At 33.6% G+C, this 72,089-nt stretch overlaps 5 protein-coding genes across 8 annotated transcripts; 2 read left to right on the plus strand and 3 right to left on the minus strand.

The window, feature by feature from the left end:
* Window positions 1-981: 981 nt before the first annotated feature.
* LOC132030452 (NADH dehydrogenase [ubiquinone] 1 alpha subcomplex subunit 8-A-like) lies at window positions 982-3,884 on the plus strand. Its single transcript, XM_059420091.1, has 2 exons — window positions 982-1,221; window positions 3,534-3,884. The coding sequence occupies exons 1-2, from the start codon at window positions 1,028-1,030 to the stop codon at window positions 3,661-3,663; spliced, it is 324 nt and encodes a 107-aa protein (XP_059276074.1). The 5' UTR covers window positions 982-1,027; the 3' UTR covers window positions 3,664-3,884.
* An 11,893-nt stretch (window positions 3,885-15,777) lies between these two features.
* LOC132030453 (APO protein 1, chloroplastic-like) lies at window positions 15,778-21,865 on the plus strand. The gene is made up of 5 exons (XM_059420092.1): window positions 15,778-16,063; window positions 17,980-18,108; window positions 18,458-18,522; window positions 19,836-20,200; window positions 20,839-21,865. Exons 2-5 carry the CDS (start codon window positions 18,054-18,056, stop codon window positions 21,668-21,670), a joined length of 1,317 nt encoding a protein of 438 aa, XP_059276075.1. The 5' UTR covers window positions 15,778-16,063; window positions 17,980-18,053; the 3' UTR covers window positions 21,671-21,865.
* A 408-nt stretch (window positions 21,866-22,273) lies between these two features.
* LOC132030454 (uncharacterized) lies at window positions 22,274-31,881 on the minus strand. 2 transcript variants are annotated; one of them, XM_059420095.1, is made up of 9 exons: window positions 31,692-31,881; window positions 30,431-30,585; window positions 29,867-29,954; window positions 29,300-29,534; window positions 28,301-28,375; window positions 25,972-26,069; window positions 24,979-25,104; window positions 23,076-23,165; window positions 22,274-22,806 (listed from the first exon to the last, which is right to left on the minus strand). In XM_059420095.1, exons 1-9 carry the CDS (start codon window positions 31,749-31,751, stop codon window positions 22,693-22,695), a joined length of 1,041 nt encoding a protein of 346 aa, XP_059276078.1. In that variant the 5' UTR covers window positions 31,752-31,881; the 3' UTR covers window positions 22,274-22,692. The 2 variants fall into 2 exon arrangements, with proteins under 2 accessions (XP_059276078.1, XP_059276079.1); XM_059420096.1 differs by having other exon boundaries at window positions 30,431-30,582; window positions 31,692-31,878.
* Window positions 31,882-34,747: 2,866 nt separating this feature from the next.
* On the minus strand, window positions 34,748-38,604 carry LOC132030455 (UDP-galactose/UDP-glucose transporter 2-like). Of its 3 annotated transcripts, none has more exons than XM_059420097.1 (8): window positions 38,416-38,604; window positions 37,997-38,133; window positions 36,799-36,827; window positions 36,487-36,688; window positions 36,120-36,362; window positions 35,933-36,034; window positions 35,350-35,457; window positions 34,748-35,269 (listed from the first exon to the last, which is right to left on the minus strand). In XM_059420097.1, the coding sequence occupies exons 2-8, from the start codon at window positions 38,120-38,122 to the stop codon at window positions 35,024-35,026; spliced, it is 1,056 nt and encodes a 351-aa protein (XP_059276080.1). In that variant the 5' UTR covers window positions 38,123-38,133; window positions 38,416-38,604; the 3' UTR covers window positions 34,748-35,023. The 3 variants fall into 3 exon arrangements, with proteins under 3 accessions (XP_059276080.1, XP_059276081.1, XP_059276082.1); XM_059420098.1 differs by lacking the exon at window positions 38,416-38,604 and adding an exon at window positions 38,286-38,393; XM_059420099.1 differs by lacking the exon at window positions 38,416-38,604 and having other exon boundaries at window positions 38,002-38,279.
* A 9,722-nt stretch (window positions 38,605-48,326) lies between these two features.
* LOC132030456 (uncharacterized) lies at window positions 48,327-53,573 on the minus strand. The gene is made up of 3 exons (XM_059420100.1): window positions 52,383-53,573; window positions 49,178-49,295; window positions 48,327-48,994 (listed from the first exon to the last, which is right to left on the minus strand). The coding sequence occupies exons 1-3, from the start codon at window positions 53,079-53,081 to the stop codon at window positions 48,423-48,425; spliced, it is 1,389 nt and encodes a 462-aa protein (XP_059276083.1). The 5' UTR covers window positions 53,082-53,573; the 3' UTR covers window positions 48,327-48,422.
* Window positions 53,574-72,089: the final 18,516 nt, after the last annotated feature.

The raw sequence follows: 72,089 nt of genomic DNA on the forward strand, positions 1-72,089 counted from the left end.
AGCGGCAGTGAGGGGAAAGGGAAAGGAAAGAGGAGAGAGAATTTTTTAGGGTCCGGAGAAGATGATAAATGTGTAGTGAGGGAGAATAAAGAGGTACATGTATTTCAAAAGTTCTTTTGGATTAGTTATGAAATGTAATTTTGAAAAAATAAAGCTACAAAAATTAAATAAAAAAATAAGGTAGTTATTATTCATAAATAATATTTATATATAAAAATTCCAAAATTAAATGGGGTACATGTCAAATGCTGGTGTCAAAACAGGCTGACAAGTGATATTTTTACAAGCCCAACGAATCAGTTAAAAACTCTTAGCCCACTTAATCCATTACCAGGCCTCAACCCAATAAAAAAGGGGGTCATTTGCAAGGCAAACAATTTTTTCATGGGGCATAAGTTTATATTTTCGCATCATAATATCTCACAAGTTATGCCCCGCGTTTTTAAAAAACATATGCCCCACTAGACATAAATTCGATTTTGAAGGCCAAAAATTAAATCTCAGCCCATTTGAAGGCCAATTTGTGCAATTTTATATTTTAAACTTTAAAAGGGAAATTTGCAGGATTGTCCTTCGCTGGGGGTGGTCTTTAATTTTTCCCCTCAAAATGGTGGTCTTTAACTTTTGCCCTAAGTGCAAATTCGCCTTAAAAGCCAAATTCGCCATGTAAATTTCGCCTAAGGACAAATTTTAAAGACCACCAATTTGAGGGACAAATATTAAAGACGACCCCCAGCGAAGGACAATGCTGCAAATTCTGCCTTAAAAGCCAAATTCTGCCATGTAAATTCTGCCTGAAGGACAAATTTTAAAGACCACCAATTTGAGGGACAAAAATTAAAGACGACCCCCAGCGAAGGACAATGCTGCAAATTGCTATCAGGCCACTTAATCAATTACCAGGCCTCAACCCTGTTGGCCCAAATAATCAGCCCAAGTTTCAGTATCAGAAATGCAATCTGAAGACCGAACCATTCCAAAGAGAGTGAAGGAAAGTTTGTGTGAAATTATTGCCGATTGTTGAAGAATGGCTACAAGTAGCGCAGTGGATGGAGTAGGAAATCCGATCCCAACATCGGCAGTGCTGATGTCAGCATCCAAGCACATAGATATTAGATGCCGAAGCGAGAATGTAGCTTATCTCAAGTGCAAAAAAGACGATCCTAACCCTGAAAAATGCCTCCAAAAAGGTCAACAAGTCACTCGTTGTGTCCTTAGCTTGTAAGTCAAGAAATTTATATCCAAAATATTTCTTCATTTTCAATTTTTCTGTTTTAGATTGTTTTGCTATTATCGTGATTGTTATATTGTCGACTGAAAGTTAAGTTTAGGGCTTTTGTTTGTGTATTAGTTTTTAGTGAATGTGTTGAAGACATGATTAAGTAAATAGATTTTTTTTTCCTTAAGCTTTTCAAGTCTCACCATCACCTTCAAAAGGAAAAAAAAAAAAAAAAGTGCTTGGACTATGAAAAGAATCAGATTTGCACACGAGGGGTGTGTGTTAAAGACATAATTAAGTAGATAATGCTTTCCCTTTCTAATGTTTTAAGCTTTTAAATGAGGTGGTCATACAATTTAACATCAAGTGTTTCAATTATCTTTGTCTGGTGTTTGCGAGATGTCATAATAGAGATAAGTGTGAGATTCAGAGAACGTCTAGTTTACTTCCTTGATTACCGTGCTATCAAGGTCAGCTTGCGCGCACCTCGACTAATTTCCATGGGGTGCTTGCTACCTCCTACCAGCACAGATACCGGGTAACTCTATCCACCAACTTTAGTTTTAAAGAGCCCCTAATTTGCCTTATAAGACAAATTATTTACTAGTATAATATTTCGTGAATTTGAATGGAGCAGAATGAATATAGACTATTCATATTGTGGCTAAGTTATTTGATCGATATTAAGTATTTTTATGAATGTTTCTTTCGTAATAGTTGAAGGGAAGATGGTTTGCGGTTCAAATAGTTATTGATAGAATGACAGCATTTTCAGTAATAAGATATATTTCCTGGGTTACATTTATTGCACAGAGAGAAATCAGAAGCATAATGCAACACAGTTTCAAACAATATGATACCAGAATAAACAAGTCCACCTCTGGCAGTTAAAATTGGAAGTTGTGTATTTAGGGATGGTCTGTTGTTTTTCATAAACTATTGTTAACAGCTGTGATTAAACTTGTACCTTTGAGAGGTGGAAGAAATGGTTAAGCTTGGAAGCTGGCAATTCGAGATAATGTTATGAATGCTTGTAGCTGTTTATTTCTTCTTCCGTATGCTGATGAGTGTATTGCATGCATTATGGCATGGAAATTGTAATTGGGGCTTATTTCAGGTTCTACCTTCCTTACCACCCCAATGCTGAATATTGTCATTCAGAGTATTTGAATGCTTATACAACAACAACAACCACCTAGTGAAATCCCACAACGTGGGGTTTGGCGCCTTTGACTCTATGAATCAATAGTAGTTTTGGTTTCTTCCTATTTGAATTACTTGTGATGAAACATGGGTTGGATGTTGTCATGTCTAATTGATAAGTTTGTGATAGGGACAATGGACTTTGATATTTATCCCATTAAAATCCTTGAGACCTATTTTAAGGCACCTTCTCAGTGCTAAGTAGTTTAGTGCTAAGAAGTTACAGCTTATCCAAAAACATCTACAACTTCAGTCACTCCTCATATATCGGCTTTGTAACTAAGAGACCTGATCACTCACACTATCGCTTCATTATAGCTCATTACACTGACACCATTTTGATGCTCAAACTAATGCATACCCTCTTAAAAGTGGCATTAGGCAAGTACATGAAACAAACCCTTCCTTTGACCGAACAATCAAATCAGGCTTACTTAAATGAAATCCTAGTCTACTTGTTACATTTTTGTTGTCCTACAGAAGATTATTTTCTCTCCTCCTTTCACTAGTTTTATCTCTCCGTCCATCAATTTCACGAGTAGAGAAACTACTATAAGTGCCATCAACTAAATGCTGCTGGCTACCACATGGTCAACTACTATTTTCTTCTAAAAATATGGTCTTTCCTTGCGGTGTGAAGTTTACTTTCCATTATTTAATTCTTTTGTTCTGTGTGTATATTCTTGGTGCGTACGCGTTGTACTTCTTGCAAAAGCCTCGCTGTAAGCTGCTTGGGTGCCTAGCCAGGTTACATGCTAAGATTTAAATAAAAGTGAATTACCTTGTCTAGACATTAATGCTTGTAGCCAATTAGCCATAGGTCAATAGCCTAAATTATTGAGAGTGATAGATGGTGGGGGTTAGGTTAGGGCTGAGTGTGTGGAGGTGGAGTCAGTGATAGAAAAATTCCTCTTCTTTGGTTGAATTTCCACTAAAGTTAGTCCTATTTCAGTACATGTAACTTGATTAAACTATTTATTTTAAACTAAGTTGGAAGAGTGATGATTAGTCTTTTTATAGTTTGTATGACTTGAGAAATCTGAGTGTACTGTATAAATCTCAATATTTTGTGCACTTTTGAGAAATCTATTTTCTTTGTTTTCCATTGCAGGTTGAAGGATCTCCATCAGAGGTGTAACAAAGAGATGGATGCTTATGCTGGATGCATGTACTACAACACAAATGAGTTTGAGATGTGTCGTAATGAGCAGAAGGAATTTGAGAAAGCCTGTCCTTATTGACTGGCTGGCGAATGATGTTTTTCATTTAAAGAAATAAAAACTTGAATGTATTTGCAAACGGAGAAGAGCGTATTGTTGTTAGCACCTTTCAATCAATATGCTTGTGTTTGGAACCCTATTCACTGGGGCACTTGCCAAGTTGATGTTTCTCTTAAATTTGCTTTCCAACATAAAACATGAAGCGGCAATTCGTATAACATGGCTTGTTTTCGGATCATAAATTACCCTGTCTCCCTTATTATGTATATCAAGATTTCAATATATGCATTGGCATAAGCATTGCAAGAGAATGACAAGAGTTGTTCTCCTTGTAGTATTTTGTATTTCATGTATAGCCGCTTAAACGTTTCTTATTGTTCTTAGATATATGGAATTAAAAGGGACTTTTGAGTTATTTATTTAAGGATTTAGGACATAAGTTTTAAAAATTGGGTAAAAGGGACTCTATTATAATTAGGTATTAATGGGGTTATGCTCATTTAAATAAAAAACATTTTTGTACACCCCAAAGTTTTTCTATTTACAAACACGACCAACATATAAAAGGGTTTTTTGGCCAAAAGGGCAACAAAAAATCCCATTTAGTTAGGTCATTTCAGCATAGAGAACCAGCCCACATTCATCTTCATCTTCTTCCACATCTTCTTCTTCTTTTTCAATCTCAGCACATTCCATCCTTCCAAAAGTCTTACTCTCTTCAAACTAGGGTTAGATTTATCTTCATTGAACAAAAATGAAATCTACATTTGCCTTCTTCTTCATCACTAAGCCAAAGATTTTTTAATTTGGGTTACTTCTATGTTCTTGATAGTAATTTGTTAATACACTGTTTGAGAATTTGCTTCAAAGGGGATAACCAATTCATCTCAGTGATTTAAGGTAATAATTTAACGTTCTTTATCGTTTTCTAAATTAAACATTCTGTTCTTCTAGATTGTTAATAAACAACTGCATATTGTTTATAAACAACCTGTAGTTGTTTAAACAACTGCATGGTGTTTACACAAAGGACAAACAACTGCATGGTGTTTAAACAAAGGACCTGCATTGCACATGGTGTTTACATAAACATCATATATTTTTTAAAATATCCATGTAGTGTTTACATTAAAAAACTGCACATCCTAATGTATTTAAATATTCATATGTATTTTAAACAACCGCATGGTATTTATACTAAGGGTTTGCATTGCTGATACGCCCAAATTACACCATTAAATTAGGAGTAAGCGGTCATTGTCAAATATAGAACCCAACGAGGTTGAGGTCGAATCCCACAAAGAATACAATGAAGAAATATACTCGTTAAGTGTAACGCTTGATTAATAGTCTATATTTCTAGAGACGGGAATGTACATAAAGTTTGGTTCTAATGTTTGTCATGATCATTGGTAAGAAAATGATTAATGCTTGATTAACAGTTACTAAAGGCACTAAGGTTGTGGTCCCAATGGAAAGTAATGCAACTGAGTAGTAATCCAACTCCTTTATATGTGTAGATGCAATTAAATATGGGATACAAAAGTTTATCAAAAGTTTCTCAACCAAATTGATAAATATCATTACTATGCTTTCTTAAGCCTTAGAATGTGAAAAATATGAACACCTATTTTATCTCAAGTAACTTTCCTATCTCTAGCTCAAGTTATTAGACGAGGTTTAGAAACTCACCCTCTTGCTATTTACTCTTTTTCCTAACCTGCCCTTCCTTTCTCAAGCAAAGGAAAAGCAACCAGGCACAAATAATGTTGTACACCATTAAACGACATTAAAGGTTGAAGAGTAAATAGAAAAACATCTTTACACATAAATGGAGGATGAATACAAAACCCAATCACATAACTAACACATTTGGTCCCACAACCTTAGCTAAATGGTTTAGCTACTCATATTCATTAAATAGAAAATAGTAGCAAAGAGAATATTCATGAGCTTATAATAATGTTAATTGAGAAGATGACAAAAAGATGGAGAAGCTTCTCAAAAGCTTCCATAATAAATGATATTCAAAGCTCTCTCTTTGCTAAAAGACAACTGAAAAGTGAAAAGTGGGGAATATTCAATAATGTGCACAGAGCACTAGATATAAGTATTTATAGAGGGAGGACAAAAAGTCAAATTTCGGACAAATTGACGACTTGCAAACCAAGTTTGCGGTCGCAACATGAGTTTGCGACCGCAAAACACTCAACATTCCTTGTCAGTCTTTCTGGAGATGCGGCCGCAAAATGAGTTTGCGGTGCCGCATCTGCTTCGCATCTTCATGCATATAGCTTGGCTCCTTTGGATGTTCGGGCCTCCAAAATGCGACCGCATCTAGAAGTTGCGGTGCCGCATTCTCATCGCAAGTTGAGGTACTTTGTTCGACCATCGGGTTGTCGATTCTCGGGCAAAGATGCGGCCTGAAGTCCAACTTCGGTCCGCATATTTGCCGCAACTCATGCTCTTTTGCTCTTTTTGTTCCATTTTGTCCCTCTTTTGTCCTCGACTCACAAAATCTGTAAACACATGAAAACACACGAAAACACGAACAAACACTTGAAAAGATTACTCAAAAAGTATAAGTAGTGGATGTAAAAAGCCCTAAAATCCACAACTTATCAATTGCACCTGCAGGCTCCATGTAAACAACCAGACTTTATTTAAACAACCACATGTTGTTTACACTACGAACCTGCATATAAATTCTCTATGTATAAATACCGTACTGACTATAATATTGTCTCAAATTCTAATATGTATCTTTGTAATATCCGCGGTGTTGTGACAATTAATGGGGGACAAAATACTATTAGCAATTGATCTACGTGGTGAATGGATAGAGACCGATGAGCGTTATAGTTGGAAGTCAAAGAGTGGTCTTACAGTACCGATACTAGTGAGGAGAGATGTTACGTATGACGAGTTTGTTGATATCGTCATCACTAGGTGTAAGTTATCTTGTGCGCCGAAGGATCTCTCAATCACTTACATGCTCAGCATTGTTGCAACGGAAAAAGTACATTTTTCTAAATCAAAGGATGATTATGATGATTTGTTAACTTATTTAGCTGATGTTGACAAAGATGGTCAGCGTTGGCCCATTCTAAGGGTAAATGTGGTTGTAATTGGGCCGATAGAAGTTTCAGAATCTGGAGAAGCAGTTGGAGTGCTCCCTGGACTTACTAGCAATGTAGTAGGGAAAGAAGAAGCTGAAATTTATTCTGGATTTGATTACAATACAGCGGGGTTAGAAGCTACTTCGGAGTTTCTAGAATTTGATTACAATACCGCAGGGGTAGAAGGGGCAGAAGAAGATACATATTCTCCTATTAATCCGAGCAATACACAGGGGGTTGAAGGCTCAATATAATGTAGCCACAGTCATGAAGACGGTACAGGATTTTTCTCGGGTCTAACTTTCAAGAAGAAGCAAGAATTGAAAATCCCGTTGAACCTTGTTGCCGTGAAGAATAATTTTAGTTTTGAGCATGTAAAGAACACAAAAAAAAAAATCTACAATGTCAAATGTGTAGATAAAAGTTGCAAGTGGCGACTGCGAGCTATGAAGTTTGAGGGTACCGATAGGTTTCGTATTACCACATACCATAATATGCACACATGTGGAGTACAACATCTTACAAGCCATCATCGACACGCAACCGCTAAAGTCATTGCTAAACACATTGAAAATAAGTTTATCAAAGGGAACAATCTATCTACAAGAGAAATTAAGGAAACAATTCGTGTAAAATTGGGATGTAAGATTAGTTACTGGAAGTGCCTGGTTAGTAGTTATATTGCAAAATCTTTGACAAGAGGAACACCAGAACACGGATATGAAGTTATAGATAAGTACCGTCATATGATTCATGTTACAAATGAAGGAAGCAAGACAGATTTGAAGGTTGATTCTCGTGGCAGGTTCTTGTATTTTTTGTATCCTATGGGCTTGGATAAACGGATTTGCTTATACAAGAAAAGTCCTAGCTGTTGATGGAACACATTTGTTTGGAAAGTATGGTGGAGTGTTATTCTATGCTGTGGCGCTGGATACCGAATATCACATATTTCCCTTGGCATTTTGTGTAGGAAATTCGGAGTGTGATGCCTCATATCAGTACTTTTTTGAACAATTGCTCGAGATCGTCCCCAACACTAATGAGTTGTGCATAATTTTTGATAGACATCCATCACCCCAACCAATTCTTCTTTTAACATCAATTTTTTCGTCAGCTTCCTCACTGGAAAATGGCTCAAGGTCCTTTATGTATTTTTCCCTTTTTTCTTCATTTGTAGGAATCAGGAAAGGGTGCTCTACCTATATAGAAAGAACAAAAAATTCAATAGTATGATCTTCCTTTATAAACAACATCATGTTTATTAAACAACTGAATATTGTTTAGTTCAAACAACCTCAAGTTGTTTAAGCAAGTCTCAGGTTGTTTAACGAGTTTTAGAGACTTACTTTTTCATCAGTGGTACTGAATGGATCTGTAGATTTCTTTAGGCCTTCATACGACATCCACCTAAGCATACATGGCAATGTCCTCTCAAGGGGAACATTCTTAGCATTTCGTTGAAGTTTTGGAATAGCTTCAAAAGCCCAAGCCTGAATTGTGTAATAATCAATTACAATCAATATAAATATTAAAAGTAAAATAATATTAAAATAAAATTAGTTACCAGGAATGCCCACCGGAAGCCGTAGAGGTTGTATTCAGATTTTATTGGTTTTGCAAGATACTCAACAGTCAAAAGATAGCTTTTGAGACCCCATGGATATTCGTTGTAGACAGAGGGCTTGCAAGCTAGCTTGGGCATGTCGGCATCAACATCTGATGATATATCTCTTGCACATAGGATGCAGTGATAGATCCAAACCAAGGAAAGTGAAAACTTATAATTTTTTGGTGTTTCAGGTGATTTGATCTTTTCAAGGAGGAAGTTAGCAATAACAGTTTTTCCTTCCTTGGAAACAAATTCCCACAATGGTTCACCCACCACAGTTCCATCTTTTTTCTCACAAATGATACGTCGGAGTAGAAGACCATGAACTATCAGCGACTCGAAATTCACTCGCTGCATTGGAATATCAAGAAAATGCCCAAAATAACTTTTTTTGAGCCTATCTAAATACCATGTTCTACCAGAACTCCTATGAATTCAACAAATGCATTTCCTCCTAGAGGTGACTTTACAAAAATCTTTCCCAGAAAATCACCGTGCACGGAATAATGTGTCTTGAAGCGATATTTTGTAAGATCAATGGACTTGATGCATTCGCGAACCTCATTATCAGAATCATCAACAAACTGCACATGATTATAAAGTTGATTAATTAAAAGAAAGTATGAAAAAGCCACAAACATCTGTTGTTTGAATTGGTGGTAGTTTAAACAACTAGCCGATGCTTAGATAATAACTGTTTGTTTACAATAAACAATTAGTAGGTGGTTAAGCATCCATCTGTTGTTTGAACTGGTGGTAGTTTCTAGGGCTGGGCGTTTGGTATTCGGTTCGATATTTTTAAAGTTCGGGTTCAGTAATTCGATAATTGAAAGTAGATACCAAATACCGAACTTTCAAGTTTCGGTTCGATAATTCGGTAATCGGTAAATCAAACTTCGGTTTGGTACGGTATTCGGTAATACTCAAGTGCAAAGGTAAACAATTTGAAACCAAAATCAACCTCTAGTTTGCAATGATCACATTAAATCAACTAAAGCACATATCTTGATAAGCGATGTGAATACTCAATGAATTTTTATTGAAATTAAATACATCAGTTCAAGAACTTTTGAAGAGCTTAGCCTCAAAATTTATTTCGTAAACTAATTACTGTACAAGAAAATTTTCCTTATTTGTTCACATTGTGAATTGCTGCTGTAAATTCAGATCATGAACACTTTAATTACGAAAATTTCGGTAATTCAGTATTCGGTATTTCGATTTTTGGTTTCATTTTCCGGAATAAAATTAAAAAATCGGGTATTCGGTGTCGGTATTCGGTTTGTAATAAAAATACTATTCGGTAATTCGGTATACCGAAATAATTTCAAAGGTTAGGCAGAAAAAGCTAGGGAAAAAGTTAGACAGAGAGGCAATCGTATACCTCTCTCTGTCTTGTTGCAAAAGTTAGGCAAAAAAACGCTTCCCCATTTTACTGTAAAGTGTTCATGATCTGAATTTACAGCAACAATTCACAATGTGAACAAATAAGGAAAATTTTCTTGTACAGGTAATTAGTTTACAAAATAAATTTTGGGGCTAAGCTCTTAAAAAGTTCTTGAACTGATGTATTTAATTTCAATAAAAATTCATTGAGTATTCACATTGGCTTATTGAAGATATGTGCTTTAGTTGATTTAATGTGATCATTGCAAACTAGAGGTTAGTTTTGGTTTCAAATCTTTTACCTTTGCACTTGAGTATTACCGAATACTGTACCGAACCGTAGTTTGATTTACCGATTACCGAATTACTGAACCGAAACTTGAAAGTTCGGTATTTGGTATCTATTTTCAATTACCGAATTACTGAACCCGAACTTTGAAAATACCGAACCGAATACCGAACGCCCAGCCCTAGAAACTACCACCAGTTCAAACAACATATGGATGCTTAAACACCTACTAATTGTTTATTTTAAACAAACAGTTGTTATTTAAGCATCGACTAGTTGTTTAAACTACCACCAGTTCAAACAACAGATGTTTGAGGCTTTTTTATACTTTCTTATAATTAATCAACTTTATAATCATGTACAGTTTGCTGATGATTTTGATAATGAATTTCCTGAATGCATCAAGTCCATTGATCTTACAAAATATCGCTTCAAGACACATTATTCGGTGCACGGTGATTTTTCGGGAAAGATTTTTGTAAAGTCACCTCTAGGAGGAAAAGCATTTGTTAAATTCAGAGGAGTTCTGGTAGAACAGGGTATTTAGATAGGTTCAAAAAAAGTTATTTTATGCATTTTCTTGATATTCCAATGCAGCGAGTGAATTTTGGGTCGCTGATAGTTCATGGTCTTCTACTCTGATGTATCATTTGTGAGAAAAAAATGGAACTGTGGTTTGAATATGAAAATATGCCTGTTTGTTTTGGATTGAGGGAATTTGTCTTGATGACCGGACTACGGTGTCACCCTTTTCCTTCTGGAGAAGCATTGGCTAGTCGGCTAAAGAAGGGTGAACCATTGTGGGAATTTGTTTCCAAGGAAGGAAAAACTCTTACTGCTAACTTCCTCCTTGAAAAGATCAAATCACCTGAAACACCAAAAAATTATAAGTTTTCACTTGCCTTGGTTTGGTTCTATAACTGCATCCTATGTGCAAGAGATCTATCATCAGGTGTTGATGCCGACATGACCAAGCTAGCTTGCAAGCCCTCTGTCTGCAATGAATATCCATGGGGTCTCAAAAGCTATCTTTTGACTGTTGAGTATCTTGCAAAACCAATAAAATCTTAATACAACCTCTACGGCTTCCCGTGGGCATTCCTAGTAACTAAATCAATATTTTTTATATATTATTTTACTTGTAATATTTATATTGATTGTAATTGATTATTACGCAATCCAGGCTTGGGCTTTTGAAGCTATTCCGAAACTTCAACGAAATGCTAAGAATGTTCCCCCTGAGAGAACATTGCCACGTATGCTTAGGTGGATGTCATATGGAGGCCTAAAAAAATCTTTAGATCCATTCAGTACCACTGATGAAAAAATAAGTCTCTAAAACTCATTAAACAACCTGAGACTTGCTTAAACAACTTGAGGTTGTTTGAACTAAACAATATTCAGTTGTTTAATAAACATGATGTTGTTTATAAAGGAAGATCATACTATTGAATTTTTTGTTCTTTCTATGTAGGTAGAGCACCCTTTCCTGATTCCTACAAATGCAGAAAAAAGGGAAAAATACATAAAGGACCTTGAGCCATTTTCCAGTGAGGAAGCCGAAGAAAAAATTGATATGTTAAAAGAAGAATTGGTTGGGGGTGATGGATGTCTATCAAAAATTATGCACAACTCATTGGTGTTGGGGACGATCTCGAGCAATTGTTCAAAAAATTACTGATACGAGGCATCGCACTCCGAATTTACTACACAAAATGCCAAGGGGAATATGTGATATTCGGTATCCAATGCCACGATGAATAACAACACTCCGCCATTACTTTCCAAACAAATGTGTTCAGCTGACGGACTAGGACTTTTCTTGTATAAGCAAATCCGTTTATCCAAGCTCCATAGGATACAAAAAAATACAGACACTGCCACGAGAATCAACCTTCAAATGTTTGTCTTGCTTCCTTCATTTGTAACATGAATCATATGACGGTACTTATACATAACAGCGTATACGTATTTTGGTGTTCCTCTTGTCAAAGATTTTGCAATATAACTACCCACCAGGCACGTCCAGTAACTAATCTTGCATCCTAATTCTACATGAATTGTTTCCTTAATTTCTCTTGTAGATAGATTGTTCCCCTCGATAAACTTATTTTCAATGTGTTTAGCAACGACTTCAACGGTTGCGTGTCGATGATGGCTTGTAAGATGTTGTACTCCACATGTGTGCATATTATGGTATGTGGTAATATGAAACCTATCGATACCCTCAAACTTCATAGCTCGCAGTCGCCACTTGCTATTCTTATCTACACATTTGACATTGTAGATTTTTTTTGGTGTTCTTTATATGCTCAAAACTAAAATTATTCTTCGTATCGGCAAGGTTCAACGGGATTTTCGAGTGCTTGCTTCTTCTTGAAAAGTTAGACCCGAGAAAAATCTGTGCGATGTCTTCTGTTGTGGCTACATTGTGTTGAGCCCTTAACCCTTCTGTGTATTGCTCGGATTAATAGGAGAATTCGTATCTTCTTCTACCCCTTCTACCCCTATGGTATTGTAATCAAATTCTAGAAACTCTGAAGTATCTTCTAACCCCGCTGTATTGTAATCAAATCCAAAAAAATTTCCAGCTTCTTCTTGCCTACTGCATTGCTAGCAAGCCCAGGGAGCACTCCTACTGCTTCTCCAGATTTTGGAATTTCTATGGTCCAATTTCAACCACATTTACCTTTAGAATGGGCCAACGACGACCATCTTTGTCAACATCAGCTAAATAAGTGAACAAATCATCATCATCATCCTTTGATTCAGAAAAATGTGTTTTTTCCGTTGCAACAATGCTGAGCATGTAAGTGACTGAGAGATCCTTTGGTGCACTAGATAACTTACACCTAGTAATGACGATATTAACAAACTCATCATACGTAACATCCCTCATCACTAGTATCGATGCTTGTAAGACCACCGCCCACTTTGATTATAACGCTCATCGGTCTCTATCTATTCACCATGTAGATCAACTGCTAATAGTATTTTGTCCCCCATTAATTGTCACAACACCACGGATATTACAAAGATAAATATTAGAATTTGAGACAATATTATAGTCAGTACGGTATTTATACATAGAGAATTTATATGCAGATTCATAGTGTAAACAACATGTGGTTGTTTAAACAAAGTCTGGTTGTTTACATGGAGCCTGCATATGCAGTGCAAACTCTTTGTACAAATACCATGTGGTTGTTTAAACTACAAATGAATATTTAAATACATTAGGATGTGCAGTTTTTTAGTGTAAACACTACATGGATATTTTAAAAAATATATTATGCTTATGTAAACACCATGTGCAATGCAGGACCTTTGTGTAAATACCATGTGCAATGCGGGACCTTTGTGTAAACACCATGCAGTTGTTTATAAACAACTACACGTTGTTTATTAACAATCTAGAAGAACAGAATGTTTAATTTAGAAAAACGATGAAGAACATTAAATTATTTCCTTAAATCACTGAGATGAACTGTTTATCCCCTTTAAAGCAAATTCCCGAATAGTGTATTAACAAATTACTATCAAGAACAGAGAAGTAACACAAATTAAAAAATCTTTGATTTAGTGATGAAGAAGAAGGCAAATGCAGATTTCATTTTTGTTCAATGAAGATAAATCTAACCCTAGTTTGAAGAGAGCAAGGCGTTTGGAAGGCTGGAATGTGCTGAGATTGCAAAAGAAGAAGATGAATGTGGACTGGTTCTCTACGCTGAAATGACTTGACTAAATGGGATTTTTTGTTGCCCTTTTGGCCAAAAAACCTTTTTATATGTTGGGCCTTTTTGTAAATAGAAAAACTTTGGGGTGTATAAAAATGTTTTTTTTTGTTAAATGAGCATAACCCCATTAATATCTAATTATAATAGAGTCCCTTTTACCCAATTTTTAAAACTTGTGTCCTAAATCATTAAATAAATAACTCAAAAGTCCTTTTTAATTCCATCCCCCAACTAATGTGTGGGCGTGGGGGGGTGGGGGTAGGGGGGAAGATAATCCAAGTGTGAAGGAAAGAAACATGGAGTGGACCCTCACACTTAATTAGTAGTGAAGAGAGGGAGAAGTTAAAATGGAGTGGGACCCATATTGTAAACTTGTCAATTAATAAAGGCCCTCACTCAAATATGACACAACATATCTCACACATCATAAAGTTTTTCCTCTAGTTTGGGTTGTGCTCGTCCAACTGATCCGATCAGCATACAGTTGTCCACTGTGAAGGTCAAATTATCTGATTATGATGCGCGAATTTGAATATTGATTTTTCAATATTTTTAAAGTAATATTGATTTTTCAATATTTTTAAAGTAATCTTGCATATTTGAAAGTTATACAAAAAGTAGCACAAATCTTTCCTTTTTTATTTATTTATAAAAAACTACTTAAGAAATGTTTGAACCAATCCTTGTTAAAGAATGAAAATTAACGCTTCAAAACGTGATAGTGTTTATTGAAGTGGTTTGGAGAGATATAATTCTTTTTACCTCAGGTTAACTCAATTGGCAAATGTTGAGTGAATTATGTTTCAAGGCATAAATTTGAGTCTTGTGCTAAGTGAACTAAGTCTAATATTAAAATGGATAAGAGTGGCATGGACTCACTATCCTCGAGTTTCGAAAGTTGTAGTTGGCTCAAAGGATTGCTCCACACAAATTTCTCGGTTATTAAAAAAAAAAAAAAAAAAAAAAAAAAAAAGAATCACTTTGCGCAACTAGTATTTTAAGGAAGTTGAGTGCTAGGTTGATTGACTTGGCTAGGGAGTTTCATATATTTAAGATTAGGGCTGTTCAAAATCGAACCGCAATCGATAACCCAACCGCAAAATAGGTTTATTGGTTTATTGATATCGGGTAATTGAATTAACGGATGGGGAATGATTTGGAATTTTATAGTTAACCGCTTAACGGTGTGGGGGGATGGTTTCCTCATTTTCCTTATCGGTTTAACCGTTAACCCGTTAAGAATAATTAAATTATAAATAAATCTCTATGTATATAAAGTACTAAAGATTGGAAATACTAATCATTGAGCCTAAAACTCATTTTTCTTCCCGCAACATGGTAGCAAGCTTTCCATTTTCCTTATTGTCACTTTCGGTGTTTGTTTCTTATTTTCTCATGTTATCAACTAGAATCATTCAAAACATTTTTACTTTCCTTAGATGTTTCTTCCCTTTTCTATGGTGAAGATGAGAATGAGATAGAGTTACTAGTGGTTGTTTGAAAGAATTAAGTTTTTTTTATGGACATTGACACGCTTTAGTATGAAAATATCATACTTAATCTGCATAGTTTGTTTAATAACGATACTTTAGTGAAAATTTAATTCGTGTTTCCAATAATTTAAAATCATGTGTCCCAAGAATATCCACCATGAGTAATACATCCATTTAAATCTTGCGATGTGAAGCAAATAGGGTCAAATGTGAGTTTCCAACCTATACACTATCAATATTGAGCCTTTTGTGTTTTGATAATTTTGTATTGATGCAATAGTCCGAGCAATATAAGGAAAAAAAATCTCATATACTTTATTGATTAACCGATAAATCGACCGCTAATCGCTAAATCCACACCGAACCAACCGATATCTTATTGGTTGGTTAGCGGATTGAGATATTTAAAAACCGATATTCGATAAGCCGAACCGTTATGCATAATTATCCAACCGAACCGCCCGATAAGCACCCCTATTTAAGAACACATTAAAGAACAAAGGGGAATATACATAATTTTGGAAAGCTTGAGGGCTACATATTTTACCCTTTTCAAAGTTCATGGGTCAAACTAATAATTACATGCTTATACAAAAAACTCAACTTTATCTCAATTGTAAACCATTTCAACTGCTTAATAATCTGCTAAATCCTAGTGAGCTTTGAAACTCAGAGCTTTTCCAGTGCACACTCATCTACCATTCAAACTATAGTATAAAGCTCAAAGAAATTCAGTGGCATAACCAGTTGTAGCAGAGTCTCCCACATAGATTCAAGAAATTGAGGTAAGCTCAACATTTTCACTACCCCACGTCCTCGCCCTTAAATTAGTTTATTTGATTTTTTTTTTCTTTCTCCTTTTCTGTTGGGGGTCCAAAAGATGGGATTTTGGGTTCATTTATGGTGGATTCTTGATTTTTAATGGAAGATAGTAGGACAAGCCAAGGTTTATGGGATAACGGTTGATAACGGTTGGTCAAGAATGCTTGGAGTAGAGGGAGGTGGGTGGTGGGGTGGGTTGGGGTAGGAAGAAGGCAGGGGCGGACCCATCACCCATGTATGAATTTTTGGTGCTCGAGCACCCATTAACCGTGGCGGATACTCTATGTAGGCATATATAAAATATTGAACTTTTGGTATAAAATAATAAATAGCACCCAAGAAGCAATAAATGATCTTGGTGCTCTGGTTAAAAGGTTGTGGTCTTTTGGCTAAGCCATGGAGGAGCTGAGTTCGAATCCTACTCAAAGCAATAAATATTTTGTTGATTTTAAGGTGAGCACCCCGAACCATTTCTGCCAAGAAGGGGAGAGGAAGGTTACTTTAATGCTATATGTGAATTACCTATGTGACTCTCTGAGATTTGGTGGCATCCCAAAAGATGGCTGGAAAAGAGCAAGTACAACTAAAGCTTATAATAATTGGAAAAAGTAATACTAGTAAGTAAGAGTGTGTTTAGGAAGAAAATGTCTTTCGGAAAAAATAAGTGATTTTCTTACTTATTTTCTCGGATTTGGTAACCGGTAAGTAATCAAAATATATTGTCCTAAAACATATGGAGTATAATTTAGGCAAATATTATGGGAGTCGGGTGGGGATAGGGGTGTTTGGGTGGGGTGGAGTGGGGTATGTTGGGGGGTGGGGAGAAGTCAATTAATATGGAATGTCACTTTTGAAACTTCGTTTCCCAAATAAAATGTTTTCCAAAAATTTTGACCAACCAAACATAAGAGATTAGAAATATGTTCCTCCATATCAAACACACCCTAACAGAGACCGCATTGATTGAAAGAGATTTGATGTATATATAAACCCTCTTGCCTCAACTAGAAGGAAAAGGAGTGAAAAATCTTGGGGCATTGTAGTATTAGTAACACAGTTTTAAGATCCCAATTTTTCTACTAATATAGTGGATAATTGAAACATGAATCGCATCCCTGAGCGGTTCTCTAGCTGACGATTTTACAAAAAACCGTCTCAGCTCTAAAATTTGGCCTCGTAGTTTCATTTGGTGAATACTTCTATAAACCATTGGCATACCAAAGTGTTGGGGTGGTATATGTAGATTTAAGCACTTCACCACTTTAGGTCTATATGAGTATATTTATGAGGAAGTTGCTGATTTATTAGGGTCAGGAGAGTTATTTGGTACATTTTGGTTGATCTTCTGGACAATAACTCCTAATTTTTTTCTAATATATGCATTTTTGTATTACCCGCAAGGGTGGCTCAGTTGGTTGGGCATGGGGCTTTCATAATGGAGTCTCAGGTTCGAAACCCCCTGCCTACAACAGCAGGGAATTTGCCTTTTGGGTTGAGCTCATCGCACAGGGCTTGCCTAGTGCGGGTTATCTCTCCTTTGTGGTTTGCGAGCTATTGCACAGGAGCTGGGTTTACCCTGTGCGCACCCGTAGGGTAGCGGCTGTGGGTTCCCATGTCATCAAAAAAGATATGCATTTTTGTATTGATTGCTGATGATAATGGTGAACGTATGTTGAAAGAGAGGACTCATTAGTACCTGTCAAACCTGATTGTGTTTTACTATGTTCTCTGTTCTGTATTGCTTCTGTAACTTAATTAGTGTGTCTGGTAAATATTTTATTAAGTTCTGCTCCATGATGATCTTTCTATGGTAACTCCAGCCTTCAATAGTGGAATTTGTAATTATCTTATTTTAATTCCTGAACTGCTCAATTTGTAGGGAACAACCATTTGAGTTGCAAAATTTGATTTCTCACTGGAGCTAGCAGGCAGACAGAAAGCAAGAACACATAGATGCTACAGCATATTTCAGCTCTGACTTATACTTCATGGTGTCCCTCTCAAAATGGTTCAACTTCAGGCCTTTTCTTTGTTTACTCTTTAGTATCTTTGAAATTTCAGTTTGAAAGAATATTGGATTCAAACATTTTTCTCCTACTAATCACCACTTACCAGTGGCTTAAGGCAATGTTTTTGTTGATGCCTTTATTGGGCAATAAGCGCTGAAGGCCTTCTTTTTTTTTTTTTTTTTTTTTTTTTTTAAAAAAAAATTAATTAAATTAGAAAAAGGATGTTCTAGGTGAACAATAACAATCGATATTAGCTCATTGATTCACAAAGTACCGGGTTTTTTGAAAAAGAATGCAAGTAACAATATGACCTCTGTGGAAAATATTTCATGTCGCTTTTATTTTCAGGTGCGTGCCCTGGTGTGGTTGTGTATAAGAAGCCTCAGCAATGGGCTTATCCTCTTCTGCTGAAGGTTCTGTTTCCCTCTTTCATAGATTATGCCCTTCTGCTCAAATACTTGGTCGCTTTATTTGCTTTCAGAATTTTCCACTCTCTGCTTTCAAGCTATAATTATATGAAGCTACTAATACTCTCATATATGTAAATTATTCAGTACTATGCTTTCTTGTAAGTTGTGATGTGCCTCTTTTAACTCGTCTCTTGACTGAATGTTGTCCAAGTATCTAGGATAATATATTCAGATTTGTGTTTCAAGTAATTGGTACCCTTGAGTACTGTTGGTGAAATCATTTGTCTCATGATATTTTTTTGCTTAAAGGTAAGGATGATAATTTCCAACAGACAAATTGAATCTTAGGGCATTCTCCTGTATGTTACTGACGGGTCTAAAGTTGATACGGATCTTGAATTTAGGAATTGGGAATTATTAGTGCTGTTTGTCCCAAGAAATCTTGAATTTGGCAAATGCTCGCTGTTATGGCACTATAAGAAAAATAATTTAATTATTTTGTCATAATCAATCAATGGGTTCTTGGCTCTATCATTAGCATCATGATTTAGGCTGAATGTCTGTACAGTTCTACGATTTCAGAGAGAGAAGAACAAAATTGAGTATCCTACATGTACATGCTCTTAAATTAAATGACTTTTTCTGAAGATACTTGAATCTTCTCAAGCACTCAGTAATGTCTTGAGAAAAGACAGAACTCCAACTCAAGCTCTTCACTTGAGTGATAATTCTTTTGATAATTCTTTTGAACTCATTTTCTTCATCATTATAATCGTGATCCATTGGAGAAATTTGGCATCTTGTGTTCTTACTTATATTCATAGTTCGGCTTCTTCAGGACTTCTCATAACTTCATATCTTTTGTAGGCTTTGTGACCTAAACAACAATCCGAAAGATAGGATAAATCTTCTGAAAGATATTCACAACTATCTGAAATATTAATCTTAATATCCATAATTCATCACTACAAGATCTCTGGTTACTGCTAAGATCAAAGCCGTAATGATTTGACAGTATATAAGCAGTCAACTGTTACTTTCATTCTTTTCTCATTTCAGGAAGTTATTTCATAATCATGTGCGGGAAAAATTATATCTGAAGTTCATTCATTTAGTTATCCTTAACTTCTTCTGAAGTAAACTCTGGTGTTGCATTTAGTGCTGCTGCTTTTTGGTTAAACATATTGATAGCGGAATGCTTTGAGAACTTTGGCCCTATGGTTCTTGCAATCCCTTGTATTTACTTTGTATTTCCTCGGCCTTGTATTATTCCTCATGTTTCATCTGAAGGCTAAGGTATTTGTTTTTTGCTGCAGTTCGATAAAAAATATCATGCAATTGGTCCAAGAAGACAAGGAACCATTCTTTGTTCTGATAGGAGGCATTACCAAGGTCGAAACTCTAAGAAACGTGAAGCTGTGCAGCAGAATGTGGATCTTCCCCCAGTACTGCCCAAGAAAAAAAAGAAGCCCTATCCTATACCTCTTAAGAAAATTCAGCAGGCTGCTAGGGCTGATAAGAAGCTGGCAGAGTCGGGAATAGAAAAGAAGCTTGAACCCCCTAAGAATGGATTGCTTGTACCTGACCTAATTCCGGTGGCTTACGAATTGTTAGATGATTGGAAACTTTTGATTAAAGGACTTGCTCATCTGCTCCACGTTGTTCCTGTCCATGCTTGTAGGTAACTTGTTAAAGAATAAGACTGTTGATTTTATTGCGTGTTATATTTTGAAATGAGTAATTATGCCATTTCTCTATCAACTAAGGTGCCGTTGGACATGCGATTTCAAATCACGATTTCAAGTTTTGATTTCAAATGTGTTTGTTTATCACATTTTATATAAAGCTTCAACTACAACATGCAATTCTGATTTCAAATCCCAAATTCACCTCAAAGATAGCATTTCAACTTCAACTTTGTGATTTCAATTTTTTTTTTTTTTAAATTTAAAACTTGGACCATAATTTTAGATTTTCCAAAAAAAGATCCATCTTTATTACAAAAGTAATTATCCAACTCCTACTTTGCCAACCAAAACACACCCAAAAATCAGTTGATGCTTTTGCGAGGAATCCATTGTTAATCGTTAATTTAGGTACGTTTGCTCGTTTGGTGAGATTGTATAAGAGTTGGGGAAGTTCTAATAGTTCTTACAAATTGTGGGTTTTCATGGTTACGAGGAAAAGTACAATTTGATTTCAAATCCTTGTTTGCAACTTATGACCAGACACAATTTCAACTACAAATCATCCTTCATCCAAATCAATAATTTCAAGTTCATGTCCAAACACCTACTAAGTTACTATTTTTGCCTGCAGTGAATGCTCACAAATCCATGTTGCTCAAAATGGTCATGAGATTCAGGATTGCCTTGGCCCAACCAACAGTAGTCGCAGAAGCTTCCACTCCTGGGTAAAAGGTTCAATTAATGATGTGCTAATTCCTATCGAGTCATACCATATGTATGATCCTTTTGGCACGCGCATTAAACATGAGACACGATTCAATTACGACAGAATTCCAGCAGTTGTAGAACTTTGCATCCAAGCTGGCCTGGATCTGCCAGGATATCCTTCACGGAGAAGGACTAAACCCATCAGAATGATAGGAAAGAAAGTGATCGACATAGGTGGATTAGTTGAGGAGCCTAGGCCCTCTGTAGACAGAAGTTCGGTTATTTTGGACCTTGACACCCATCGGTCTTTTGAACGGTTTGCTCCACCATTGGAGTCAGAGGTGCCACGGATTGCCCAGGAGACTATTGATGCATATGAGAAAGTGAAACGGGGGGTGACAAAGTTGATGAAGAAGTACACTGTCAAAGCTTGTGGGTACTGTTCGGAGGTCCATGTGGGGCCTTGGGGTCACAACGCTAAGCTCTGCGGTGAATTTAAACACCAATGGCGGGACGGGAAACATGGCTGGCAAGATGCAACAGTGGATGAGGTATTTCCCCCAAATTATGTGTGGCATGTTCAAGATCCAAAAGGACCCCCATTGAGGAGTGCACTGAAGAGGTTTTATGGGAAGGCTCCAGCTGTGGTTGAAGTCTGTATGCAGGCTGGTGCTCAAGTACCTCAGAAGTATAAGCCTATGATGAGGCTAGATATTGTGCTCCCTGAAAGTGAAGAGAGTCGCCTAGTCGTGTAAGGTTCCTAACTGTTGTACAGAGCTTTATGTACGCAATGTTTGCGTTATAAATATGTATTAAGATGCAGAAGTAATGATATTGTTCGAATGGGTAAAGTAACTAGTGAGATTGCAGTCTGTTTTGCTTTTGTAATGTGCACCCATTTCAACTTGGAATATCGATGTCCACATAATGTAGTCCAGAAAGATTCACAATTTGGCAGGCGTACTCTTTTTTGTCTAGCTACTAGTCTTTTAGAAGGAAATTGGTTATACTACGAAATTACAGTGGTGCAAGATACAAAGCACAGCTGCAATTCACCATAGCAGTCAACTTGAAGTTTTAACTGTTACTAAATACAGTTTATGAGATTGTTGCCAGTAGCTACCTTTAATTATGCTTCAGAGGTTAGCTTGAGGAACAGGAGCAGCCTTTCTTTCGAGTAATTAGCATTTATGTACTTGCCTGCGTGCCTCGGCCACACCAACTTCTACTCTCTGTGCATGGAAAATACCGAAGTGGCATCTCTACAAGCAGTTTTAAGTACTTCAACGGTATAATATTTCAGAGTTCATTAAATCAGGTTTTAATCATTCTATATTATTTGTAGTTCATAAAATCAATACTCAAAAAGTGTCACAAATAGATTAAGTTTGGTAATAGCAGCCTATTTTGCCATTGAGGGCGTTTAGCTACTGAAAAATACAGATAGGGAAAGATGGAAAAATTGAATGAAATAAGGTACTACTTTTTCCCAACAATAATAATGGGGTACAATTTCTTTTCCTTCTGTTGGGCACTAGCATATCTCGAATCTTTCCTCTGTACAATAGTGTATAAAAGCCTCTCGATGGGACAGGACTTCCCACAATTGCAGGATCAGTACATTTGTCCTGCAAAATAAGCTAAGTTATAATTTAACTGCTAGACCGTCAAGAGTCTTCCACGAAACTGTCGAAGAGTTAAGGCGATCCATTCCAAGCATCCGTCCTTCCCGGAGGTGGGTAATGGTACAAACAGAAAATTGCTGCCAGGGTAGTTCTCAGGCAGCAGGAGCATGTTCCTGGATGACTGATGCCAATTTATTTCGATCCTCCTCTGTTTTTGTTCTTATCAAGAATGTCCGTGCGACAACATCATCGTTGTCACCATCACCCTAAGAAATACAAGCATACAGTCAACCAATTAGTGCAGTAACAAATACAAATAAGTTCTTCAACTTTTAGCCTTATTGCCCAAGTAAATTGAGAAAACTGGAAGCATGGTAGTTAAAAGGAGTGCTGAATTGCACATTCTTGAAAACTTCTTTTTTCAACTATCTAAGTTTCAAGAATCATGCGCGTTAAATTTTCCACATACAGGAGTTGTTCAAGCTGGCTAGCATTTATAAGAATGAAACGGATATTTTTGCTTAAGATGTATTACCGAGGTATGGAATATTGCAACAATGGAGTTCTTCTGCAAGTTTGTTTTAATGCCTGGATATAACAATGCATTAAGCAATATCTTTCCAACCTGCAACAAGTAGGCAAAGAGATACGTTAGGCATAATCTATTCCGACAAGTACAAAAGTTATTATATCTAGCATTTATCTCACTTGGATACGGAAAAGACACTTTGTAAAACTCAAGGCCTGTTCAGAGACTACGGAAAAGAAAAAGAGAAAAATGTAGGGAGAGACTAAGTAGGCGTTTGGCCATAGATACCAAAAACAAATTCACTTTTTTTGGAATTTTTGAAGTTGGAGTTGGAGTTAGAGTTGTGTTTGACCATAGTTTTTGAAATTGTAGTTTTTGGTGAAATGTAGTTGTAAAAAAGTGAAAAAATATTGAAAAACAATTTTTTTGAGTTTTTGGTATTCCGGAATACAACTTCAAGTTGTATTCGGAATATTTATGGCCAAACGCCCAAAAGTGAAAAAAGCGAAAAAAAATTCCGGGAAAAAGTGAATAATTTTTATGGCCAAACAGCACCTAAGAATCTTGTTTCCTTTCCTTTGTTCGCTTTGGAGTGGCAAGTCAAAGAAGTGAAAATTTTGTCTTCTTGTTGTCTTCTCGACCAATTCAGTACGGCTCCTGTAGTAAATGACATACCAAACGTCCAATATTTATGTTATCTTTGCTCTTATCTTTTCATTTTTTATTTTTGATAACAGAGGTGTCCCGGGTAGCTCGTGCACACCTGAACTATTCCACAGGTACCTGCTACCTTTTGACTGTCACAGTTACCTGCTACCTTTCACCAGCATAGGTACCTGCTACGATGCTACCTCCTACCAGCATAGGTACTAAGGCTGTGGCAGATGTTATCTTAGTTATTGTCTTAAAAGAACCACAAAGAGAGGGGAAAGCCAAAGGTTGAGCTGAACATACTGCAACCGCAACCTAGACTATAAATCACCACAGAGAAACCAATCTTTGAATTTAACGTATATAACCCAGTTAGGAGGTGGAAAATGAAAGAAGCCAGCTCATGCACTACACTAGGTCATATTGGTTACAAGCTCAACTTGGTTCATCATTTCTTGAGCGCGATTCAAATAGCAAAGCAACCCGAGCTCGAGCTGTTGAATAACCTGTTGGAAATTTATGTTCTGTATCTACGTCTAACTTTTTCAAGCTAGAGAGAGCTTGACTGATAAAATGTATTAGACCACGGTTTTTATTTGATTTGTCTATCCTTGCATATTGTGAAATATTACTATTTTTCCAAATTTTTTGAGACATTTCAAGATTGAAACCATCACATTTGGTTCGGGATAAATATTACGTTAGGATAAAGCACGTCCAAGGAATAAGGTAAAAGCATTTTTCCATTACACCAGCTGGAATATCCTTTGTTCACCTCCTTCCCCAACGAGGAAAATTCATTATTTTAAAACAAACTCTCCTAAACAATGGGCAGCAGCAAAAATTTACAAACACCTAATCCTCCTCAACTCGACGATAAAACTTGCAAAAGAGCAGACATCAAAAGTAGACATTTTGTTTGATAAGTACACGCGTTAATTCATTGGAATAAGTCCTGAAAGAGGAACCCATTAACGCATTTTCCTCAAGTGACATTCATGTTAAATTGATGATCATTTGTGTGTGTTGCAAGAGATACCAAATAAGAATTTCAATGGTTCCATTCCCCATTTTACAATTCTGTCTTTTATAGTTTTAACTGACAACTATAAGCGTCCCTTCCTATTAAAAACCCAATGAAATAAAAGCAAGAGTCAAAAGGATATATTTCCTTGTTGGGACTAAGGTATATTGAAAATTATTTCATTTGGGATGGCGTGAGGGGTGCACTGGAAGCAAGAAACGGTCTGGAACTTACATCATTTCGTATCAAGATAGTTGGTTTGGATTCCCGGGTACCCCTGCTAACACCTTCTTTACACTTAATAGAAAGCTGACCAGTCCCCCTGTCTTTCCATGCATCTTTATCCGCTGGATCAGTTGACTGAGCAAATGTAAAAAGAAAGAAATAAGTGTCATAACTGGAGCAGATAACAGATCAAGCCAGGCAGCCAAATTCAACACAATTTTTTATACATATAAAATAAGTCAATAGCTTGAATTTGGATCCGGAAAAGAATGTTCATGGTCAAACTTATAGTGCGATCCACTAGAAAGCATGAAACTGTAGTGCCTTGATGACAAGGCTGACAGCAATGAACAAAGTAAAAGGGTTAAACGACACAAGAAAAAATGGTTATAATTGTTATGAGACCTTCTCCATAAAAGTTGTTATATGAGATCACAGAATGAAACAATCTGTATAAAGATTTTGTTTAGCATAAGAATGTCCTTTTAAACAAGAACTATAGCAATCTAATCCAGGAAAAAATGCAGACTCACACATGCAAAACACAAAAGAATACAACAAATCCGACATGACTCAATGGCCACCTCAGTGTGCTGCACCTGCTGAAAGCTACCCTTGCACATGTCATAGAGCATTATAACTATTATAATACAGAATGCTGCAAGACTAAAAGAGTATCAGCTATTCCATGCCTCGAACAAAATTGACCATTACAGTTCAGTATCGATCAGTCATTGTTGACATGAGACATGCCTAAGCTACTCATCATACAAATATTGTCGAGAGATGCAGTTTAAATAAAAATCAGAAGTGTTAAATGATAGTAGTATACATCACAGACTAAAGAATATTGAAGTTCAAAGACTTGAAAAATGGTTAGTAGCCATCCAGCAATAGGATTTTTTATTGTTATAACCACCCAGTAATATGATTTCAGCACCAAAAAGAACTATGCACGATATATTTCTTTCTGAACATGAGTAAGCACTTGTACTATATTACCTTCACATAAAGTTTACATTTGACTTCATGAACTACAGTGACTCCCTTTTCTTCAGTCTTCTTCACCGAAGGGCTGCTTGGCTGCTCCACTTCATCTTCTGCATCGCAAAAATTAACCTCCACCAGTTAAGGAACAAACCAAAAAAACTCACAACCTCCCGTAGCCAATAGTGAAAAAAGAAAAAGAATAGTGTCCAAAAAAACTTTTTAAGATTAAATCTTTTGATTGCATTCCTTCAACTTCTTTAGTCTATAAAGAAATCATATACAGGGTCAGCGAGCGACCAAGAGTTTATATATAAACTGTGTGTATGAAGGTATTCTTTTTTCTCCCCGTCGCACTTCTTTTGCCATGCTACAGAAAATGGGAAAACAAAACCCTACCCGTTTTAAATGGTTAACACTAGGTATATCTTGGCTAAGTTAAGTCTCAGATTGACCTGTTTTCAGAAATAGATACCACTGTGCTTACACAATATTGTTCTCCCTCACTAGTCAATAGTTCCTACCATTATCTGTTACATCAAGATCAGTGTTTTGAAAGGCGTGGGCATAAGCCCCATGGGTATTTAATTTTTAGTATTTTATAAAATTAATCAAATAAACATATAAATAAAAAATAAATTAAAATTATGAAAAAATAATAAAATTAGTAGTTAAAATATAAATTAAAATTATGAAAAAATAATAAAATTAGTAGGCAAATGTATGTATCTATTATTAACATACTAACATGTGCATGAACCATTAAAAAATATCTTGAAAAAGTGAATCACGCAAAGATGCATTACACCAATAACATGACCATGGTGGAACAGAATTAGAGTTGTAAAAATGATACTCAATACTAATAATTCAAAGATAAAAATAACAATAATATAAAGTAATTGTTTTAAAACCTAAAACTAGATAACAAATTAATACTCATTATAATACAAATAGCCAGAATAGAATCTTCAAAACATTATCTAAACTAGAGCGATACCAAAAGAAATTCTAAAACTGAGAACTATCTTGAAAAAGATAAATTAAAGAATGCTAAAAATTCTTGAAGAAAATAAAGCATAAAGAAGGAAAATGCAAGCAAGGAAGCATTGTAAGAATTGGAGGACAAAACTTTTTGCTTTGTAGTTTGCACATTGCATACAAGGTCTAAAGTATATCTGTTACTCCGTAAACCACAAAGAAAATGAATATGAAATTAGGAAAAACAATTAGAAGAAACTTTTGACTTTTTGAGATTTTTAATTTGAGAATTTACTATGACTTAACTTTTTAAAAAGGATTTATTAGCAACTTTGGCTCAAATTTGAAAAAGTTCTCGGGGCTTCCGCCCCAAATGAACACCCAGAACATTGGGGCTCACGCCCTGGCAGTATGCCTTGGGGCGTTTTTGGTACGCGCCCAGAAAACGCTTTTTAAAACACTGATCAAGATGTAACCTTAAGTGACAAAATTCTGGAACTTAATTGAATTGGAGATTCAAAAGAAAAAAATTGAATTGGAGAAAACAAGAACAGACACTTGTCTCAACTCCAAAGCTCATGTTCTGAAATTCCCAAAGGAAATAAGAGTATAAGACAATGGTATTTCCCTTCTACTGTAGAGGGCTGCTCCAATAGGTGCAACAAGAAAATAATGGGTCTTCCTTAATTAAACAAGGGGAGAATTGAGGGCGTGGCCTAGTGGTAAATGGCAAATCGCAAAACACTAAGCGATTTCTTCCAATCTGTCCAAGCCTCGGTGAGCAGAGTTATTTGGTACCTATGCTAGTGGGAGGTTGCGGGTACCCAATGGAATAGTCGAGGTCCACGCAAACTAGCCCGGGCATCACAATCAGAAATAATGTTACAGTCTCAAAGCAATAGGCATTTAACCTCCACCTTACAGTTCAGATATATAACTACTCAAACTAAAAAACGTCTAAAAAAAGAAAGAAAAAGAAAAGGCTAACCAGGCGCATGGCCACATGACTGTGTGTCATTACCCAAAGGAATTGGCTAATAAATCTTTTAATGCAACAACTTACTTCAACCAAAAAAAAAAAAAAAAAAAAAAAAGGAATTGGCTAATAAATCATCAACAATCTTGTATATGATATGAAAATAAGGCGAACACAGCTCTCATATGATGAAAGAAAAAAACCCAGGACTAATCTATCATTGATATACCTATGTCAAACAGGAAAAGAGACCATTATCTAGAGGACTTAATAAGCAAAATAAAATAATGACCACATGATGAGTTTCAAGAAGCACAAGAGATAAAGTGGTAACAAATAATTTGACCCAGCAAAAATCAACTGAAACATGAAAGGTCCAAATCTTACCAGCATCTTGGACATCATTTGCAGTATCAATTTTCGCAGGTACTGCATTTTGGGTTTGTACTGAAGATTGGAGCCCTAAAAAGGATTAGCAAGTTCAGCAGTCAAATAAATCTGTAAAGTGAAGTATTACAGTCATGTATACATTCAGATAAAACTATGCAATGTGGTTAAAAGATAGTTGACAAAATCAAAAGATTATATGAGCATGGAAAAGACTTGAGTGGAGGAAAACATAATTAATTAATCATAACAGTAGTTGATGATGCAGTCACTTCTTTTTCCCAATTATCTCTTACACAACACATTTTTTTGGAAAACTGGTTAATTGTATCTCTTCCACCACACAGTACGATTACTGTCGGTCAAGCAAAAGAATAGAGTTTTTATAACTGGAAAGGTTACAACATTAGGTAAATTGAAAATATTTTTTTTTAATTGGTAAATTGAAAATAATTGGTCCATCCCATCCCTTTTTTTTTTTTTTTTTCCAATGACATGGGAACCCGCAGCCACTACCCTTCGGGTGCGCACAAGGTAAACCCAGCTCCTGTGCAATAGCTCGCAAACCACACATCCCATCCCTTTTTGACAGCTGAATTAGGCTATAATGCATCAGGTGCAAGATTTTTTAGTTTCAATCTTCAGAAAAAATTATGATATTATAATAGCCACTTTCCAAGATGTAATGAGGATTAACAAATCCTAAATGACTGGTCCATTTATCACAGAGCTACTGCAGGAAACTGACATCAGAAAAGTGTCACAGGCGTTGTATTAAATTTTATATTCCATTAGAAATGACACCACAGTTCAGATTTTTTCTTTACATAGCTTCTGCTACGTAGCAGCAATGAGCTAAATTGTCGAAGAACAAGCTAATATACTTTCTGTTCCTACACTGCTAGAACAACAAAGATACCAGAATATTTAAAAAAAAAAAAAAAAAGTAAGAACCAGAAAAAGAAGAAAAATAAAGCATCCAGGATAAAGAAGACTCACCAAATGAAAAGGGACTTGTGTTGTTAAAGAGACCTCCTGAGCTCCATGATGCACCAAAACTTGAAGATGAATTAGCCACAGGAACAGCAGGTTTGGGAAAAGATAATTTACCATCACTCTCCTTATTTATTACTGACTCTAGGGTCTTCGAAGCAGCTTGGGATCCCAGTGCAGATTTATTCTCTCCATTGGAAGAATTAGCTTTAAGCCAATTCACAATGTCACTAAACTTCTCCTGCAATTGAATGAATAAGAAACAGCTATCAAGTCCTATGAATGTTCATTTTCACATGAAATCTTTTACTCAACTAGAAATATATTAGGTGAGTTCAAAAACCAAAAAACATGTCTAGTATTCAATAGATGATATTTCTCTTCCAACAAAATCTAGCAGAAATATGTTGACCTACCCTATCTCATCAATGAATTAGCATACAGAAATGCATCAAATGGGGTAACATATTAGCAACACAACCTCAGCCAAAGAATTTAAGAAAGAATCTTTGGAGTGTGCTCATATTAACTGTCTGAGAAAAAATTTGGAGAGTGAAGAGATGCCGAAGATACCTTGATAGTCGAAGAGTGGTTTAAGTAGTCTTGAATTCCATCTTCCCAAAGTTCATCAGGGTGGTTCTGTAACTGCGTTTGGACCCAACTGCTCACAAAAACAAGTAGTATCCACTAGTTCAATACAGACTTGACATCTGCGAAAGCTTTTTATCCTCCAATGAATCTTGCAACTTCAACGGAGATAAAGAAGAAAACAGAACTCTCATAAAAGAGAAGTACCAGTGAGTTAACAACATCAAGGAAAACATAGCTTGACATGCTGCTACTATATTTGGCAGAATAGAGAAAGACTCTAGGGAAAGAAAGTGTGACTTTCAATTAGATCAGGCTTCCCCAGTCCATTCTGTGACAGAACTTTTTTCCTTTTCTTTTATTTATTTAAACTTTTAGTTCTGTTTTCTTACTCTTTTTTTTTTTTTTTGGGTGTGTGTGTGTGTGTGGTGGGGGGGGGGGGGGGGGGTTGTGGTTGCAGGAAGAATGTGCAGAGATAGAAATTCCATAGAGAGCAAGTCAAAATTACTTCTTGAGAAGCTAAGTAGTTGAAATAGAAAGATGAGAGACCTTGTGAACTGAGTATTGAGAGCTCTCACATGCTGTCTAGATGATTCAGCCCTTTGCATATCTAACTGTGGAGTCTTCGTTGTTTGCGGTTGGGATTGTTCAGCCTTTTGTGAATCAAAAATTGATCCAGCCATTAGTTTTTTGCCCTGAATCTGCTTTGAAACCAACAAACGAGAGATACGGTCAGGGCAAACTAACCACAAAGATTCTACTAAGATTAAACAACCAGGATGCCCCCAATTTGCTAATTTCTTAAGATGCAAGATCAACATCATTTCCCTTGATGCATTGCAAGAATTTAAACAATCTCTTTACCTCAAAAAAAAAAAAAAAAAAAAAAAAAGAAGGAATTTAAACAATCTCTTCCCAAAAGCAAAGTTAAAAATTTGTTTATTCTCCAATCCAAACAAGTGACAACAACTCTTACAAATCAAACCCCTCAATCCCAAGTAATTAGGGTAAGCAATATGAATTATGTGTCCCCATTCCGCTCTTTTCAGCCAATTCATTCCAATACTAAATAATTTGAATTTCAAGAGAAATAGTCAAGAACTCCTAATATCTACTTAAAACTCAAACCTTTAGAAAATCCAGACTTAAAAATGCTAGCTTTACACAAATTTGACAAACTTTCCTCCTTTAAACAGTAGAAGACTAAGAATTTAGAACAACAAGGCAGCTCTAATTAATCAATCAACTATAGTCTCCATTCCAAATTAGTTACCCTCGCTCGCATAAATATTCCTATAAACCTTCCACTTTGTTCATATCCAATTCATTCCAAAACTAAATAACTCATCTTTTAACTATTAATTCAAACCTCTCTCATTCGCTACTTAACAGACTTGAAAACTACGAATTTATAGAAACTGCATACACAAAAAGAATGCTTTATACAAATTCGACGAACTTTCGTCTTTCAAACAGTTTAAAACTAGAAATTTAGAACAACAGGGCAGCTCTAATCAATCAATCAATCAACCATAGTCTCGCTTGTATAAATATTCCTATGTATCTTCCACTTTGTTCAAATCAAATTCATTCCAAAACTAGATAACTCATCTTTTAACTATTAATTTAACTAAAAAAGCCTCCTTTGAACAATTTTAACTGCATTCATTACTTAACAAACTTGAAAAACTACAAATTTACATAAAATAGCAGCTTTTAGGGCTATACTACAAGTTCCAAAGCATTATACAAAGCATACCATAGTTGAAAGTAAATAAAAATGGGAAAAAAAAAAGAAAAAAAAACTCACTGAATCGCCTGTGAACGATTTTGAATCAGACGGAGCGAATCGTTTGGTTCCTCTCATCATTGAGAAAAATCAAAAACAAAAATTTAATTTTGTTTCATTTTTTTTTTTTTTTTTTTGAAAATTAGGGTTTTTTTGGTTCTTCTTTCCAGTTGTGAGCAGAGATGGAAGAGGGGAAAATAGATATGTGGGCCGTGGAATTGGGTTTTTGGTGCACTAATATTTAATTTGGATCGTTGGATTGGATTAATTTAGGGCTGAGGAATATGGCAAGTTGGGGGCCCTATAACGTTTTTTAAGGGTGTGTTTGGTATGACAGAAAATGTTTTCCCGAGAAAATAAGTGGTTTGCCTGCTCATTGTGTTTAGTACTCAAGTCGAAAAATATCATTAGAACATTTGCATACATTCAAAGTAAAATTACTATGAAGTTTTTTAATTAAAAATGCAACTATTGGTGGTGTACAGTACGGGTTGGCAGGTAGGGTAGGCCGGGGGTGGATGGTGTAAAAAAAAAAAAAAAAAAAATTAAACTTTTTTAAAAAAAAATTAAAAATGTTTTTTTTTTTTTTAAATTTGGAGCTCGTGGGGTTGGGTCGCGCGGGGGTGGGGGGATGCGGCGTGCAGGGGGTGGGTTGGAGTGTTTTTATGAATCCCCGAAAATGTTTCTCGTTAAATTTTTATGGAAAACCTTTCTCTTATTTTGTAGAAAAAACCTCTTTGAAAAGTGCAGCCAAACAATAAGGTCGTTTGGCTATAAAAGTTATTCACTTTTTTCAGGAAATTTTTTTTACTTTTTTTACTTTTTGGCGTTTGGCCATAAATATTCCGAATGCAACTTGAAGTTGTATTCCGAAATACCAAAAACTCAAAAAACTTATTTTTTTAAAAAAATTTACTTTTTTCACTTTTTTACGACTACATTTCACCAAAAACTATAATTTCAAAAACTATGTTCAAACACAACTCCAACTCCAATTTCAAAAATTCCAAAAAAAATAAATTTATTTTTGATATTTATGACGAAATGGCACCTAAATATTGGAAAACATTTTCGTCATACCAGACACGCACTAAGTGCAGCTGTTTGATAATCATTAAACGGGCACTAAAAACTGGTGTAATTTTCACGTGGGACATGTGGTACTGTCTTTTTAGCAGTCTAATTTGACAGAACCAGCCACACACCAGTGGGACCCATTACTCGTATACATTTCAGAACTCAAAAAGAGATGATATTTATTTTTGGGTTGTGTTTAGTACTCTTTGTTTCATATTGATGTGGCTATTTTTTATTTTGGCAAAAAAATAATCTTTTTTATATTTGAAAATAATTCGATACCAAAAAAAATATTCACTTTATTTGAAATTTTTAAAGTTGGAGTTGTGTTTGGTAATAGTTTTTACAAATAATATTAAGTTATTTGAATGTACTTTTTTTTAAAACCATGAAATATGATTTATACCCACAATTTCTATAAACTAGCAAAATCACCCAAAACAATTCATAAAAATCAGTTGGTTGAATCAAAACAAGCGATTACACAATCTACTTATGGCCTTTGGGATGTGGTTAGTTACCGACATAGAAATATAAAACAATTACATAAAACAATTACATTCAATCTATTTATTGTGCAGAAGATAACCGAAATAGCGTGAGAATATTTTATTTTATTAATTAAAATCATCTACAAAATACTTGGTCAACTATGTTTAAATATTAATAATTATAATTAAATAACATGACAAGTGTCATTTATTTACTTGTTGGGTGTAGATACCCGATGCGGATAATTTTACCGGAAGAAAACAAATTCTTCAATCAAACGATGCAATAAATTACCATTAATATATCATCATTCATAAGGTTTGAGCACATTTGTTGTATATTTGAAGCTAGAAAGATTAACTTTGTTATGCGGACAATCCCACCTTGCAATTGTACCCCATAAGAACCTAACAAGAACTAAAACAAATAGTTTTAAACACTACCAATACTAGAATAAATGGGGTTAAATTTATAAAAATAAAAAATTTAGGGTAAGATTTGAAAAAGGAAAAACAAAAGAAAGGGTCAAAACAGAAAGTGAAAATAGTGAAAACAAGGTTTTGGTTGTTTTCCAAATTTCATTTTGAAATTTTCATGATCAAACACTAGTTTTCAAAAAAAGTGGAAAAAAAAATCCGGAAAAAAGTGAATAATTTCCATGGCCAAACGGGTCGTAGTTTGGACAAAGAGTTAATGAGAATTTTTTAAACACGTAAACTTAATTTACATAACATATTGAAAGTACGTTATTCTCTGTCATGTGATCTTGAACATGTCATGTTTGTTATAAAACCGTATTGAGAATAAATATAAACATTGAGATTACAAATAATTTACTATAAAAATAGGCAAAAAAATTTGACACCGGCAAAAAAATTTGACACCAGCAAAAAAATTGTACTTGATACAAGAAGAAATTAATGAACTATCAAGGTGAGAAAATTACATCTCCAATTACTAACAATCCACCTTCAAGTTAAGTCGGGAAGCTCATCAAGTTAGTTGAATTTCGAGAATTCAATTGAATTAGATCTTATTTATTTCTTTTTTCACATTATCATTGTATTTAAATCGACTATAGCAATTATTTAACTTTTTTTGTTCAGGTTATCATCAACTTAGTTCTTTTTGGTATAATGGAAACAAATTTTAACAAATCATTCATAAGCATTATGACTTTAAGTCCACCAGGAGAAGAAATTCTATGAGCTATAGAGCAATATAAAATTGTCTCTACATGACCTATAAGTCACAAGTTTAAGTAAATCTATATGTCACAGGTTCAAGTGGTCTATAAGTCACGGATTCGAGCGATAAAATTCGCCACTGATAATTATATCAGGATAAACTGCCTAAATTACATCCTCTTGGATGAAATCTTCCTCGAACGTTGCGTGAATGTTTCATGTAGATATTTTTATCAAATGGTTTGAACACTTTAGAATCGAATCCACTTTCTCAATATATTAAGGAAGAAAATAATGTCAATCTGTCATCAACCAAAGAAATGGGGATCAAGGGAAGGAATATACTAAATTCCATTCCATATACATACATAATTACATATACAGAAAGCACCATCTAAATTAAAGAATTCCCTTAATCTTTTTTGGGAGTTCTAAAATTCAACAAAAAACTTTATTCTGTTATATCCCTGTGTTTTTCAACCAAAAATATAAATTTTAAATCTTTCAAGAGAAAGCAAAGTGGCTTAAGAAAAACAAAAAACAAAATAGAACACAAGAAGTGGTTAGCAGCAACTAAACTTATTTTCTTTTTCAAGCTCACACTAATGGTCTCTTCTCTTCATCTGCAATATTTTCTGGTGATAGGTTTGCCTCTTTGTGATGACTTCTCCTAGTTGTGTTATCCGATTTCACAGCTCGTGGGGGAGATTTACTGTCAGGCAAGAGCCGCGAAACAATTCCCATCGATATTAACAGCAATCCGGAGCAATGTTGTTCGGTTAGTGGCTTAGTAAAGATCAAGTATGATAACAACAATGTCACTGCCTTTCTTGCTGTTGTTACCTGTATGGCGAATAGATATTTAAGCGTTTCTTTCATTTTAAAAAACTAGAATTAGAGGATTAGACAATCAAAAGATTTACCATAGCAGTAGTGGCAGCCCCAAAAATAGCAATGAGTGATAAAACTGAAATTTGACCAATAAACGTGGCCATTGCTTCGAATACCAAGACCCCATAAACATATGGATGCTGCAAGTTACACAACAAATGTGAGTCTAATTATAACTTTCCAGCAGCCAGACGAAGAGAAATTCAACGTGTTCACCCAGAGGAAGATTATTATCAATATAAAGGTTTTAACTTTTAAGTGCAGTGTTATTTCTGACACCAATTCACAGAGTTCTACATAATTAATCATTTTCATTTACTAAATCTGTGTATATAAAAGAGGTAAATAACTAAGGATCAATTGAATATGGCGCATGCTGGTATAATGGTTGCTTCATTCTGTTTCACATTAAGTAGTTCTTACTGCACAAATCTGCCAAAGATTAAAGCAAATCTGTTGAGGAATGCCCAATTGAGTGAGATGTTTCTCTAGATCAAACCATTCGAAACGAATGTATTTTCTCAATTCGTTATTTTCCATATCTCAGGACAGACGAATAAAACAAGTGAACAAGGTATAGTCTAAAAAGAAACAGTAAGGGATTTCTTTGTTAACCTCAGAACACGATTTCCATGCAACAAAAAGTTCTCCTGTTAGTATCATCGGCAGAAGTAGAACAGGTGCGCCAACAACTGTTGAGCAGAATAGCATCTCCATCTGATAAGTTTTAGTGCAACAATCAAATTATTAAGATTATTAATACTTGACATATAACAGGTGACTTAATCAGTCATGTAAGCACCTGAGAGGTATCGGAATTCATGGTAAAAATTGCTTCCTGCAGATTACCAAGAAAAGAGTCCATCACCAGAGCACCAGTAATCATAATGACACCGATGATACTGAAGTTTGGAGAAGTATTGGCATCTGCTAATGTGAAAAATATCAACCCCCCAACAAAAAGAACGGCCGAGACATATTCTTGAACCGGGTATTTTCTCCTCAAGCTAGGCATAAAGGTGCCCACTACCATTACTGGTAGTACCTATACCCCAAAAACGAATGTAGCAGAATTAGACCAATGTAAAGTACTAAGACATCACATGTTTGTAATGAAAAAGTATAACAAGTAAGTTTTTAGTGATTATTTAGTCTTCTTCATAATATACCTTAGTCGATTTGAACATGATTTGTGCTGGATAGTTTAGATAAGCCAAGGAGCCCTTTGTTAATCCATGAGAACACATGAGTACAACAGCGAGCTTCACATAAGTTTTCCACGGGTTCACCATTTGCTTGGTGGTGAAACCCTGTAAACGTATGAGAAATAGATATACAAAGCCTTGAACAAAGGTAAAATACCACCCATAACTGAAACCAAGATTGAGAAAAAGTTCGTCACAAAAATAATAATAATCAATAATTATGTAATGATCAAGGTGAAGAAAATAATTAAAATTTGAAGGAAGACAGTAGCCTACCTGAATCCTAGTCGATTGTATACATACTCCTGCAAATTGCAAATAAGAAAATTCAAGCATTTACTTTCCATTGCAATATGGAATCTGTCTAAAAACTGAGTCAGAACAAAATTAAGCCTAACAGGCTAATAGAAGAGACAAACATCATAAAAACAGCACTGAATATCAAAGGATTCAAACATTTTCTGGAAAATGGTTTCCTCCATACTGAACACACCCTAAATCCATCATAAGCACTGTTAAGGAATACACTTATGATTTGGAAGCAAAGGTAGAAATGAATTATAATAAAAGTTTCACATTAGTCAACTAAACAAGAATTACACTAAGAGTCCAATCTAAGATTTCATGTCAGTGTATGCAAAATACCAACACTACACGCACTATGCAAGAACAATTTCGCCCCAATTCCAAACTAGTTAGGGCCTATCCATTTCGCTTTATTTAGATCCATTTCATCCCATTATCCTATAATTTGAGGTTCTCTAATACTAGAAGCTCTCTACATTTCCTACTGACATACAAAAAGATTCCTAGCAACACTCAGCCCAATGTAAGCATAGTATTAGAACTAAGCCTTATCTTAACTAGTCTGTGTCATCTATATACATTTTTTGCTTTTGTTGTGTTCTGTCTTTTCGCTAAATCTGCATGAATTCTGCTACCTTAACCATACCCACATACACATAAAATGACAGCAATGAAATGCCAATCTCAGGCTTTATTTGTAAAGTCTCTATTCCTTGGTAATCAAACCCAAAGATATATAAACTAGGCCATGCTTGACTAGCCAAACAGACAAATGACCTCCGCCTCTCTTTTATTTCTCCCGCATTTTTTTTTTGTATATGCCCCAAGAACCCGGGGCGGAGCTAGAGCATCAGAATGAACCTAGTAGCTTTTGCTTAGACCGTGTATTTTTATAAGAAAATCCATTAAATATGTATAAATATATAATCACGAACCGAGTAACTAAGACAAGCTATGACTTCATGCCAAGTTCAGAACCCATAAACTTTAAATCCCAAGTCCGCCCCCGTCTAGAACAGAAGGATATTAGCAACTATGGGACAAATCTCAGGGTCAATGTAACATTAATTCAGTGATGAAAAAAAAAAGTTGTACAAAGAGATTTTCATATAAATGCAAAACCATACCACATTGATTGAAACAGGGAAAAGGAAAGCATGAAACAGACCTCACATAAGCCATTAACGAGATAACCAAAGAAGAAACCAGAAGAGCAAATAAGGAATTGTTGCCATTTGGGTCTATCAGATAGTGAAATCCCAAACAAGAACCTTGCTTGATCATCATTCTTCATCTCCTCAAACACTGACAAACAAAACAGTTAAAAAAAAAATTGGAACTTTGTAGGAATTCAAGAAAGAATCAACAGCCCATCAAACGAAATAGTTAATAAAAATTGGAACTTTGAAGAAATTCAAGAAAAAATCAATAGCCAAATAGTTGCATGATACACTCACACTTGAACTGAACCCGGTTAGAAAAAGAAAGGCACAGAAGCAATACAAACAAAAGAATGAAAAGATTCAGTTTCACTTTGCAACACAAGAAAAGTATCAGAATTTTGGCTAGACTTGTTACACAGTTTACCTCTAGATGTTCTGTTTCCTTTTTTTGAGGTCTCTCTCTGCCTTTACTGGGTTTAATTCTAGTAAATGAGGCCCTTAAAGGAACAAAAAAAGGCCCTGAAAGTGGGAGGAAATATGGGAAGAAAGGTGATGGAAACAAAGTTTACGTGGGCATACCTATGGGCTCTTTGAAGCATTACTAGATTTTCATGGAGTTGATAATTATTTGTGGATGTTAAATGATTTATTTATTACTACTATTTTATCGTGTTCACACTATAAATAGAAATGACTCTTTTTCTAAAATGTCAAATATTTTTCCCTTTCGCTATAACTTTTCCACATATTTTAGAACGATTTAACGATAGAATTTGAAATTTATATTAGTGTTTATATAATTTCTACCACAAAAACTAATGTTATGTCTCAATCACACATAGTTGAAGTTCATTATATGAATTTTCACTGTCTATGTTGCTTCATTTTGACTTGCTTTACTTTAGTCGACTACGAATTTACTTGGCACTAACAGTATGAGCAAGCCAATAGACGAAGTTACTACTATTTATTAAGTTTCTAATGACCTAAATTTCTTTCAAATAAATTGAAAAATCAATGTCAGAATTAACATTAAAATTAAAGGTCTTTACATTAGTACTTTGAATTTAATCATTTTATGGGGTGGGAGGGAGATCAGTTGATGAAAATTCGTCTAAGGCTATTCCTTGGTTGCTTTTCAGGCTGTTGCAATTGAGCTCCCTTTTTCTCTCTCAAGAATTATCCTTAGTTGGAGGATCGAATTGTTTCACCTGAAACAACACAAAGGGAAATTATCTCCATGTTTTCAAACTAAGAATAGAAACCCGACTTAAAAGTTTATATTAATTCCACTTCATCCTCCTGTTTTCTTCTCTACAGAATTATCGTTAGTTCTTTTTAGGGTTGGTTTTGTTGGGGGGCGGGGGGGGGTTGAGAGGAGGATTGTTTCACTTAAAACAACACAAAGGGAAATTATCTACGTGTTTTCAAATTAGTACATCATAATAAGGAAAACAGGAGGATAAGTGCAACTAATGTAACGTTTTAAGTCAAGCTCAAGCTAAACAAACTCTATTCATTGAGATCAGAATAATTCTTGACGGTAAAAGACTAACAAGAGAGATATGCATGTTTTTGTAGAATAGAGAACCTTTCGGTTTCGGTAGATTGTATTTTTGTAAAAGCTCTATTCAGAGTGCATTTTAATTAGTCACACTAATAAATTTTGGATACCGAATACGTAAAAGTAAGAGAAAGTTGGTGCATTCTAGGTTCCTCGCCTTATTACTTGCAAATAGAGTCGGGCTGCAATGTAACTTATGGGTTCACATGAATCTTATAAGTTTTACTCAAATTTGTCGATAAATTAAGAAATGGATAATATCTAAAATTATTTGATTGTAAATTTAAATTATTATTGTATATTAACTCATGATATATATAGCTAGGTGTTGGGTTAAAACAACCTGACTTAACATTGTTTGATATTGTCCGTCTACACAATTTTTTTAAAAAGCCTCACAACATTAAGAATATCTTATCCGCACACCCTATATATGTAACTTCTTTTTACCTAGCTCTGTGAGCACCCAACAATTTCAACACCTAGATTTATAGATTTGGAGATTCACTATGTGACAATCACATTATCCTGAATATTTATGATCACTAAAGCGGACAAGCTTCTTTTGTGTATGCATCTTCAAACTATGGATAAAAATAGTTATAAGAGTGCTTTTCTTCCAGCTATTCATATGAAATTTTATTCGCATGCTTAAACAATTCCTACCCTTCAAATCTTATCCGCCTCTCTTTCTAAACTCAAGTTTCCATATCACAATTACTTACTCATAGTATCTAAAGTCATTTTCTTTCGCGGTGGTTGTCTTATTACTTGGGACTTGTTGAAATTATCAGCAGAATTTTGTATGTCCCTTTCTTGGGTATAGGGAGCAATGTACGTAAGTTCAGGCCCATTAATTTATTCAACTCTTTGGCATTTTTCCATTATAGTGTGTCACGGCTCTGTAACGGTCACAAATCACAATATATATTCATTCACAGTCGTCCTCTTACTTGAAGTTTGGTGACAAATTTTAAATGAATTTATGCACCGAGCCACCGATGGTGAAATATTAATATACCACCCCCGTTATTCGACAAACTTTTACGTACATATAGTAATATATCTGCACAATCTATATCTATATATAATATAAAATTAAAGCCGTATATAAGGTGATGTAAGATCTATTTATACCTCCATTAATCTTTATCTTTTTTCTCTTTTTTTTTGAATTTTAGTTGAATTTTTTATGCATAATCTACTAACTAAATGGCTTAAAAAAGCCTCACAAAATAAATGTTCATATCAGCCCACCTAGTACATGATCTTATTGCTAATTAACTTGGTTAGCATTAAAAGCAAATTAGGCTTCTTCACTCCTTCACCGCGGGTGTATTCGTGCACCATTTTTTTTTTAACCGTTGTCTTTTCTTTTAACAATTAGTACCATATTGACTCATAGACAATTACACCTCAAACATTTTGTAACTGAAACGTTAATTACTAATCCTCTTTACTCAAACGCATCCTCTATTAACTTTTTTATATGAGTTATAACCTTTCCCTCCTCCTGTAACATTACAGATTCCTTCCCCTCCGTTCTCTTAAAAATTTCTAGTTCTTTTGTAAATTGTTATTCAATGTTATAGGTTCTTTCTTTTCTTCCTTTCTTACTTTCTTTATTTTAGCTAGATTTTGTCTTTTGTGATATGTATTCAAGATCTTTTCCTACGTGTTGGTTATATGTATTTGAGACATGTTCCAACTAGAAATGCTATAAAATTAGAATATTATATCAAAACTCTATAATAAATATGAGCCAATCATTTATGTGAAAGACTATTTGCAAAGGAGATGGAGTCGCTCTTCAAATTTTGACTGCCCATTTCTATGAAGGTGGAGCTTCATTTCTCGGCATTGTGAAAGTCACAATATGTCTCCTTACAAGCTCGTAAAATGTATGTAAAACTTGATGAAGTACAGTACTATTCAATTGTATTTTTTATTCTAAGTGTTGTGGCTAAATCTTTCAATATATGACAGAGAAAGAGGAGGAGCAGATAGGTCGGGAATTCTACCGTGAGATATTTTTCAGTGGCAATGAAAGGGAGGAGAAATGGAATTGGGTATGGTTTCTATTTTTGAGTTGGAAAACAAAGAGCTTGACGGGTTGAGCTGTTTTTTATTTTTATATGCTTCTTTCTTTTTCCTTTCCCGATACAATTAAAACAATGAAATTTTTTTATATGAACCAAAATAATGAAAATCCTCTGCATAAATTGAGTGAATTTTTATGGCAGCAAATATTTTTTCTTGGCACTAAAATTATGGAGTTCGTATGACGACTATCATAACCTCTAATCAATTCAAAAGATTATTCAGTGAAAAAGGAAAAGAATGGTTAACTCGATTCCACCTTTTACAAGTGTTCTAACCAATTATATTGTTGTATATATTATCCTATATCATCTAAAAATCATGTTGATCAATTTCATGAAATTCATTTTTAGTTATTGTGATAATTATATTTTGAGTTCAGAAAAAAAAAATGAAAAGATAAGATGTCAAAAAATATGTAAGTTAAAGTCTGTTTTATATTTTCAGTAGCCTAAAGTGGTTTCACTTTTAATTACTCAAATTCTTACTCCATGTTTTATATATAAGCGTAGCTTTCTAAACTAACCATTTTTACAAGTTTAAATTTAATATACTTTTCACAATAATAGTTTTTTTTTTCCTGCGCTGTAGTTCCCCTATTTTTATAGGGTTATATTTTCATGTCCAATTATATAATTTTTTTAGCATTTTATGGGGTTATATTTTTCATTAATCACTTCGTAGTTTTCATTTAAATATCACGTTTATATTTTGAAATATTTTTAGGTGTAATTCAATTAGCTTATAAATATAGTCGCCTTCACTTTATTAGGGATTAATGACAGGCTATCAGCTAAGTATGAACCTTTTTGAGTCTTTATTTGCATGATTCTTTTTTTTTTTTTCAATATCCTTTGTCATTTTGTTTGTCTATGTAAATAAGAGAGTTAAAAGGTTAGATATAACTTCGATTTTCTTTATAAGAATTAAGGTAACTTGAGTATTTTTTTTTTCAATCGTTAGGAAGTCGTACTTTTGCAATGAATCTTTGAGATACAATCTGAAAAGTTGTCACATATCATTACCAAGTACAATAGAGCACACATGGATTCTAAATTCATATATGTTGCATCATTAGCATTTTTGTTGTATGTGCTATTTCGACATCATGAGTTTATAATAAATTGTTTTTTTCTCGATTAGACTACTTAATTGATTACTGATCAATTTATATCGTCAAGAGAAAAAGATAAGTGTTACTCACCAACTTAATGTAAAAGGAACTCTTATAGAAAGTAATGATTTTCTTTTATTTTTTAAAAACATTACTCCATTACATAGATTATTCAACAATATTTTACTTTTAAATTTTTTATAATGTAAGGACTCCAACAATTTATTCACTCTCTATTTTAAGTTCTCATGCGTCACGGCCGTTTGGTCAAACTTTCAAAAATTACTTATTTTATAATACTTTTTTTTTTCAAATATGTCAAAAATAAGCACTTTAAGAGAATAACAGTTAGAATTTAGACAAAGTATTTAAGAAGCGCTTTCTAAACTGTTTGTGTTGGGTCACCTTAAAAATTATTATTTGAATTGACAAATGTTGTATTGTATTTAATTAAGGTAGACAAATGAGCATAGAAGAAAGACAAGTTAAATTATATACAAACTAGTTAATTAACTCGCACAGATACTTATTTTTGTAATAAAGGTTATATGTTTTACAGTACCAAAAAACAACAAATATATAATCTTAGACAAACATATGGGAAAAAAAAAAAATTTAAAAAAAAGAAGAAGAAACAAATGCATAAGAAAATAAAGCAAAATAACTAATAACTGAGCTTATGGTTGGTCATTCAAACTTGCTAGTGGTTGGAATAATTTAAAATTAAATTAAAGTACAAAGATAAAAATAGTTGTGTCAAAATAAAGCTGGCTTTGTGATACCCCTTCCAGATCAAAATAAGTGAATTTATGAGGTGCGGCCACACTCCGTAGGAAAGTTAATTTAGTACACTTAGAGGTCATTTGATAATAATGTTCGTTGGCTTTCTCCAAACTTTTTTTAAAAGTAGAAATAGTCAGAATTTTGAAAACACATTAGATAGAAAGGGTAACTTTGGAAAAAATTAGTTAATAATCGTTTGGGCCTTGAAAGTTCCTTTACTTTAGATTAAAGAAAAAGTGCTAGAAATTCACTTATTTTGAACCGGTAATATTTATAATAAAATTATAAAGGTACTTTGTGGATCATAGACCCCTTTCTTGGTTCTACCTTGAAAACTTTAAAATACCTTTTGTTGTCTCCTCTATCTTTGAGGATTTATCGTTGATGTAGCTTGAAGTGGCATATCTCTCTCTCTCTGAAAATCTATTCACGTGCATGCAATTGTAAAATACTTAGGAGTAATTTGATTTATGAAATAATCTTTACAAACATATACAAATACTATGATTATTTTTAACTCAGATTCATTTCTCTTTTCTCTTCCGTTAAGTGGTTTGTTCTTAATTTTTAAGTTATATAGGAGCAGAAATCATATATTTTATTTTGTATTGGAAACGCGTAAACAATGAATGGTTTCCGTAAGTTATATTTTTCTATCATTAGAGTATAATTCAACATTTCTAGAATTTTCTCCTATTTAAAAGACAAGATAAAATAATTTACTACACAAAATGAAAGGTTTAGTAAGAAATTCAACATTTCTAGAAATTTGATAAAAGGTTTACAACACAAAATGAAAGGTTTAGTAAGAAAGCAAAAGTGAATCGTCCATTTTCCCAAGTTCATTGCATCAAATTGCATGATTCCCTTCCTATCTTTTTTCTTGACCTATTCGGATTCTTTTCCCTTCATTCTCTTTTTTCCCTTTCTTACTTCCCTACCCATTTTTCACTTGTTAAGTAGATATGTGAAGATTTAAGAACAGAAGTTACATATTTTAAAGCCCTTCCAAGTTTGTAAGTATGAAGAGTCAAAGGATCTTGCATTGTGTGATTTTATTAATAGAAAAAATGAAAATTGCTTATCACATTGAAGTTAATTAAGACTTAATAAATACCTTGAGTAAAAACTCCATATCCCGATGAAGTGAGCACATAAATTCATCAGAGAAACACAAACATACGAATATATTGATCAAAGCTTAGCATTTGCTGAAATCCAAATAAATCAAGCAAGAAGATCATATTCGATAAATTTAACCCTAAAAACATGTGAAGATAACGCTTAAAAAAAATAAAAGGAAAACGGAAACATTCTTCTTTTTTTTTTTTTTTTTTTAAAATTTCAACGGGATGTCGGAACCCACATTTGAGCCTCGACTAAGTGAAGGTAAATGGAGAAAAAAACGATATCATTCCAGCGCAAAGACTCTATCATCCAAACGGGACTTATCAGGCACGAACATCTGTTTACTATTTACACCTAAGTTTGATATTCATATTTGTGAGGAAGGATGACGGGTCTAGATTGGGAAGCATAGATCTATAAGATACATATGTGGCATAGTGAACGGGAGAAATATGAAGGAATGAAAGGAAGTTTGATGGTGGTATAGATCGAGAAGAAAGTCAACAAAAAGAGATGACTGTTCAATGAAGTGGCTGCAACCGAATAGGGATGTCACACAAGTGCTGAAGTAGTAGGATTAATTAATTGGAAAAATTTACAGTGATAGTCTAATGATCAAGAAAACCATTAAAAGAAAACTGGGACTTTTGGGAAATGATTAGCGTAGCATTGTGGCTTTCATCAGAAGAAGGACATATGCGTAGCATTGCGGCTTTCAACAGAAGAAGGACATGCCTATTTGGAAATTACAAACGGTTAGGGAAACATTGTGTCTTTAATGCATGCTGTGTGAACAGGTGCTATTATGTAGGAGTTAATGACATGACTCTTGGGTTATTTCTAATATTACATAAATAAATAAAAAGGGTGAAAAAGTCAAAAAATTGTGATAAAAGATAAATATAATTAGTTACATAGAAATACATCACCTACTTATATATTTTTTTATATATATATATAGATATATAGATAATTGTGTAATTTTTTCTTTTAAGGACAATTTCGTCTTTGAAAAGGTTAATTCTGCTTATGTTTCCATTTCCAGGAAGCGGTTACAAATTTTTACTTTCTTTCCCTATAGAAATACTTTGTGTCATTACTCAAAGGCAATTTTTTTTCCTTTTCAAAAGTCTAGTCAAAGATCTTAACTCTCCCAAAAAGTACACTTTTATTTGTGAAAAAAACACAAATAATTTTTTGAAAAAAACCTAAAGCAAAAAGTCTTTTGATATAAATCCTTACTTGCAGTAAACAAAGTTAGTGCAATTCTAATTTCTAAGTCTTTTAGGGATGCCAAACAAAGTTAGTGCAATTCTAATTTCTAAGTCGTATTACCAGGGACTCTACTCAAGCTATATAATGCACCGAAATTAGGACCTAAATGGCAAAAAAATTACCATTAGCATTATGTTTGACATTTTTATGTGATTTTTCTTCCAATAGGCATGAGTAAGTTGTTATCCATGTCCACTTCAACGTGAATATTATTTCTACGGTCCTCGATGGACTGTGTTTGATCAATTCATTGTACGTTTCTATTTTTACATAAACAATTTGTTACTTTAGATTTTGCCGATGCTAGGAGTTATTTATAGATAAATATGACTTCTATTTTATGCCCAACAAGTTAAAAAGAAAGAAAGAATGAGTAGCTAGCAATTATTTCTTCATCTTACTTTGAAAGTTAGCAAGATATATATGAACAGCTTCCTTTTTTCTTCATTCAACATGGTATAAAACTAAAATGGAGTATTTGATATTAGGCAGTTAGGTAAATTGCAAGTTATAAGCTATGACTAGCAAGAAGATGGAGTACTAGAAGAAATGAAGAAAAAAGAAATGTTCCTTGGTCTGTACTTTGCCACTATCTGAAGCTTAAGAGCCAAAAAGTCATTCGTATTATGCAATCTAAGAATCTAACAAATATTAGAGGTATTTATAGCAAAAAGAAGAAGTTAAACATCTTTTTCACGTCTGCAATCTGCATAGCTAATCGAACTTGTCTTTTACTAATATTTAGACCAGTGTCAATGGAAACCAAATACAAAGAAAGGTCAAATACACTTTCATCCCTTCACTTTTCACTTGGTGAAAAGAACCCCTTACATTTCAAATTACACCTTGTGACCCCCCACCAAATGCAAGTTATCATAGAATCGGTAAAAATCTCTTTAAAAAAATATCTTGTTGAAGGTGCAATTTGTCCACCTTGAAATTACTCGACATAAAGGGTGTGTTCAGTATGGAGGAAAACTTTTTCTGGAAATTATCTTCTAATTTTCTCATGTTTGGTTGGTCAAAATTTTTATAAAAGATTTTCGTTAGAAAAATGTCTTCCACAGTTCCACCCCATCATCATAATATTTATCTAGATTATATACAAATAATTTTAGAATAATATGTTATGCTTATGTAACACAATAAAATAAGTAAGAAACTCACTTATTTCATGAAAAACATTTTTCAACGAAAAATAATTTTGGCCAAAAAATTTTTCGTACCGAACACACCCTAAGATGAAGGAAAAAGAGAGCGGGTTACGTGAGCAGGTGCAATAGTATTTTGTACCATCTTACAATTCTTGATCCACCTCTAACTAGGAAAAGGTGTGGACTAGCCAAGGAGAGTGTTGGTAGGAGAACGTAATAGTGTCCCGTGTGATTTTAAAGGAAGATATTATATAAGCTCATATGAAAGTCAATTTTGTTAGTTATACATCTATTTTTGGCTACAAGGGCTATTAATTGGGAATTGATTTATGCTGTACACTTTTATTAGTTTGGACTTTTGGCTAGAGTACCACAACATTTCCTCCTAATTGTTGGAGGAAATGAAGAGTACGTTGTCAAAAGAAAGATAAAGATATATTGTTGAATTTTCTACATCGGCTAGTGATGGATTAATTGTCTTTTTATGTGATCTTTGACAATTTTTACTTTTTGACCTATTTTAGGGGTTGAGTTACGCTCAGTGTTCATTTTCTTATCATGGTATCATTTCCTCTTGGCTTGAAACAAAAAACTCTCAAAATCCCCTGAATAAGTAAGGCCCCGTGATTCCCCAAACCAGCGCACGAATCATCACACACCACCAACCAAGCATACCCATCCCTATTCTGTCTTCACCGATGTAGGACCCCATCTTATATTGTCCATGCTCCAAATGTGTACCCTTGGATGCACGGCGGAGTGTTGAGTATCCCGCATCGATAGGTGATGGGATTAATTGTCACCTCTTGGATTAGCTTTTCGGATTGAGGTTTAATGTCCATTTTTTTATTTGCTTAACCCTGTAAAGAAAGACCAGGATGCAATTCTTTCCAATTTGATATCCCTATTTTTGCATGCAATGATTGTTAACATTCACTATCAAAATCACCTTCTTATGAGATTGGATGAAAAGAAAGACATTAGCAAGCGATCAACTAGAATTTAACATAACTTGATCCAGAAATGGAGTACAACCAAAGTTCTCTTCTAATTCAACATTTCACCATCCTTATTTCTCTGAGGGAGAGAAAAAGGAATGAATTCAACACTAACATCTCCAATTCAAAATTCATCTAGATCATTTCCACAAGGTGGTCTCAGGCATTCTAGCTAGCCATATTATTCTTCTGCCAGCAACAGAATGACAAAAACAACCTTGAGAAATTGAACATAATGCTTCCCTATTTCCCCTAAACTCCCTGTTAACTATGCTATGTTATTACCATTCCACTGCCATGCAACTACACACACTGCTAGCTGAAGATGATATCAGTCAGGAGCTCATTCATCAAAGATGCAAAGACTTCAACTTCCAATTCCAATATCAATTCTTGTTTGTCTAACTCTGTGTTCTTCCATTCGCCTCGCCTATCAATGGCCCGAATGTAAGCCATCCTGTTTCCTTGCACCTTCCAATCTAACAGTACATCGATCGGTTTCCCATTTATCCAGTCTTTTGCTACTTGCAACAGCTTGTTCTTGAATTCATCAAATTCATCACCTCTTGTTTGCTCTTTTGAATGTTCACAGGCATTGACAATCCTCTCCTTAAAGAAATCAAAGAGTAATTTCTCCGCTTTTAGTTTTAAGCTGTAAGATGGCATTGAGGCTTTCAATTCTTTAACCAAATCTAATGCATTGTTTTCAACTGTCTGTTTGTCCTCTTCTTTTTCTTCTTCCTGATCAACTTCAGTTTCCGAGGAATTGGTGAGTATGGATTCACTCTCTGATTCTGATGATGTGATTCGTTTATCTAAGTTTAATGGTTCCAGTTCAGTGAGACACTCGAATCGTTTGATCTTCTTGATGAGTTTCTTGGTAGTTCCTGATACAATATATTAAGATCTTTAGTTTGAATAACCTTATAGGAAATCAATCTTACATTTTGATACCCCTGTAACGTTTAACGAAAAACTGGCTGGCTCTGACTACCTTGCAGAGCAAACAAAATATCCCAAATTATACCGCTTGTATGAACCAACAAACTTTCGATTGATTAGTGATTTACCTTGGACACGACTTAATCTATGCTGGAAGGGTGAAGAGACCTCGTCTTCATCATCAAATGGACAATCCAATGTAGACACCGGACTAAACTGTTCTTTCTCTTCATTTGGCCAAAGTTTCTGTAAAATAACAAGGAAAATAAAGAAATCTTTGAGGATTAGTTTCAAGATTAAACAAGTAAAAAACCAAATATTGGAAGCAAAGCTTTTACTAATGACATTTTTATTTTATTTTTTTAATTAAAGAAAGATAAAAGACAATAAATGATCAAAACATAGGGGGCTACAGATCCAGCATATCTCTTTACTGTACTATGGATTTTGTTTAATCGCTCTCAAGATGCTAACCAGTATGGCCCCTACCTTAGCTAGAGTGTCAATATAGTTTCATAAATGCTAGTGTCAATATACTTTAGTCACTTGAATTTATTTGTTAGTTCCACTTCAATGGGATGTTGACAATGAGGAATTCTCACTTTTTCTGAAAAAAGGATCCATCTTCCTATCACTAGAATAAAAGAAAAAATATAGAAGAAAGAGGGGTAAATTTCTCGAAAGATCGGTCACTCAGCCTAGTGAAATTAACTACGTAATAATATTACTTATCTTATTTTTACATTAATAATAAAGTCACTCAGCTTATAATCTGGTTTCTAAAAAATAACTCTTACTAAAAAATGAATTTTCTCCACCAGAATCCGACTTCGACAGCCCAACAGAATTAAGAGTTTGTTTGAATAAACTTATGACTTTTGATTTATTTTTGTTATTTTGGCTTAAAATAAATGCTTTAAACACATTTTTGTCTAACCCAACACTCCAAAAGTGCTTAAAAGTACCTAAAACATAGACCCTTTCTCTTATTTCCCCAAAAATTCATCGATCAAAACCATCCTCTTTCTAGAAAATGTTACCTTAAACTAGATTACTAGAATTTTGGAATCTTCATTAAAAAAGTTCCCCATCTCCCAGCGTAATTTCTTGAAAAAGGGGGAGATAAATAAAAAGTATAGGAAAGATATGGTCAAGTTTTATTACGAGGAAGTCAACCATTCTCTAAGGATGTTTATACCGTAAGCAATGGACACACACCCCTAAGTCAACTTCACTACTAGACAAAGTATGTGACTTCTGTCTACCCATATTGAAATTATTATTTCCAAATAAAACTACCACCATGAGCAAATCCAAAAGAAAAATATAAAAGAAGTAGGAAAAGGGAATTTCAGATCAATAACATGTTACTATTTTATTTTGAGTGACTAACTTATTGACTAGCGTTTATAGAAGCTTTTATTCTGAGGAAACATATAACCAATTTTGAGCTAAGGTCCAAGCATGAAAGATAATTTGAAATATTAATGTTCTCACATGCTATTAAATATTATGTTTTTTTATGTCCAAACAACCAAACTATCACCTTTTTCCTCTTTCCTTCTACGTGAAATGATTTGCAAGTTATTTAAAACATACCCTACGGCCTACGCACGACCGACACAAGTTCAATGTGATGGAAATCATATCTTCTCATAATTTTAGATTGCCACAATTAAAAATGTGTCTAAAGTATTATTGTGCCAATAATTAAAGAATTTTATATACGAAAAAATCTACTCCGTATTTTCTTTTGAAGAGTTAACATAGATCTAATTAAGTTAATCGAACTCCTAGTACTACAAAAGATTGTAGTATCTTGATTACTACGTACTACATTATACGAGAACTTAAAAACTTATCTTCAACATCGGGTAAACCGGTAAAGAGTTTGTGGATCACTAGATATATAAATTTGAAAGGACAATAGAGTTGTTTTAGTAGAAATAACGTTTACTGTTAATCTTTTGACTTTATTTTTGAAAAATAATTCTTATCATAGAGTTCTATATTTTAGAGATGAAACTTCATGCAGTAGCTATTTTCTAATTACAAAGCGGGAAATGACTATTTGTGAATTTTATATAATAATGGAACTAACTTTACAAATTTTAGTATGAAAAAATAACATTTTCATTCCTGGTTTAATGCAATCAACGAATTGCTAACACTGAAAAAAAAAAAAAAAAAGAAGAATTGCTATCTACAATAAAAAATGGTGAGGGTCAAAGAAAGGGGTCCCGGGTATTTTTGGAAATACAATAAATGCAGTAGTGATCTGCTGTCTCGACTACCACGAAAACAATGCTAGTCTAACATACAGGGCCGTAGATCCCGCTAGTCGACAAACACGTAGCGGGATCTGCGCCGTTGGATCACCTGATTGTAATTTAGATATCAGTATCGAGAAGCATGTGATAGGACCCCAAAAATACCCCGCACGTGTACTCTCCATAGTTACCCCCAGTAGTTCCACCTGTTTTCGCTCCTTCCTTATCGCTGTGAAAATTCATTTCTCTAGAAAATTCTCATTTTACAAATATTAGTTCAAATTTCTTACACAACCTTTTTTTACTATATTTCAAAATTTTGAATTCACCAAGACTTAAATTTTACCTTGAGAATCGGACTTTATTTAATATTTCTAAGTTGAACAAGTAATTATACCTCTAATACTTACTAAGGTTTGTCATCATTTTAACCTTTTTACACTATTTTAATCCAAATACCATGTTCAAAAGTTTAAACTGATTTTACCGCTACAATGTAAATTCAAACTTGAAACCTAACAAAACTTACTAGGACTCTAGGAGTATGTACAAGAAAAAATTCTTATGCTTGAAGTACTCACGTTAAAACACTTAGTATAACATTCATTAATGATCATCGTTGCTTTATTAGAAGCTAGTAGTAAGACTTCTGTCTTGCCGCCCTCTCTAGTAATAGCTTCTAAAATTATGTTTTACATAACTAATAAATAACTAGGTTAGAAAGGAGGAGGAAAGTCTCAACTACCACACTATTACTGTACCAAACACATACATAGATTAGTTGATTGGCTCGACGATACTCACAATGATACCAATACTATCAAGAAAAAAGTAGCTATTATGTTGGGATGTCAAAAATTAAGTTTAACTCACACAAATAGAAGTTTAATAATTTGATAACTAGCTTAATAAGTTCAGTTTGTTCTTTTCTACTTCTGTTGATTATGTAAAGAAAATATGGTTGGAACTAACAATGCAAGTAATATGATACTCTTAAGGAATCAAAGAAAGAAAACATGAAATTAATTTATTTTTTTTTTAAAAAAAAAAAAAAAAAACTGACCTTTGTGTTAGGAGAGTTGGTAGTGCTACCATGACTACTTATGGTTGACTCTTGAGAATCATCACCGGTAGTTGCGCCAACTCTTTTGCTGCTAATCACATTCTCCGTTGAATTAACCTCCGAATTACCACTTGAAGTTTGCAGTGAATTATCACCACTTGAAGCAGTAAAATCACTATCTGTCCAACTATTATTACTCTCACTTTTACTCTTACTCTCAGTCATTGAGCTAACAACCGGAGAAAAAACAGGCGGTTTTAATTCCTCTTTATCTAACCGGTTAAACGAAGTCCACCAGTAAATCTCCTTATGATCACCTTTCTTCCAGAAACTTCTTTTCAGTTTCCTGGAAATACTCCTCGGAAAAATCGTCTTCATCATCGGCTTCTTCTTCTTATTGGACGATGCTCCAAGGTGTTTCACGGCGTTAATCACCGCCACAGAAGCTTTCTGAAATGCAGAAACCTTCGTTGACAGCGGTGATAGTTTCTTCTGAACTTCAGGTTTAATATTTTTCTTGTACAGTGCTGGTTGATACTTGTTCTTCAGGTCGATTTCGAGAAGAAATCGAACTGTAGTACAGCATTGCCTTCTAGGATATGATCGAAAACCGCTTGATGAGCATGAACTCAAGTCATCTAACAGGTAATCTTTTAGCATCAACTGTTTTGGCATTGGTTTCATCAATTTCGAATCCATAATAATCAAACAGTGGTAAAAAAAAAAAAAGTTGCTAAAATTTGAAATTTAACAGACGAAAGTGTTGAGGAAATAATAGTAGAGCATTGAATTAGAAAGGACAGAATGCATATGGAGAAGCTAAGTTTAGTAAAGACAGAGAAAGCTCATTGAGGAAAGCTGTTAGTGTTTTGCAGCTTTTACTGATTGATAACAGTGCAAAATAGTGAATGAAAATTTAAGAGGGGGCCAATGGGTGTAATTTGAAGATCTCAAGAAAAAAGATAAAACAATTGGCTATAACTGGCAAAATTAAGGGGGTTTTTAGGACAGAAATGGAAGTTGTAGTAGAAGTAGAAGAAGAAGCATGGATGCTTCTTGTTGAGGTTTTTTGAATCTCAAGTTTGATTAAATTAATGGTTTTAAAGATTTGAATTTAGTTTAATTACTGAAACTAGCTGGTGATTTGATTGCAAATCTCAGCTTGTTGAGACTTGGAACTGACCATTGGTTGACCTTGTTAGATTTAAATATTGTGTGATTTCTTTCACGCGCTTAAGATGTCCTGCGCGTGCAGCGACTATTCTGCATGGCATTAAATGTCTACTGAATTGTTTGCACTATATTGTGTTTTGAGAACATGCTGGGAAATTTGCTACTGATGGAGGAAAAAACTACTGTACACATCTTGCTCTGAGTTTCAGTTTAAACCAAGGCCATATAACAATAACAAGTTAACAACAATAACATCAGTTAATCTCACAAATGGGGTGTGAGGAAAACAGAGTGTAAACAGAATTTACTCCTAACTTGACAGATAAAGAGGTAAACCTTAGGCCATGACAATGTGAAAAATATTTATACGGACAAATTATTCAAAAATAATTGATATCGAAGAATAATTTGGTAATCTAAAAAAGGATGGGTAATATATGTTGAAACCAATATAATTAAATGTATTATATAGAAAAAGAATTATAACAATGGAGTTGACGATGGGGCAGATTTACAATTCTACATACGAGTGCGGCAAAATTCAAAAGTTTCTGCCCAAGTTCTGTATTTGTGTTAAAAATGCACTAAATATGTATAAGTAATTTATCTAGCACTTAGTAAACTGTATGATATAGAATTCAAAAGTCATAAACTAAAAATCTTGGTTCCACATCTGTATTCGGCCCAAGACCAACTTGCACACATTTGAATTAGGTTGTAGCACCAAAGGATACAGAAGACGAGGATGACTTGGTTTTCTAAAGATCTTCATGGCTACTTAAATATTTTTGATAAAACCCCAAATTTAAGATGAATTTAAGCAGAGAAGGGTTCCTTAGATCTTTCAAGTTTGACCCGAATTGTCTTAGTTAATGACCCGAATTATGTTAGATTTAGTATGTCATTGACATTCCCATTGACAGAATTAGTTGGTGGATCTGCAAATACAAGTTTGAAGGAAATTATTTTGTTTGATCCACATCTTTTTGTTGACTTTCTGTCCAAATTAAAAGACCTAGTTCTTCTTGAGCTTTGCCTTAAACATTATTGACTTTCGTATCTCAATTTCTAATTACAAGGATAGAATTTTAAAATGAGAGTTGCTAAATTGCCATACCAATTTGACCCAAATTTGGCCACACTTATGTAAAAACCACCATAACCTTTATTGTATAATTTTAAATCAAGATAAACTTTGAGAAGAAAAGATAAAAATGACATTAAGTAAGCATAAATTATTAAATTTGACCTAAATAGTCATATGAATTTACCCCATTTGAGCCATTTTGGCCAAAATAGTGTGGCAAAAAGACCTTATTGTTTTAAAATTGAGCTAAAAAAGGCCAGTATCGTACTGACAAATGCTAAAAGAAAAGCATAACAAAACTATTTATCTTCATAAATTTCATCAATACCTAGCTACATTTGTGTATATAACAGTTCATCTTTCTGACTATTAACTCCATGTGTGACTAATACTTTTGAAGTTTTATTGCACCCAATAAGTTTGTGGAAGTTCTCGACATTGGAGTAAATTGATATCAATGATATTGAAAAGTCCCCAGTATTTAATTAAAATTCAGTAGAGACGATGAGCGGTAAGTATAACAGAAGACCTTTTATCTATACATACACTATTAGAAATCCTTATATGTACGATGGTATGAGATATTGTGTTGTAGAGAAATATAGCAGAAGAAAAGTAAATCGGAGAAACCTTCTGCTAGCCCAAGATCGTAATTAAGATCGGAAGATTCAACTAAAGAAGAGGAAGCTATGAAAAGGAGATTTTGATTATGGAAGAAAGACTTTCTTAAATTGGCTTAAATGACTTACAATTGGGGTTGGTTTGGCTTGATTACAAATGCCTAATGTCACTCCTATTTATACTTGTCTAGGGATGCTTCTAGATATTATTCTAGATACATCCATAAGAAAAATCTAATCATCTTTATCTCCTACCACTACTCTAGAATATCTAGATTTTTCTTTAGGATAATTATCCAAGATCCTACACTAGACTATTCTAGATAATTCTATCCTCAACTATAAATATCTAAGTGTCTAGAATTTCTAGACAATTCCTAAATACAATATATATCAAAGATATTATATTATAACTTTCTAGAAACTCTTTTAAATATCTATGATATTTTTGTTCTTCCAAAAAATTTACTTTAATTTTTCACACTCCCCCTTAAAGTAATTTTTTGGAAGCTATCCCGAACTTGTCGTGGAAGAACTCAGATGAATCTTTTGGACGTGCCTTGGTGAAGATCTCAGCAATGTTTTCCCGACAATTCTTCCTTCTTCAAATGATGATGGTTTTCCGCTGATAATTGGGCCTCCAAAGAAACATGAATATGCCTTGATAAAATTTTCATCTCTCGTAGCGAGCGGTCTTGCCACTATTTCTTATTGGCCTTTGCGAACCACGTGAATCATCTTCATCTTTGAATTTTACATTCTTGAGTTTCCGACTCCCCTTTCTCTTAGCTCCTTAACAATTGTGTTATATGGAGAAACACCGAGTCGGTGACGATCCGACCATTAATTTCCGCGAAGACTTAGCACTACCGTAGGATCCACCACTAGAATCCTTTTTCGGCTCCTCAATGAGCTTGTTTGTCGGCTTCGAGCATCCGAGAACCATGTTATCGTCTCTCCATATGAAAACGAGCCTTCAACGTCAACCTCTTCATTTATTTGACCGCCGCTTCTCCATACGCTTTCGTATTTGATCGAGCTAGTGATTGAGTCCGATATGGCGGATGATTGGCCGAGACCTCAACTTCCACTACGACTCCCTCAATGCTTTCTCTAGAATGGTCACCATTTTCATATATAGTTTTAGAACCTTCGTGCTCGGGTTCTACTTCAACATCCTCCACGTCCGACTTTTATTACTAATTTTAAGATCTCGCTTCGTTGATTTCCTCGATAGCGACTACCACGTCACTAGTCCGAACGTCATTGGAATCTTCTTGCTTTTGATGACACCGTGTCTTCCTTCTCCACGTAATGGACCGTATTATATCCGAATCCACGATCCGGCCTCTTTCGAAATTGAGAGAAGCTAAGGCATCTACTGCTCGAGTCTCAGCTACAAAGCACCTTCCCCAGTCTTCTTCTTCTTGAGCTCTCTCGGTTGAGCCATGTAGCTTTCCTTGGCTCGGCAAAATCTTTTTATGTGTCCTACTTCACCACATCGATAACATTTAATAGTCTTCTTGCCATTATTAGAAGACTCTTCCTTCTGTCTTGGCGAGCTTGACCCCTCATGGAATTGAGAATGTGTCATCTCTCTTGAGCTACTTTGCTTTGGTCTTCCTTTAAAATTCCTCTTGTAAGCTACAAGAGCATTTCCTTCCCCTTCTTTGATAGACACACTAGCCATCTGTTTGGCTAGTAGCTCCTGTGATGACAACAAATTCTCAAACTCCTCCAAGGATGGTTGTTGAGCCCATCCTTGAATTGATGTAACAAAAGGAATATATTCGGGCTTCAGACCACGAATGATAATTCTTCTCATTCGTGCTTCAGAGATAGCCTCATCCGTATTTAATAAAGAAATCTCTGAACATAAGTTCTTAATCCTCAAAAAGTACTCGGCAATAGAAAGATTACCTTGAGTGGTGTTCGCCAATTCATTCTCCAGTATTTGCGGTAGGGCTTCATCCTTCTTGTTGAATGTACCGATCGAGGGTCCTCCATATCTCATGAGCTGATTTGCACCTAATAATATGATCAAATAAGTTGTGAGAAATGGACCTCTTTAGAATGAACTCCGCTTTCGCATTAATCTGCTTCCATTTCTTGTATGCGTCGCTATTTTTCGGTCCGTCAATAGGAGGACTTGTGTAACTACCATTAACAACATCCCACAAATCCTCTCCCACAAGGTATGACTCCATACATGTCTTCCATACCTTGTAATTAGACTGATTCAACAACTCCATCCCAGTCCATTAACACGGCCGCTCAAATCCATTTAGAGAAACTAGTTGAATCTACCACAAACCCGATCTTGAAATAAAATCCAAAAAGCCAACTTGTGGCTATGGCTCTGATACCATGTAGAGAAATATAGCAGAAGAAAAGTAAATCGGAGAAACCTTCTGCTAGCCCAAGATCGTAACTAAGATCGGAAGATTCAACTAAAGAAGAAGAAGCTATGAAAAGGAGAATTTGATTATGGAAGAAAGACTTTCTTAAATTGGCTTAAATGACTTACAATTGGGGTTGGTTTGGCTTGATTACAAATGCCTAATGTCACTCCTATTTATACTTGTCTAGGGATGCTTAGATATTATTCTAGATACATCCATAAGAAAAAACTAATCATCTTTATCCTACCACTACTCTAGAATATCTAGATTTTTCTTTAGGATAATTATCCAAGATCCTACACTAGACTATTCTAGATAATTCTATCCTCAACTATAAATATCTAAGTGTCTAGAATTTCTAGACAATTCCTAAATACAATATATATCAAAGATATTATATTATAACTTTCTAGAAACTCTTTTAAATATCTATGATATTTTTGTTCTTCCAAAAAATTTACTTTAATTTTTCACATGTGTGATCTCCAATAAACAATGTAACTTCCCTCTGTGTGTGTGAATTTATGAAATATTATGTTAATAAAAGAAACAGTTATTTCAGAACTCTTCATGTATATTTCAAATATTTCAAGTTGGCCGCTACTCCGATTTACTTTTGACAGTTTTTTCTAAACGCAACACGTAATACTGATTAGATAGGAAGAAAAATATAATTAAACTAAAAGTCGCTCATCAAATCGTTTAAATTAATGTAGTCTATGTATAATGGTTCAGAAAAGTAAGCGGTAAACCCAAGCTGTGACTATTTTGCTAAAGATCCCAATTAGAAAACTCAAAACTTTTTGAGTCCTAAAACAACAAAAAGGGGTAATGGAGGGAGTAGAAATTTTTACCATGTAACTAGTTATCACAAAGACGAACCAGTGTAAAAAAAAAGCGGAATGGGTTAATGCGGAATGGCAAAGTACTTGAATTGAATAAATCAGTTAAATGCGTGAACTTTGATTTTCTTGCAATCCAAGTATATCAAATAAAAAAACTATAAATATTTTGACAAATTTTACGGATTGAATAGATAATATTTTCACGAGCTAATACCATCTATTATTCTCAATTATGTCAAAGTATGCATGTGTCGAAAACACAGTGATCTTTTTAGTTCTCCTTTTTGTTCTTTTTATAGGAGTGGAATGTATTGACACGACTGGTGATAGAATATTTTTGATAGTGATGAAAATTGTCAAGGTCTAAAATAATACTTCCTCTATCCATATTTTATGGCATGACTAATTGGAGAGTAAACAATTTATAATTAAGTTAGTTGGGATTTTAAATATTTCTAAGGTAAAAAATTGTATTACTTTATGTGAAAATTTTGAATATGTTAATATATAGGAGTAGTTTAAATTCAACATTTTTTGTTGTTGTTGTGGGAAGTAAGGTTTTTGAATTGGGAAGGATCATTCAAAAATGGGAAGCCCTCCTCTCTCTCTGATTCTGTTTACTGATTAGTTGACACTTGCATGAAAGGGATTTCCAAGATAATGAGGTGTGTGTCTTAAGTAATGATGATGTTTGATTTTGAGTTTCTAGTAGTACTAGTTAGCCTCCTAGGGAGTCTCCATGAGAGTGTTGTGATTTCTCCAATCTCTATGCTGCAGCCCTGCCATATGCCCCAAATTCCCAAATATGTGCCATATGTTAGCGCATGCAACTAGTTTCCTCATCTATCCACCCTTTTCTCCTCATTTTATTATCCGATCTCTAACATCTTCACCTCAAGTTTGTCTTCCATTTGCCTCGGGGCAGATGTAAAGCGTAAGGTTTGAATTTCATCCGAATTCAATAGTTTTAATTTCAATTTTATATGTGGTCAAACAACCCTTTTCTCCTCATTTTATTATCTCTAACATCTTCACCTCAAGTTTGTCTTCCATTTGCCTCGGGGCAGATGTAAAGCGTAAGGTTTGAATTTCATCCGAATTCAATAGTTTTAATTTCAATTTTATATGTGGTCAAACAAATATTACTCCCTCCGTTCTGTTTTAAGTGTTTAAGTTTGACTAGACACATAGTTTAAAAAATAAAGAGAGACTTTTGAATCTTATAGTTCTAAATTAAATATATGTATAATATACTATAATGTCCTCGGAATCTTATAGTTATAAAATTATCATGTAGAATGTTTGAATTATCAAACTTATTAAATATGAAAAGAGACACTCTTTTTGGGGTAAACTAAAAAAGAAAGTAAGACACTTAAAATTGAAAAGGATAGAGTAATGCTTTATTATAAATTCAGTAAATTGAATTATGAACTTTCTGCTGTGTCTCGAAGCTTAAATCCTAATGTTACATTTAATTTTTATATTATCTTTTTTTGGACAATTGTTTCATAACTGATCTTTTTTTAAAAAAAAAAAAAATTCTCTTACAATTTGTTGACCTTCTAGACCACAAACTAAAAATCATCTTTGGGCAAACTGAAAAATTTTGTTAGAAAAATTAGACCACAATTACAGCAACTACACGTCAATCCTAAACAATTTGGGATCAGCTAAAAATATTACATAATAAATTAATTCATTAATTATAAATTCAGTAAATTAATGAATTATGAAGTTGTTGTAATTCATAACTCTGAACTATATGAATTATTGATACCAAGCATTTGTAGTTCTTTCGAGACAACTTTGTTTGATCTCAAGCAGCCTTCTCACATTTATCCTCAATGTGTGCTATTTACACGTTTTGGCGAATGTGGTCATTTCTATTTTATCTAATTTGATATAACCGCTGATATGATTCTCATTGGCTCGAGTGCATTTATAGAGCCTATGAGTCATGGCAGAGCTCAACTTAGAGTCTATGATCTTCATTGGAGCTTATTCACCACATTTGGAGTGTTTCAAAGGGCCTCAAGTGTGTATTTCCACACCACACACTTGATGATGATCAATGATGAGAGCCAAGTCTCAACAAGCTTCATCGAGGTCCTTGCCGGCAAGACTTGGAAGATAGCTTGGAGGACTGTTTACGCCAAGGGCTATTTGTGCAAGTGGCTACTTTGTGCAAGGAGGATTATGCTTGCAAGAAGGTCATCATGCAAGGTCGATTAGAGGGCCATCTATGCAAGGAGGGACGTGTTTGGCCATTGAAAGCCAATCTTTGAATTGAAGACTACACTAAGAAGACTAGCTAAACAAGGCCCTTACTTCATTAAGGATAGCATTGTAATTGCCTATTAGTCTTCTTTGCTTAGCCTGCACATATAGCTTGTCTTTCATTTGATTACTTTGATTATGTTGAATTGAGATGAATACTCTAAATTGAGTGATAGTTTGGTAGTTTAGTGTAGTGCTAATCTAGTGATTAGTGATAGTTAATCATGGTGGATTCCATTGTTGGCTATAAAACCGCTTTTCATTGATTTTCAATAGAGTTGTTCATTTGTGGATTCATTTGAATTACTCTTGGTTGATTATCAAATAGTATAGGTTCATTAGTAGGAATCGATTAGGAGGGTTTAAGTTTCATATAACTAAGTTTTCCTATAATTCCTTTACTAATTGGGACTTGCTTCTATCCTTTCTATTCTCATCTCAATTTCTTCATTTCTCATCTTTGATTTCTACCCTATCTTTTATTTCAGTGTATTTGTTGTTTAAATCCGTGTCTTCCACAAGCCGAATAGTATCAACCGCACACCCATCTTAGCGTGCATCAACATCTCTGCAACACTCATCTTGTGGATATGCTGGACTTTAGTTGTCGAACATTCATTACCACATAACATTGCCATACTAATAACTGTTTCGATATAGATCTTACCTTTCACGTTGGTAGGCTTCCTTCTACCACTTAACACCTCGGTAGAACTTCTTCAATTCAAACAATTCGGTTTAATTCAATGAGTAGCATCTTCATCTATATATCATTCTATTCTCTTGTGTGTGAAATAACAAGCCTAGATATCTAAATTATATGTATTTTGGCACCTCAATCCCATCTAGTCTCACCTCAACATCTCATGGTGCTTGAACCTGAAATGCATGTATTCAATCTTACTTCCACTTATACTAAACCGCTTACTCTCTAGAGTGTTTCTCCACACTTCAAGCTTTTGGTTGCCACGCTCATTAGTTTCGTCAATTTACACAATATCACCAGCAAATAGCAAACACCACGGGATCTCATTTTGTGTTATTTGGTTAATTAACTTGTACATAACTAGACAAACAAGTATGTAGGTGTTCAATTCAAATAGGGTCTAACATTTTGTAAATTATTGCAAATGTTAGATGATTATTTAATGTTAGCAAACTCTAGACGCAAGTCTAACGTCATTCGAAAAGGTTATTTTTGAAAACACTATATTTCTGCAACTTTTTAAATAATGACAAAAATCTAATTGGTGATCCAAAAAGAGACATTTCTTTAAATTAGCCCTTCAGATAATCATTGAATTAGTACAGTGTCCTAACTAATACATATTAACCATCTTTTTGGGCAGGAAAAACGTGCATAACCTGATGAGCGAGATTTCATGCAAATTTTGAATTAAAATGAACTTTCTAAGAGAAGGGTAGAAATGACTTTAACTAAGCATAAATTATTAAATTTGACCTAAATACCCGTGTGAATTTGTTGTACTATCCTATTTGGGCCATTGTGGCCAGAATCAGTGTAGTCGAAAACCATTTATAATGATCATATAGTATAAATTAACATCTTTTATTTAGCAATCAGAACATATGGTTTAAGCTCTAATGGTGACTCGATTCTAGTATGCATGGGATCGGAAATCGGCGAGTCTTAACCTAATGATTAGTTCACTGATACCCAATTTATCCAGTTGGACTTTTGAGCAGATATCCAATTTATCCAGTTGGGCATATATGTACAGCAGCCCAATATCTCCGAATCACCTGAAGCAAGAAGGTTCAAAATGACTCGAAGGTGACATCCTATATTTGGGCTGAGTCTAGATTGGACTTGAAACGTGGATCTCAACTATGGCCCAAAATTGTGGGTTTCACAAACAAAATGTTGTATTATTAAGAGCCCAAAGTCGGCATTGAAGTAACACATCAATATTCACTAGACAACAACTGCTTAACAGTAAGCCCGTCAACCGGTTCGGTTGAACCGGTTAAAACCGGAACCGGTAGAACCGGTTAACCGGTTCCGGTTAACCGTTAATTGTTTTACCGGTCCGGTTCCCATTTTTTTGAAACCGGAACCGGTTAAACCGGTAAAACCAGAACCGGACCGGTTTAACCGGTTAAATTAAAAAAAAAAAAAAAATTAAAAACAGCCGTTGGGCTGGCGAAATTGGACCGTTGGCAACGGTCCATTATGCTACAACAAGCATATGAGTATAGGATTCCCATACAACAAATTCACAACAAATATAATACTGATAGTGATGATTGGTTAAATTTTTCGCATTGGGAAGATGTTAAAGAATGTGTTGAGCTCTTAGAAAATTTTTATAATGCAACTCTTGCTTTTTCTAGACAATTCTATCCCACAAGAACCGGAATTTTAGCCTACTTAGCGGAAATAGCTAGAGTTTTACAAGAGTATAAATATAAACCGGTTATCAAGCGTCTATTTTTGAAATGATAATCAAATTTAAGAAGTATTTTTTTCCCATCCCAACTTTATTTATATTGGGTTCTCTTTTAAATCCTTGTTTAAAAATGTCTTATACTAAAAATTTGGTTGGTCAAATTTATACATTTTTAGAAATTGAAGCGGGAGTTCAACCATCTTTATTTGAAAAGCCGAACTCGCTATTGATGATGAGTTTAGAAATTTTTTTACTCATTATTGTAGTTTGGAAGAACGTCTACACCCGTTGCTCCACGCCCTACTACTTCTCGAGTAGCAAAAAGGGCTTGTCGGGTTTAAAAGTTTTACATTCACACCAACAACTTCTTCTTCTAGTGCAAACTTTGATGAATATAACTTTTATTTGATGCGACCAAATGTGGATATCAAGGAACTGAATGACTTGGACGTCTTAGCATGGTGGAAGAAGTACAAGGCAAGTTATCCGATACTCTCAAGAATGACTCGAGATATCCTTACGGTTCAAGTATCAACCGTGGCTTTGGAGAGCGCATTTAGCCAAGGAAGACAGCAAATTGGAGACCATAGACATTCATTATCCGGCTTTAGCTTGCAAGTACTAGTGTGCATTCGCGATTGGATTAGATCGGAGCGACGCAACCAAAACTTAGAAGCGGAGGAAGGCGAAGAGGAAGAAATTGAAGATTTGATAGCTAGTGGACCGGACCAAATGGAAGACTTTGAAGATATTTCCATGACCGAATATAATGTGGAGGAAATTAACGAAATGGTTCAAAATTGGTGATTTTATTATTCGACTATTTCTATACTACTCATGTATTATTTGTAAGTTAAAAAAAACTACAACTTGCAAATAAATGTTATCCAAGAATGAATAAAATATATGGCTCATTGAGCTTTCTTCTATTTACTTGTGTTCATATTTTTAATTTTATAAAGTTAGGAATATACCTAAAATATACTAAGAATATACTTAAATTAAAAACTAGAAAGTTATATACTTGAAAAATAACTAAAATATACTAAGAATATACTTATAATATATAGAATATATATAACTTAATATATATATATATATATATATATATATATATATATATATATATATATATATATATATATATATACTATATATTCTTAGTATATTTTAGTTATTTTAGTTATATATATATATATATATATATATATATATATATATATATATATATAAGTTATAAGTATATATAGTATATAACTTAAACATATATATATATATATATATATATATATATAAATTATAAGTATATATAGAATATAACTTAAACACACACACACACACACACACACACACACACACACACACACATATATATATATATATATATATATTAAGTTATACATATATATAAGTTATATATAACTTAAACATATTATATATATTAAGTTATATAACCTAAGTATACTGATACATATATTATATATATATATAAGTATATTCTTACTATATATATATATATACGTATATACGAATTTATAAACTTAGAAAACAATTAAGCTATAAATAACATAAGTTATAATATATAAGTTATAAGTATATATAGTATACTTAAAGTATGTATATATATATATATATATATATATATATATATATATATATATATATATAAGTTATAAGTATATATATAAGTTATAAGTATATATAGTATATAACTTAAACATATATCTATATATAAAGTTATATAACCTACGTATATTGATATATATACGTATATTCTTACTATATTTTAGATATATGTAGTATATAGTGTTAACTTAAGCATATAACTTAATATATATATGTATACACGTATATTCGTATTCCGACTTTCATTAGCCGTTAGTCGATAAATATTTAAACTTTACTTATAAACTTGTATAACATATGTATTTATATCTACAATATACTAATAAATACTATAATATATATATATAATATAAAAAAAAAAAAAAAGGTTTTGAACGTTTTTAACCGGACCGGTTCCGGTTTGAGGTTTCAAACCGGTAAACCGGAACCGGTTAAACGGTTCCGGTTTTTTAACCGGAAACCGGCCGGTTCCCTAACCGGTTACCGGTCCGGTTCCGGTTAAACCGGTTAACAGGTTTACTTAACAGATTGAATGAGTTAATATTAGTTGGAATTTAGTTATAGCACTTATCTTTAGTCAAAAACCCCCCAGAGATACTCCATAATTAGATATTCTTTTTCATTTTTTCTTGCTGAAAAGTTACATTACGTAATAATTCTCTGATTACACCTTTTCTATTAAAAGTTTTTTTGCGATTGAAAAATTCATTCGTCATGCCGATAAATTGATTGATCAAAACACGTCGTTTGACAATTGAAAGATATTGATTGATCTTTTATTTTGACTTGACATCCGACGTAATTGACATATAACATGATATTTTGGCCTTGAACCCACGCTGGAATATCTAAATGCACATTGCAATAATGAAGGCGGCTCACCATGTGTTAGATGACTAAATTATTTGACCTAACTAAAGTTGGACCTTAAATCCATGTTTGGAAAGCCACCAAGGTAATTGGAATTGGGTGTAATTACATAATTTATCTGTTTGTTTGATCAAGTAATCACACAGTTAGGTGGAAATTGATTATGAGTGTAATTAAACTCTCCAATTCTCAGGGGGACGTGGGGGAAAAACCCCAGCCCCCCTACATGTTGAGTGTAATTGAGAGGGTGTAATTACACTTTTCAATTCTCGGGGGGTATTAATTTATTTTTATTTCTATTATTTTATTTTTGCTTTTTAATTGTTTTAATTTTTTAAAATGTATTTTTCTTTTTATATTATTTATTTTTCATTTCTTTTCTTCTCATTTCCAACCTTTCTTGTGGTTTCATGTAAATGCTCATATTTTTTTATTTTTTCCATTTAGATTAATTGTGTAATTATTCTAATTTTTGAAACTACACCTTTTAATATTGGAAAGACTGAGTCATTAATAAACTTGCCATATAACGAGTGACGTTATTAAATTGTGAATGAGGTTATAGACTTATATTTTTCCCTTTTTTTTGAATTATTTACTTAAGTTACGTTGGAAATTACTTATGTAATTTTGGAATTTGACATAAGATTATTATGTTAAACTGTTTCTTTGGATTTTGAATTTAGGTTATATTTTCAATTTTAAGTTATTTGCTTTCACATTACATGTTGTTTATTTTTCACTTACATTTGATGGATTTTTTGTGTCAAACATTTGGATAATGTTATGGCATTGCATTTATAAATATTATCTTTTTGTCAAACATCCAATCCACAACGTTCTCACAAAAAATAATTCTTTTAAGTTTTATAATTTAATTAAAATTAAATATTATTAATTTGAAAAAGATATAACAATTATCTTTTACAATATTAGTTACAAATATATGATTATTAATTAATGTATTTTCAAGAAACAATGTGTTATTAAATAAATAATTTAATATAGTTTATAAAGGCAAATATTTTTTAAATATTAATTTTAATAAGTCGATTATGGGTTGTTTTCTTCTGGTATGGAGATCAATTGGGGTGGGCGGGTCGGCGGTTTAGTGTCTCGTGTAGAGCTTTTTTGTTGTTAAAAGAAGGTCGGGCGTGGAGTACACCATTTTATTATAGCTTCAGGAGCTCGTCGCTCCTTGATTGCTTGACGATAATGTTGGTATAGTAGTATTTGGTTGAGCTATTGTTGTGTTGATATTATCCCGTTTAAACAGGTTGAGTTTATATTGGAAGAGTTAACTCATCTTTTTTTATAATTAAATTAAAATTTTAAATTAAACTAACTGTGTAATTACATTTGTGCAACCAAACAGCACGCTTGCAATTACACTATTAATTACTGGGCTGTGTAACTACTAGGGTAGTAATTACACAAAATTCTAATTACCAGGTGGCTTTCCAAACAGGCCCTTAATGATTACTTGTGTTCAAACTTTGATAATTATATGGACCAATACTTCTGTAATTTAGTACATAGCCTATAGTTTATATGGATTATATAACATAAAATTTAAGTATCTGTACATAATTTCAAAAGTGTTCAACCCACTGGTCATTAAACAATCACAACATTATCGTGGTCTTGTTGCCACTGCAATATTTTTTTTTTTTTGCTGTTTAAGGGTTTAATTAATGCGATAAATCTCGGTAGCTTTTTCAGTTTATGTCATTAAATTAATTTTGTATGATAGATATCTAGAATATAGCAAACATATGTACTGGAAATAAATAAAAAATCACATTGAAATAAGGAATTCAATTACTTAACATCTATGATTTTTAGGCGTAGGTGTGGGTTCCAATCATACTTATATGCACTTGTTACTTTCGTATTTGTATTCCAAGTCTTTTTTTTTTTTTCAATATTTTAAACTGGTATTTCAAGTTCAGTGGTATGACCAATTCGACTTCGAGTGACTAATGATCTTCAAAATTAGTTATGACTTGTGTGAAAAAAATACAAATTTAGACTAGCGATCTGAAGTAAAAAATGAAAAAATTCAAAATGAAAATCCGGACCATGAATTTAATTTTGAAAATATTGACTTGCTATAAAACACACAAGTGGTATCAAGTGGGAGAAGCACTCCTTACCGAGAAATTCTTCGTTCTCATAATTAAATTTGTTATTTAATTATAAATGTTGAGCTTTTAATCATCTATCACCCCCTTTGATGACCGTTGCAAATTCAACTCAGACAATTACCCTTTTTTTTTTTTTTTTTTTTTTTTTTTTTTTTGTCTCTTTTCATTTTTGACAAAAGAATCTAAAAGCTTTTCATAGTAACAATCAAGGGAACACTCATGATCAATTATAAGAAAAGAAAGCCAACATTTTATCCGACAATTCCTGTGGAAATCTATTCAAGGTATGATTTTGGATGATTAGTATCAGAAAAGGGCAAAAAAGATAAAGGTGTCACAATTATAGCTACTGAACATTAAAAACATCTTTATTTTTGGGTATGGTGGCTAAAGGTGTCAACCGGTTCCAACCGGAACCGGTTAAAACCGGTTAAGGAACCGGCCGGTTAGGTTAAAAAACCGGAACCGCTTAACCGGTTCCGGTTTACCGGTTTTAAACTCCAAACCGGAACCGGTCCGGTTTGGAGTGTTTAAAATATTTTTTGTTTTTTGTATTATATATATATATATTATAGTATTTATTTGTATATTGTAGGTATATTTACATATGTTATACAACTTTATAATTAAAGTTTAAATATTTACTGACTAAAAATAAGTCAAAGAATACATATATATAGTGTTTTTATATACATATATATGTATAATATTACATATACTTGTATATATATATAACTTAATATATATAGTATATATACTTATATACTATATATACTTATATATATGTATAACTTAATATATATACTATATATATATATAATTAATATATATACTAAATATAGGTATAACTTAATATATATACATATATACTATATATACTATATATATATATATACTTAATATATATGTATACTAAATATGTGTATAACTTAATATATATACTATATATATGTATATATATATATATATACTATATATACTTATATATAGGTATAACTTAATATATATACATATATACTATATATATATATATACTTAATATATATACTAAATATATGTATAACTTAATATATATATATATATATATTAAGTTATACATATATATATATAACTTACATATACTTATATATATATATAACTTAATATATATATATATATATACTTATATATTAATATATATATGTATATATATATACTATATACTATATATACTTATATATAGGTATAACTTAATATATATATATATATACATATATACTATATATACTATATATACTTAATATATATACTAAATATATATAATAATATATATATATATATACTTACTTATATATATAGTATATACTATATATACTTATATATGTTTAAGTATACTATATAACTTAATATACTTATAAGTATATTCTTAGTATATTTTAGGTATATTCTAACTTAATAAAAGTAAAAATATGAACACAAGTAAATAGAAGTAAGCTCAATGAGCCATATTTTTATTCATTCTTGGATAACATTTATTTGCAAGTTGTATTTTTTTTTTAACTTGCAAATAATACATGAGTTGTACAAAAATAGTAGAATAATAAAATCACCAATTTTGAACCATTTCGTTAATTTCCCCCACATCATATTCGGTCATGGAAATATCTTCAAAGTTTTCCATTTGGTCCGGTCCACTAGCTATCAAATCTTCAATTTCTTCCTCTTCGCCTTCCTCCGCTTCTGAGTTTTGGTTGCGTCGCTCCGATCTAATCCAATCTCGAATGCACACTAGTACTTGCAAGCTAAAGCCGGATAATGAATGTCTATGGTCTCCAATTTGCTGTCTTCCTTGGCTAAATGCGCTCTCCGAAGCCACGGTTGATACTTGAACCGTAAGGATATCTCGAGCCATTCTTGAAAGTACCGGATAGCTTGCCTTGTACTTCTTCCACCATGCTAAGACGTCCACCTCATCCGGTTGGTTGATATCTACATTGGGTGCATCAAATAAAAGTTATATTCATCAAAGTTTGCGTAGAAGAAGAAGTTGGCGTGAATGTAAAACTTTTAAACCCGACAAGCCCTTTTTGCTACTTTGAAGTAGTAGGGCATGGAGCAACGGGTGTTGCACGTTCTTCCAAACTAGAATAATGAGTAAAAACTTTTCTAAACTCATCATCAATAGCGAGTTTTCAAATTTAAAGATGGTTGAGCTCCCGCTTCAATTTCTAAAAATGTATAAATTTGACTAACCAAATTTTTAGTATAAGAAGCTTTAAACAAGGATTTAAAAGGAACCCAATATAAATAAAGTTGGGATGGGAAAAAAATACTTCTTAAATTTGATTATCATTTCAAAAATAGCCGCTTGATAACCGGGTTTATGTTTATACTCTTGTAAAACTCTAGCTATTTCCTCTAAGTAGGCTAAAATTTCGGTTACCGTGAGATAAAATTGTTTAGAAAAAGCAAGAGTTGCATTATAAAAATTTTCTAAGAGTTCAATACATTCTTTAACATCTTCCCAATGCATAAAATTTAACCAATCCCGACTATCGGTATTATATTTGTTGTGAACTTGTTGTATGGAATCACTATATACCATATGCTTGTTGTAGCATAATGTAAGTGTAGTTCCACCTAATCTCAATTTCTACTTGAATTTTCCTAGGTCTAAGGTTATTTTCCACACAAGCATTCTTAAAATCTCTAATTCTTCCCCTATTAACATTACAAAAAGAAAACGCAACAGCATTTTCTAACTTTTGAACGAGAATCATCAAAATGCACAAGACCATCTTTAACAATTAAATTTAAAATGTGACAACTACATCTTACATGAAAAATATTTTTTAGAGGAGGGTTTATTTCTTTTTAAAAGACCAATCGCCTTTGTATTATTAGAAGCATTATCTAAAGCAATACAAAGTGTTTTTCTATAAATGTTAAAAATCTCATAATAGTAGACATTGAATCGGCTAAAAATTTTCCATCGTGACGACCTTTTCCTTCGTCATATAAAAAAGCTATAATTCTTTTTTGCATAATCCTTGATTGTCATCAACCCAATGACATGTAATAGCAAAAAAATCTAAATGGTTAATACTAAGACCCAAATCGAACATAAGACAAACATTACAATTTAAAGAATTAAATACGTGGCGCATGTTGACACCCAATTTTGTCCCACCTTTCCTTCGAGATACCTATTTTTCGCTTTCAATATTTTGGGCAATTTTTAAAAATAATTGTTTGCGTTTTTACTATAATTATTAGCTTTATTAATAGGCATTTTCATTATCCCGTCATTATCTTTTACGTAGTTACTACCATTATTATTATTATTATTATTATTATTATTATTATTATTATTATTATTATTATTATTATTATCATTATTATTATTGTGTTATTATTATTATTACCAGTATTATTACAAGTCGTATTTTTTCGTTTGAAAGCATTTTTTACCACTTATGCACATTTTATCGCATTTATCTTCGCATAATTTAATAATAGCATTTACTTACTGTTGAATTTCAAATATATTATCGCACGGCAATTACGGCATCATTTTATGTTCATCTAAATACTAATAAATACATATTTTATATTTGGGGATATTTTTTTCGGTATATGATTAATTTAAAATGGGTCTCTTATTTAAATTTAGAAGCCAAACAAATTTCTTCCATCCAGCCCAATATTTTAAAATAGCAAGCCCAAATCAGTTAACCCATTATTTTCATCCGCCCAGCCCACATTTTCAACCAATTCAGCCCAAAAAGAAATTGACCCAGTCGTTTAAACCTGACCCGACCTGGATTGACCCGCTTGGTTTAACAAAAAATGAAAACCTTTAGGTTTTCATCTCTTTCTTCAGCCGCCTCCATCCTCCTCTCTCATCCGCTCCTTCACCTCACGCTCCCTCCACTCACTTCTGTTCCCCACCACCTCTGTCCCCCACGCTTCTCTCTCTCACGCTCCTCTTCCTCTCCTTTCTTAAACCCTATAAATTTGTGTGCTAGGGGGTGGGGAAGAAGAGGTTCCAGGTTGGAGAACCCCCAAAATTGCCTTGCAAAAACAGAGCTGGAATACCAAAAATCCCCCTAGAAGTATAAGTTTGCAGCAAATCGCAATATTCTCAACATTGATTTACCGTATTACATCAATTTTGTTTTTTGTTTACCTTGGTGTTGTTGCAAATCTGAGCATCGCAAGCTCGGATTTGGTAGTGTTCGAGCGTAGATCGAAGCCCCGCACCCAT

This window comes from Lycium ferocissimum, chromosome 9 (genome assembly GCF_029784015.1).
Source record: "Lycium ferocissimum isolate CSIRO_LF1 chromosome 9, AGI_CSIRO_Lferr_CH_V1, whole genome shotgun sequence".
Lineage (NCBI taxonomy): Eukaryota > Viridiplantae > Streptophyta > Magnoliopsida > Solanales > Solanaceae > Lycium > Lycium ferocissimum.

Coding starts and splice junctions, on each gene's coding strand:
- LOC132030455 (XM_059420097.1), bottom strand. CDS start 38,122: ATGAAGAATGATGATCAAGCAAGGTTCTTGTTTGGGATTTCACTATCT. Junction 36,363..36,486: donor TCATGTTCAAATCGACTAAG/GTATATTATGAA, acceptor TTTGGGGTATAG/GTACTACCAGTAATGGTAGT. Junction 35,458..35,932: donor CATGGAAATCGTGTTCTGAG/GTTAACAAAGAA, acceptor TGTAACTTGCAG/CATCCATATGTTTATGGGGT.
- LOC132030456 (XM_059420100.1), bottom strand. CDS start 53,081: ATGGATTCGAAATTGATGAAACCAATGCCAAAACAGTTGATGCTAAAA. Junction 49,296..52,382: donor CCAACTCTCCTAACACAAAG/GTCAGTTTTTTT, acceptor GTTATTTTACAG/AAACTTTGGCCAAATGAAGA. Junction 48,995..49,177: donor TAGATTAAGTCGTGTCCAAG/GTAAATCACTAA, acceptor ATATTGTATCAG/GAACTACCAAGAAACTCATC.
- LOC132030453 (XM_059420092.1), top strand. CDS start 18,054: ATGCTACAGCATATTTCAGCTCTGACTTATACTTCATGGTGTCCCTCT. Junction 18,109..18,457: donor ATGGTGTCCCTCTCAAAATG/GTTCAACTTCAG, acceptor TTTTATTTTCAG/GTGCGTGCCCTGGTGTGGTT. Junction 18,523..19,835: donor CTTATCCTCTTCTGCTGAAG/GTTCTGTTTCCC, acceptor TTTTTGCTGCAG/TTCGATAAAAAATATCATGC.
- LOC132030454 (XM_059420095.1), bottom strand. CDS start 31,751: ATGATGAGAGGAACCAAACGATTCGCTCCGTCTGATTCAAAATCGTTC. Junction 30,586..31,691: donor AATCGTTCACAGGCGATTCA/GTGAGTTTTTTT, acceptor TTGGTTTCAAAG/CAGATTCAGGGCAAAAAACT. Junction 22,807..23,075: donor TTGCAATATTCCATACCTCG/GTAATACATCTT, acceptor TGTATTTCTTAG/GGTGATGGTGACAACGATGA.
- LOC132030452 (XM_059420091.1), top strand. CDS start 1,028: ATGGCTACAAGTAGCGCAGTGGATGGAGTAGGAAATCCGATCCCAACA. Junction 1,222..3,533: donor ACTCGTTGTGTCCTTAGCTT/GTAAGTCAAGAA, acceptor TTTCCATTGCAG/GTTGAAGGATCTCCATCAGA.